Source organism: Haliotis rubra, unplaced genomic scaffold (genome assembly GCF_003918875.1).
Source record: "Haliotis rubra isolate DU_JTF1 unplaced genomic scaffold, ASM391887v1 Scf161, whole genome shotgun sequence".
Classification (NCBI taxonomy): domain Eukaryota; kingdom Metazoa; phylum Mollusca; class Gastropoda; order Lepetellida; family Haliotidae; genus Haliotis; species Haliotis rubra.
This window is the reverse complement of record NW_025765570.1, coordinates 1016584-1074857: the sequence shown is the minus strand read 5'-3', so window position 1 is coordinate 1074857 and position 58274 is coordinate 1016584. Positions and strand designations below refer to the sequence as shown.

General features: G+C 43.5%; 3 protein-coding genes and 2 long non-coding RNA genes across 6 annotated transcripts; 3 read left to right on the top strand and 2 right to left on the bottom strand.

Annotated features, from left to right (window-relative positions):
• Positions 1-1610: 1610 nt before the first annotated feature.
• Positions 1611-13428, top strand: LOC124271550 (bifunctional peptidase and arginyl-hydroxylase JMJD5-like). The gene is made up of 7 exons (XM_046706690.1): positions 1611-2168; positions 6777-6937; positions 9877-10046; positions 11211-11371; positions 11838-11990; positions 12098-12188; positions 13199-13428. Exons 1-7 carry the CDS (start codon positions 1879-1881, stop codon positions 13382-13384), a joined length of 1212 nt encoding a protein of 403 aa, XP_046562646.1. The 5' UTR covers positions 1611-1878; the 3' UTR covers positions 13385-13428.
• A 5482-nt stretch (positions 13429-18910) lies between these two features.
• On the bottom strand, positions 18911-24369 carry LOC124271528. Its single transcript, XM_046706672.1, has 5 exons — positions 24259-24369; positions 23911-23988; positions 20455-20601; positions 20074-20182; positions 18911-19120 (listed from the first exon to the last, which is right to left on the bottom strand). Exons 2-5 carry the CDS (start codon positions 23948-23950, stop codon positions 19006-19008), a joined length of 411 nt encoding a protein of 136 aa, XP_046562628.1. The 5' UTR covers positions 23951-23988; positions 24259-24369; the 3' UTR covers positions 18911-19005.
• A 5612-nt stretch (positions 24370-29981) lies between these two features.
• Positions 29982-37590, top strand: LOC124271538. The gene is made up of 4 exons (XM_046706679.1): positions 29982-29990; positions 31033-31354; positions 34256-34402; positions 36099-37590. The coding sequence occupies exons 1-4, from the start codon at positions 29982-29984 to the stop codon at positions 36257-36259; spliced, it is 639 nt and encodes a 212-aa protein (XP_046562635.1). The 3' UTR covers positions 36260-37590.
• Positions 37591-39815: 2225 nt separating this feature from the next.
• On the top strand, positions 39816-40308 carry LOC124271549. Of its 2 annotated transcripts, none has more exons than XR_006897071.1 (2): positions 39816-40116; positions 40189-40308. It is a non-coding gene; the product is annotated as an uncharacterized LOC124271549 (long non-coding RNA). The 2 variants fall into 2 exon arrangements; XR_006897072.1 differs by having other exon boundaries at positions 39816-40152.
• Positions 40309-41093: 785 nt separating this feature from the next.
• LOC124271548 lies at positions 41094-57563 on the bottom strand. Its single transcript, XR_006897070.1, has 3 exons — positions 57434-57563; positions 43403-43551; positions 41094-41744 (listed from the first exon to the last, which is right to left on the bottom strand). It is a non-coding gene; the product is annotated as an uncharacterized LOC124271548 (long non-coding RNA).
• Between the last annotated feature and the right edge of the window lie 711 nt (positions 57564-58274).

Sequence of the window (58274 nt, the reverse complement as noted above, 5' to 3'; positions counted from 1 at the left end):
TATTACATCACAAGCACACATTCAAATAACGCATTCAAATAAAGGAGTCAGTTCATTGTGTAACATGGCAGTATATAGTGAAATGGCAAGGCTTATTGTATATTCAAATTATAGTTTGCTGCTACTGCTAGTGTGATAACTATGAACACAGACATAATCAGTGAGGTTTCGAAGAGAATTATGTGTAAAACAGCCAAATGTTAATGTTGACTCGTGCCACATGTAATCATATAGACAGATGTGTATGTACACGGTGTATTATGTACACTCGTATATTGTGTATTATTGTCAATGTGGAGGCTTAGAACCAAAAACTTGAAACCAACTTTCAACTTGAAATCCATTTTTTAACTTGAAATCCATCAACCAGCCAACTTTACGAAACACACTGTTAACGAGTGAGTATTGATTTTGTGTCGACACTCACGTGTGTAGCTGTGCGGTGTACGTGGAGTTGTGAACGTCACAGGGACAACTGACGTGGATGTGCCAGCCCGCCAGGTGTATGTGACACCCCCACGTGAGGAAGGTGTCGGCCTCCATGGACCCTGGCAGGATGTGCCAGACAGAGTGTGATGATGATGACGAGGGAGACTGGCTAATACATCACTGTCACCCTTCACCACACCACTGTATTCAAGCTCTGTACAAACAAGAGGTGAGGTGAAATGGGGTTGAACGTCGTACTTTAGAATATTTCGCTCATATGACGACATGCATGAGTGTGTATGTGCGGCTGCTTGTACTAGCCCAGACTTAAGCTGGTTTTATAGTGCTAGCTCACTGAGATACCATGCCGCAGTGAAGCATGAATACCCCACTCAGACACATTATACTGACTCCAAGCCAACCAGTCCTTGTTGTACCCATTAATGCCGAGCGCCAGGTAGGGACCAAACTACGATATTTTAACGCCTTTTTGGTATGACGCGGCCGGGGATCGAACACGCGACCATCCACTCTCCGAGCGGACGCTCTAACCACTACACCACGGAGGCAGTTATGTACAATCAAGAATAACGCGGATGTCCGTGTCTGTTTGTGGGTTTATTGTTGCAAGCTGTGTTGCTAATTGCTCTTAAAGCGTTTCCAAACTTCACTGCATGGTTTGTGTATTACGAAATACAGGCATAAATAAAAGCGAAGTTCAGCACTGAACAGGTGTTCAGAAATCTATCTACCTGTCTGTGTGCGTTCGTGAGTATATGTGCTCTGCTATACAATATTTAAACAGTCAACAAGAGTTCGTTGGTGAGAACGCTGTATTCACAGTAGTTGGACAGTTGCTCTGTCTGAGCTAGCAGTTCAAGGGAGATAACCCCTTCCACAGTTAGCTACGTCATGAGAAAACTTTACACAGCCCTCTCTGTTGGTAAAATAAATTAGTGAAAAATAGTACAACTGCGCCTCTTAGATCGTTGTTTGTTGTGTTCAAGTTCTTATCTCATTCATTAGACATTCAACTAAACTGGAGCGCGAGATACACATGGGCAGACAGCAACATCACTTACGATACACTTTGCGACACCTGCGACTGATTCACGGATCATAACACCTTGATCAGCGCCATCTGGCGGCACATCCGGCTCACGTGGGGGTGGCAGAAAACGGAACTATATTGTCGTAAATGTATATATCGTCAAAACAGAGTAGTGATATTCTGAGTCGGTGATGGGGCCACCGTGTGCTAGCTATTGACGGATTGTTAAACAAATACACAGATTTCATTGTTTACTTCTCCTGTTTACGAATACTGCCGATGCAAATTTTAACTCACTCACTCACTTAACTCTTACGAATGCCTCTTCACTGAATCTGCACAGAACTTGACAACAGAGCTCCATACAATCAGCGACTGCAGTGTCGATATCAGTGACAATGGTATATTTGTCGTTTTCGATGATGACGGTATCCTGTGTTGTGGCAACGATCGTGTATGCGACATTGATTACGTCATGTGTAGGGGCTGCCCAATTCCAAGGTCACTTGAAACCTCTTGGGAGTTACCCCCCTTTACATGACATCCCCGTCATGGAGGGAATACCCACCCCCCAGTACTTCTACGAGTGGTTCGTGAGGCCGGGTCAACCTGTGTTACTGAGGTCGGCCTTAAACAACCCTAGCTTCCAGTACCCCGCATATAACCTCTGGACGGATGACTACCTCAGGTAAGTGAGTGTGTGCGAGGACAGGTGGGTTGATTGATTGATTAGGATCAAGGTGGGAACATCATTGCTCCAGTTAAAGTGACGGTATCCTGGAACCTGTAACAACATGACGTAAACTGGCTGACTTTAGGTATCTAGAGATTCCTTCTGATGGAACTTGGCAGTGCAGATAAACACGATGCCCGAAAGGTACCACCGAAAAGAAGTCGAGATATGGCATTAGATTACATTTGTGACGCTATTCTGTAGGGGTGAAACGGTACGCTCTTACGGTACGTATTGCGATACAAGGCCTTCGGTTCGGTCCGTTTCGGTTCGGTATATGAGACATATCATAATTCAGAAAATTGACAACAAGAGGCTAACCTTACACTGTTTAATAACATGGGAAACAATAAATCATAATCTTTGTTATTTTGAATGAACAAAACTGTCATTTCATGACAAGATAGAAGAATTAAAATATCACAGGCCTTGGAGCTCACACCTGTGTGGCAAAATAGCAAGTAGCCAAAGTATGATTAAAAGTCATTAAAATCACATCAGCATTTACTGCAGTGAAATCACCACGTCCCAGAAATTGTTCATGCTTAAAAAACACTAAAAACAATACACAAATCAGATCTTGTCGGGTGTGACTTCTGTTGACGACATATCATGGATAAATAAATTATACAAATTAACTCAACACAGTTGTCATAAGACAGTTACAGTCCGTGTGACAGATGATTGTCCTTGATCTAAATCACTGCCAATCTCTCATTTCAGTCAGTTAAACATTTCGAGACTTGAGAAGTACTGCTACACAATCTTGGCACATTCCAGAATTTTGTTTTGTTCTGTTTTCAGATTCATTCAAAATATCTTTTAAAGTTCACTCAGAAATGCATTTCTCCTTTCTGAAACAAATTTGTTTTAGCCTGAGAAAGCTGCTTTCTCTTTTTATCGGTCGTTAAATGTCCATTGCTCTGATATAGCTTGCAATGAGATGGTAGCAACAGCAAACAAACATAAGGCATACTAACTGTGATGAACAAGCCACCAGATCCATACCCATAATTGCAGTTATCCCTCGCCATAACGCCGGTCTTGGGGTCCATGGATGATCCCCCCGAGCTGTGAGACACCCGTGTAATACATAACCCGGAATAAAGGCCAAGTAAAAATTATTTTCCATGGACATAACAGAACTGCTATTTCGTGTATTGTGCCCAGTCAAAACTATATCGTATCGTCGAAAGTTGGTAAATCTACCTGTAATAATACCAGCGCCTTGAGCATGCACTAGTGCGTGGATATGTGCGCTATATAAATATCCTATAATAATAAAAATAATAAATAATAACATGGCTCTTGGTGATTGTGGCAGACTTCCTCTACAAATTACTTATATGACTAAAGTAATTAAATACTGGTGTCACCTATTGTATATGCCTTATGATAGACAGCCAAAACATTGTTATATTATGCTCAAGTCCTTAGATGATGTTGGCCGCACTACTTGGGCAACTTGTGTCAAAAATATTTTATTTAAGTATGGTTTTGGCTATGCATGGATCAGTCAGGATGTTGGCAATGTTGATTATTTCATATCCTTGTTTAAGCAGAGACTTTCGGATAATCTTAAACAATGTCGGTCCACTTCAATTCAAAATTCTAATACGTGTTTTTATTACTCCCAATTTAAGACATTTTTAAATGTGGAAAGATATTTAAATTCTGATATTCCTTTACATCTCACATCTGCACTCTCTAAATTTAGATGTGGTAATTTTAATTTAGCTGTTGAAACTGGAAGATACAATAAAGTTAATTACAATGAGAGACTATGTCTATTTTGTAAATTGGATGACAAAAATGTTATTGAAGATGAATTCCATGTACTCCTTAAGTGTGAACGTTTTTCTGATTTAAGGTTAAGATATATTCAGAAATATTTTACTGATTTTGATCCAAATGCCAATTTTATTAACATTATGAAAACACATAATGATTGTATCATAAGAGATGTCAGTATTTTTCTGTTTCATGTACTTCAGCGCATTAGAAATGTTCCTCTTACACAGCATGTACACTCAACTATCTATATCATATGCAAATGACTGTATGATGGGCCTGTGGCCTTTTACTGAATAAACTTGTCTGTCTGTCTGAAAGTGAAAAAACAAATTATGTAAATGAAAATAAATATGTGAATAGGAAACCTGCAATCAAATTAAAAATCACTAGACACGATAATTCAGTTGTCCTTCCTGTTATGCTACCTGTTATTTAACTAAGTTGGAAATAACAATCAGCTGTGTACTCATGTTTTGCTCCAATCTACCGGTGATTCAGTTAAAAACGACCTGAAAATATATATATAACATAAAAGGATTTCTATCCATTATCAGAATAATTTATATCTTAAGCAGTTATTTTAACAGAAATATTATATATTGCTATCGTATTAGTATAATGCATGTTTTCTACGAACGTATTTAACATAATAATGAACATAGGTTCAGCACTTTGGGTTACGTGGCTGGATACATTTTACGTATGAGACAGTTTGACAAGTCACCGTTGAGTTCCCGCGGTACCTGTCTCTTTGATTGTAAAAACACAATATTGGCAATTAATTGTGAAATATGACTTCAATGAGTCAATAACGCGGGTCTTGGGGTCCATGGATGACAAGGCGGTAATCTGTTCGTGATTGCTGAGAATAATATGAAATTAGTACTAACGCGGTTGGCGTATAGAATGAGGGGATGTCATTTCACACACGTTTTCTCCAATGTTACTGTAAACAGTTTTAATTAATGAAAATGGGATTAAATTTAATCAAATAAAATGAAATCGAGGTAGATCGTTTTATTATGAGTTTTCTGACATCGTACGTTTTCGGATGGCAGTGTTTATCCCCGCTATAACGCGGTGTGTTGCATCACAGCACACATCGTAAGTACTCGGCTGACGGCGTGTATTTATGATAAAGTGGACTTCAATAAGTTATTACGATGTTTCGCTGTTCGTCTGATTTGAAATAACTGAAAAAGAAACAGAACTCAGCTATTGATTTGGTATCTGCAGTTGCTGTCTTGCTGACTTTGTAAGTGGACGACTTGAGGCGATCTCGAACTTACTTCCAGGAAAATAGCGGCCGTCAAGCAAAGAAATGAATAGATTTTGACCAAATGATTCAATTTCTAGACATTTTAGAAAAGGTTTAAAATGATTAATAAAATGACTGTACGAAAACCGAAGTTTTGGATTGCATTACGGTATACCGAACCGAAGGCAAAATACCGCGGTTCTACTAATACCGCGGTATACCGTTTCACCCCTACTATTCTGTTCAGTTTCAGCAATCCATTATATATAAGGAATGGACAGTCGCTAAAGTAATGGAGAGTGGTCGTTCCAGTGCACGTGGTACATGCTGTGAATATGTTAACAACAGTGTCGCTTAATGAAGGGCCGCTTCTATCCGATCATTACTTTTAAATACATAATATTTTAACGATAGTTTTGAAGTTTCTGCATTAGGATGAAGGAAATGTTCCAAGACACAATTTACCAAATAACCTCGGAATATCCTCGCAACTCTCCATTCCTTCAAGCTACTGGGGCCATAATGTTTCAGGAATGGAGAGTTACAGTGACATTCTACTCTACATCTGTAATTGGAGAAAAGGTGTCGAGTTGTATTGCTGGTTTATAATATTCAAGACATACAAAACTTGTCTCCCTTCTTGTTCTGAACATGAGCTGGGGAGACATCGCTCGGACTGGATTCAGAGAATCATCATTATTTAAATACGAGGGGTTGCGCCACCTGTGTGTTATTCGCCATGCCGAGTCCTGTTATAAGAATAACTGACGTATATGAGGTATAACGGTTTCCTGAATGACAAAATCCTGAGTAAGTGAATTATAGAATAGCTTGCGATTAGCACTCTTGTATATTTGTAACACTCACACGTCCACAAAAACAACATGCAGAACGTGAGAATCATGTTTTTACATTTAATTCATTAACTTAAATAAATGCAAGTAAACATGTTTAGATGTAAACATTGGCGAATATGGCAATGTCAGTTGAAGTACGTCCCACGTAGGTAACAATAGACAGTGAGCCAATTGTCGACCATGAACGATGCTGGACCCACATACCACCACTGGACGGGTGGGTCGATGGATGAATTTTGGAATATCTATCAAACTGACGTTTTCCATTCGAAATCAGAATCCATTAAGCGACATCTCATTCCATATCAGCACGTGGCTCATAGACGGAAAATCGGAGTTATTAATAGAAAAAAACGGTAATTGGCAAGTGGTTTCCAGAACAATATCCGGCTGCCCTCATGGGCAAGAAAATGCAATACCTAACTCCCTCTCATCGCGTATTTCTGGCGCCCCAGCGTCCAACACGTCCTTGGTCACTATCAGGGAATCAAGGTATTTCGGCTGGAATTACACTCGACAAGTGGCTTTGGTGAACGATTCCAGGAATTAACGTCAAGCGGGGCATCGTGTGCCGGATGTACATCTCTTCATTAACACGTGAAATAGATCATTATTGTGAAAACCGCTTGTCAATATAGACTACTTCCACTACAGGAGGAGGTTTGGTGACCTGGTCGTTTCATTCGAACATAACAAGAAAGAGACGCGTGACGAGAGAGATGGTGACGAGGGGCCATTCAAAACGTTCCTGAGTCAATACAACACATCCGATGTGTACCTGGTACTGAACCTGGAGCACAGCAGCGCCATGGCAGGTAGGTGCTGATAGCCGTGGTAACTAATGAACGGATGGGTACTTGTACGTGTAGAAGGTAAAGGGTCGACCATCTGATCAACGGGTGTCTACTGGAACGTGAAGTAATTTGTTGTACTGGTCTGGTGGGTACAAGTGGTGGTGGTGGTGGTTGATGGGATGGTTCTTGTAGGGAAGTGGGGGTGTGGGGTGGGTTAGGAAGGGTCCTATGTTGTACTGGTCTGGTGGATACAAGTGGTGGTGGTGGTGGTGGTTGATGGGATTGTTCTTGTAGGGAAGTGGGGGTGTGGGGTGGGTTAGGAAGGGTCCTATGTTGTACTGGTCTGGTGGGTACAAGTGGTGGTGGTGGTGGTTGATGGGATGGTTCTTGTAGGGAAGTGGGGGTGTGGGGTGGGTTAGGAAGGGTCCCATGTTGTACTGGTCTGGTGGGTACAAGTGGTGGTGGTGGTGGTGGTTGATGGGATGGTTCTTGTAGGGAAGTGGGGGTGTGGGGTGGGTTAGGAAGGGTCCTATGTTGTACTGGTCTGGTGGGTACAAGTGGTGGTGGTGGTGGTGGTTGATGGGATGGTTCTTGTAGGGAAGTGGGGGTGTGGGGTGGGTTAGGAAGGGTCTTATGTTGTACTGGTCTGGTGGGTACAAGTGGTGTTGGTGGTTGATGGGATGGTTTTGTAGGGAAGTGGGGTGTGGGGTGGGTTAGGAAGGGTCCGATGTTGTACTGGTCTGGTGGGTACAAGTGGTGTTGGTGGTTGATGGGATGGTTCTTGTAGGGAAGTGGGGTGTGGGGTGGGTTAGGAAGGGCCCCATGTTGTACTGGTCTGGTGGGTACAAGTGTTGGTTGATGGAATGGTTCTTGCAGGGAAGTGGGGGTGTGGGGTGGGTTAGGAAGGGTCTTATGTTGTACTGGTCTGGTGGGTACAAGTGGTGGTGGTGGTGGTTAATGGGATGGTTCTTGTAGGGAAGTGGGGTGTAGGGTGGGTTAGGAAGGGCCCCATGTTGTACTGGTCTGGTGGGTACAAGTGGTGGTGGTGGTTGATGGGATGGTTCTTGTAGGGAAGTGGGTGTGTGGGGTGGGTTAAGAAGGGTCTTATGTTGTACCGGTCTGGTGGGTACAAGTGGTGTAAGTGGTGGTGGTTGATGGGATGGTTCTTGTAGGGCGGTGGGTTTGTGGGTTGGGTTAGGAAGGGTCTTATGTTGTACTGGTCTGGTGGGTACATGTGGTGGTGGTGGTTGATGGAATGGTTCTTGCAGGGAAGTGGGAGTGTGGGATGGGTTTAGAAGGGTCTTATGTTGTACTGGTCTGGTGGGTACAAGTGGTGGTTGATGGGATGGTTCTTGTAGGGAAGTGGGGTGTGGAGTGGGTTAGGAAGGGTCCTATGTTGTACTGGTCTGGTAGGTACAAGTGGTGGTGGTGGTGGTGGTTGATACTGGTTCTTGTAGGGAAGTGGGGTGTGGGGTGGGTTAGGAAGGGTCCCATGTTGTACTGGTCTGGTGGTGGTGGTGGTTGATGGGATGGTTCTTGTAGGGAAGTGGGGGTGTGGGGTGGGTTAGGAAGGGTCTTATGTTGTACTGGTCTGGTGGGTACAAGTGGTGGTTGATGGGATGGTTCTTGTAGGGAAGTGAGGGTGTGGAGTGGGTTAGGAAGGGTCCCATGTTGTACTGGTCTGGTGGGTACAAGTGGTGGTTGATGGGATGGTTCTTGTAGGGAAGTGAGGGTGTGGGGTGGGTTTGGAAGGGTCCCATGTTGTACTGGTCTGGTGGGTACAAGTGGTGGTTGATGGGATGGTTCTTGTAGGGAAGTGGGGGTGTGGGGTGGGTTAGGAAGGGTCCCATGTTGTACTGGTCTGGTGGGTACAAGTGGTGGTGGTGGTGGTTGATGGGATGGTTCTTGTAGGGAAGTGGGGTGTGGGTTGGGTTAGGAAGGGTCCCATGTTGTACTGGTCTGGTGGGTACAAGTGGTGGTGGTGGTGGTTGATGGAATGGTTCTTGCAGGGAAGTGGGAGTGTGGGATGGGTTTAGAAGGGTCTTATGTTGTACTGGTCTGGTGGGTACAAGTGGTGGTTGATGGGATGGTTCTTGCAGGGAAGTGAGGGTGTGGGGTGGGTTAGGAAGGGTCCCATGTTGTACTGGTCTGGTGGGTACAAGTGGTGGTTGATGGGATGGTTCTTGTAGGGAAGTGGGTGTGTGGGGTGGGTTAGGAAGGGTCCGATGTTGTACTGGTCTGGTGGGTACAAGTGGTGTAGTGGTGGTGGTTGATGGGATGGTTCTTGTAGGGAAGTGGGGTGTGGGTGGGTTAGGAAGGGTCCTATGTTGTACTGGTCTGGTGGGTACAAGTGGTTGTTGATGGGATGGTTCTTGTAGGGAAGTGGGGGTGTGGGGTGGGTTAGGAAGGGTCCCATGTTGTACTGGTCTGGTGGGTACAAGTGGTGGTGGTGGTGGTTGATGGGATGGTTCTTGTAGGGAAGTGGGTGTGTGGAGTGGGTTAGGAAGGGTCCGATGTTGTACTGGTCTGGTGGGTACAAGTGGTGTAAGTGGTGGTGGTTGATGGGATGGTTCTTGTAGGGAAGTGGGTGTGTGGGGTGGGTTAGGAAGGGCCCCATGTTGTACTGGTCTGGTGGGTACAAGTGGTGGTTGATGGAATGGTTCTTGCAGGGAAGTGGGAGTGTGGGATGGGTTTAGAAGGGTCTTATGTTGTACTGGTCTGGTGGGTACAAGTGGTGGTGGTGGTGGTTGATGGGATGGTTCTTGTAGGGAAGTGGGTGTGTGGGATGGGTTTACACAGGGGCTTGTCGCGCTTACAAACAGCGTTAGAAAGACATATAAGTATATATACCCTCCCTAGTACAATATAAAACACTATCTAACGCTGTTTTTAAGCGGGACAAGCCCCTGTGGTACATACCCTATCTGACCGATGACACGTTGTGCATTTCTTTCGTTCAGAGGACATATTCCTGCCGCCATTTCTGGCGTGTGGGGGAGCGCAGAAACTGATGACGTATTTCCACGTTTGGTTCAGCAGTGGTGGGACGAAGTCCGTGCTTCACTTAGACTCCGTGGACAACGTCAACTGCCTCATGGACGGCACTAAAGATTTCATTTTCATTGACAAAGTGAGTGAGTTTGTCATGTTTAACGCCACCGTGTACACAATTTCAGTCGATAACATCAAAAGACTTTACAATATGGTACTTGTTAGTCCTTGCCTGGCGCTCGGGATTAATGGGTACAACAAGGACTGGTCTGCTCGGAGTATAATGTGTCTGAGTGGGGTATTCATGCTTAACCGAGGCATGGTATCTCAGTGAGCTAGCACCATAAAACCATCTTAAGTCTGGGCTAGTACAAGCAGCCACACATACATACGCATGCACGTCGTCATATGAGCGAAATAATCTTAAGTACGACGTTAAACCCCATTTGACCTCACCTCACTACCACTACTACTACTGCTGCTGCTGCTGCTGCTGCTGCTCCTCCTGCTCCTCTTCCTCCTCCTCCTCCTACTACTACTACTACTTCTAACACTTTTAACGATCATACATACTACATACCAGTTTGTACTCCACCTCCACTTACCTCCAATACATGTATTTTCTTCACAATTAAACTCGATGATATACAACCATACAAGATATATTCCGCCATATAGCTGGAATATTGCTGAGTGCGAAACACTTCTAAAGATCCATAAGAAACAAAAGAAAAGCAGTACCGCTTTTAGAGAACAAAAATTGCACCTAATGAAAAAGCATTTTTGTGTTGAATTCATCATTCAAAGTTTACTTTCCACCACAAAATGGTTGTCCTAAAACATGGCTCTTATAGTAGCTGTGTATGACCTGGCTCAAGTGTGTGTTATCTTACCCCGACGGTGGGGATGAGAGCTCGTACCACTTATTGTGCCTGGCCCAGATCAATCACCTATTCTCGCCACCGAGATATTGATGAACTGTTGCTGACTGCGTCATACTTTGTTAGTTAACCGTAGTTTCTTGTGAATGACTTTCTGATTCTGACGCTTGAATTTACAATACATTCTACCATGACTTCAGTTAATACTGGATTGTGATTGATGATTGATTAATCAAATTTATTCAGAGGTGTATAATCACGTTATATACCTCTGATTTTCCAACACAATGTGTATTTTTTTTAATCGTAATAACGCGGCTATGGTAGAATGCAGATATACGCACTGTGTTGGAAAATCAGAGGTATATCACGAAATTATAAATATAATATGTTTATCTCCGAACTGCTTTACTTTTATACAGAGATATAAGCCCCAAATTGAAGCTTCCGGCTTCAATTCAGAACGAGGCTTTAGCACAGTGGACGTGGACCGGGTGGATCTTGACAAGTTTCCTGGGTTTAAGTCCGTTCCTTGGCTCAAGGCTAAAATGAAGAAAGGCGATTGTCTCTTTATACCCGCCAAGTAAGTGGCGATTCCTTACACATAAGTACAGAGGTGAGTGTACATACCTACAAGTAGGTCCCATTTAAAGTCTCCAGGCGCTCCTGTTGACAGTTGTCACGTGCGGCAGTGTACTGATGTCACGAACTGCAGTCGTCATTTTATTTATTATTACAAATGGTTTGGTCATGCCGGGGAGTTAACTGTATGTATTACGAATTGTAGGCCTATTTCATAGTATGTTTTAGGGTAAGATAATAAAGAGGGCGAGGTGAGGTTTCTCCGCTAGGTTGAAAGGCTGGGTTGTCTGTCGTATAAAGCGGTTACGTCTCCTAAGCTTCGGGATCCACCCTCAACATGGATACAGGTCCCCAGTTTTCAGATTACTCGTTCCTGTACCGGGAAGTAACTCCGCTGAACCCCTTCTAATCCTAGTCGCTGTAGGCATCGCATAATCAGCAAGTAATCGATGCTCACTGTCTTTCAGCTGGTATCATCAGGTGTACTCGCACCAAGGCCGGAATCTGGCTTCTAACGTGTGGTTCGATCGCCTTCTGTGGTTCAACAGTACCGACTGTGAGAGGACAACCCCACGCCCCCTAAGTAAGGTGCCACTCATCACCGCACAAAACTTCATCAGGTGAGGAAAGGCCGACAAGCATCCACGAACCAGTGAAGAGCGCGTGTGTTTCTGTCTCCGTATTTGTCTGAATACAGTGTGTTAGTTTTGAGTGTTTTCTTTTACAGAAGTGACCTGTTTTCTGGTCTGGATGGGAAGGACAGCATCTACGAGTATGATTTGCAATACATGGTGAAGAATGTAGAGGAAACCAAGCAGGTGCGTGTTCTCGTGGCTTTAGTAGTGGGAACATTTCTAGCCCTTGATGTGCGAGTATAGTGTATCAGTTAGTATTGTCGTGGGGAACCTCAGATCCAGTAAATACCCCTTCACGGTGTTATATACTTGGACTACAAATTGCAACTCGCACGGCTTATATGGTGGGCATTCTACATAAACGTACCCGTGAAGATCCGGGTTAGAATATTGATCTTCAGTAACCCATGCTTGTTGTAAGAGGTGACTAGCGGGATCGGGTGGCCTGGCTCGCTGACTTGCTTGACACATGTCATCAGTTATCAATTGCGTAGATCGATGCTCATGCTGTTGATCACTGGATTGTCTGGTCCAGACTCGATTATTTACATACCGCCGCCATATAGCTGGAATATTGCTGAGGTCGGCCGGCTTAAAACTAAACTCACTCACTCTACATAAACGATTGTGGCAAAGCGACAGCATCATGGAAGTTAAAACAGATGTATTCAAAGAGAATGGCGGATCAGCCTCATGATGTTAGAAACCTTACAAGGACGACTAACACGGAGATCAGGGGCGGATACAGCTGTTTTAGAAAGGGGGGTGGGGTGCATACTATTGAGAAAAGGGAGGGTGCACATTTCATTTTCACCCGAGTTTCAATGGTCATTTAATAAACTTTCAGGACAAAAAAGGGGGGGGGGGCGCACCCCTGAACCCCCCTTCTGGATCCGCCTATGGAGATGCTTGAGGTTCTAATGTGATCCTTGTCAACACCCATGTGTATCGTCACAGCGGTGGGTGGGTGGATACCCATTATTCCAATAGACGTTTTGGCATTTAGGGGATAAAACAAGCACACGGAGTCAATGTGTTGTGTCGTAGATGGGTACCAATGAGGCACAGTGTCTCGATAGCATTGAAATTATTCTGGACGAGTACAAACACGCACGCACGTCTCAGCATAAGTGCTTTCATCTTGAACGCCAAGTTGAACCTCATTTCCACTTACCCTACTTCCTGTGTTCCAGGTGTACCACTATTTCAACACCGACGGCGACGACCATGTCTCCTGGGAGGAACTTTACCAGGCCGACGTGGACGACTTCGTCGCCAGGTTCGGTGGCTCGTTAGCGGAGAAGTTCAAGACAACAATGGAGGACATTGACGACAATAGAGAGAACCAGGATCAAAGCAAGTCCAAGGAGGAACTTTGACCTCTGTGTATGTACGCTTACAACAATAAACATTTAATTCTCTTGACCTGTTTCATTTGTATCTGTTAGAAGTTGTTAAACGTCACTGTTCCGCACAGTATAATCTCCAGCTACAGTCTGTCACAGTGTGCGAAATATACTATCCCAAAAAAGAAACGCACAGGCCAGAAATCTGTTGCGAAAATGGTGTATTTTCAAACATGTATAACTCGTCCACAAATAGACTTTAGTGCATGGATTTTTACATCAGTTTAGAAAAATGAAATGCCTATACAACCAAGTGGATAATTATAGATAACGGAGACGTTGAGCGCGATGGCGATGACGCAGCACGGTCCCGACGTCGGGTCTCAGTCTAATCTCTCTCAACCTGTTCCGTACAGTTTGACCGGATTCCTCCGAATTCCAGGTACCCTGCTGTCACCCCTGACAGTACGATCACGCAAATGTAGTACCCGGATGTACCGATCTTGGGATGCAGTGGTGTCTCGAGGTCTGCCTGTACGGGGACGGTCATTTGTTATACCTGTTTGGTTGTATCGAGCTGCAAGCAGTTAGCTCCGACTAGCATTCCGACGCCTGGCAACAGAAAATTGGTAATCTCGAGCGTGCATTCTTCCAATGGCGATGTTCCGTGTCGTAGCCTCAAGACGTGGCGTAGTGATTCGACCTTGAAACTCCTTCAAAGCGAATGCCGATTTCCGAAATTAATCTGGATTTTTATAGCCAGACAGTGCATGCTCTTTGCTGCTCAATTTCAACTGGAAGGTGATTTTTGTTGCTTTGTGGCAATGCGTTTTTAATCCTTGTAAGAAATCTCATCAAAATCAACATTTTCAGGTAAAGTCGAATTTTTACTTGTGCAATTGTGTAAAATCATTTTATCAACACTTTTGTTGCATATTTTGACGATTGTTTGAATACAATAGGTAATTAATAGGTTTTAAAAAATACAAAACGCCTATGCGTCTCTTTTTTTTGTTGCATATTTTGACGATTGTTTGATAGGTATACAAAACGCCCATTCTCTTTTGGGATAGTATAGTTTCAAATTTTGTTAGCCAGTCGGGCAAGTATGCCTGAAAGTTACTAGCCATCAAAATAATTCACTTGCCCGAAATGTGAATGTAGAAATTCAGCAAAAGATTACAAAAATTGATGAGAATAAGATATCGTAGGTTTGGCAAGGGTTTCATCGTTAAGCTGCTAATATGATAAACATTTTTTATCAGGCCATAATTTTGCATGATTTAAAGTGTATTATAACTTAGCAAGTCAGAGAGAGTGATATACTTACAAAATGACGCCATGAAAATTCACTAGCCAGTCGGGCCAGTGACTATGGAGATTTACTGGCCCACCTGAATTTTTACTAGCCACAGGCTAGCGGGCCATTGGCTATTTCGCACACTGGTCTTTCAACAATGTCACCTTACGCACCTCATGTCAACATTCTCACCAGCTTGTGGCATTGTATTAGGCTAAATACATTGTGTAGTGTTTTCACAGATGCATAATTTCTTCTATTCTACAAATCTAGCATAGTGTGGTGGATCTGATCTCTCCAAGCTAGTTGGTCAGACCTAACCAAGAAAAAAATTGAATTGTTGGTCCGATGTATACCCATGAAACTAACCAGGCACCACCCACATTTGTATATGGTAAGTACGACCACATTACATATTGTATATGCTTCGAAAACCAATTTCCGCGTATCAAAATGGTAAATGTCAACAATGCCGTGACTATGTAGTATGTACAGTACCCAACCCTGTACACTTAAAACAACCCATGAATCCGTTGGTAAATGAACAGATGGTGGCCACATGAATACGTGCATACACCTAGTTGCGGGTACAGCAACGTGCAGTAAAACTTGGACATAGTACTGTGACCATGTGCCCCAGTCCACCCAGCTGTGAATGGGTATAACGTAAGGATGGGAAAGCCACATTAACACGGTGCGCCTAAAGTTGTATGATCCCCAGGGAGTTGAGATTGATAATGTATTGTGCCGTTTGACATCAAATGATCGAGGGAAAAACAAAGCGCCTGTGAGCAGCTGAGCTGGATATTGGCACTATACAAATATTAGCATAATAATAAAGTGCCACCAATTTGATTGTCACACAATTGTCAAATGAAGATATTTGTGAATGTATGAACCAACACTGGCGACTACATCAGTACCTGGTGCAGCAACACCTCGCACGGACAACATCTGCTGGTCTCTGACAAGGAGTGATTGCGTTAATTCCTTCAGATGTTGACCAGGAGTATCTCTAGTTCGAACTTGGCATCCAAGATAGTCCCAAAGATGTTCAAAGGGATTCATATCGGGGCTCCTTGCGTGCCATGGTTATTGTTCAGGGTGATGACGGCTCGAGAGCGGTGGTGTCTAGCGTTGTAATCCACTAATGGTTGGTTATCAAGTACTTCGTGTGGATAACGTTGACCATTGAGTATCCCAGGTATTGTAATGGCATCCACCTTACAGGCATTCGAAACACAACCCAACACCATCACTGGGTGCTGCTGCATAGATATTCCTGGTGATATGCCTCGTTACGACGTCAACAGAAGGGACAAAGGTCGTCTGTAACGTGTAGAAGTTAACGACTTTCATTAGAACAATGAATCCAACGCCGTGTCCTTAAGTTACAATTTCACTACTTTCTCTTACATTTCTCTCCCGTCAAGGCCCGGTTAGAATGAAGCTTCAGTAACCCATGCTTGTCGTAAGAGGCAACTAACGGGATCGGGTGGTCAGGCTCGCTGACTTGTTTGACACATGTCATCGGTTCCCAATTGCGCAGATCGATGCTCATGCTGTTGATCACTGGATTGTCTGGTCCAGACTCGATTATTTACATACCCCCGCCATATAGCTGGAATATTGCTGAGTGCGGCGTAAAACTACACTCACTCACTCACTCCTTAAGTTACTATTTTCTCAGAGCCTGCACGTCGAGGTTCTTTACCTGTGGGTAAGGGACGTCCGATCTTATGCCCTCTGCCCGGCAGCCCGATGCTACTGGTGGCGTGTCGAACTTCCTCTCTACATCGCCGGCGCGATCTTCCGCATGGTTTCTTCGTGGTGTGAAAAATATAGTTTAATTATTGAAGAACAGGCCGGTTTCCGAGAAAATTACAGCACTGTTGACTGTATGTTTGTTCTACATGGATTAATTAATACTGCAATTAAAAATAAAGTTAAATTATACTGTGCATTCATTGACCATCGAAAAAAGCTATGTAAATAGACATGCACTTTGGTGTAAATTATAAGCTTGGGATAAGTTCAAAACTTCTAACTTTAGTTCGAAGTATGTATGAGGAGGTTAAATCTTGTGTGAGGCTGTCCAGTAATATTCATTCAAACTTTTTCATGTCGTCTATTGGTGTCAGGCAAGGAGAAAATCTGTCGCCGATATTGTTTTCATGATTTATTAATGATATAGTAGAAGAACTTTCTTCTATTGATGACTTGGGAGTTGTTATTTCTCATGTACGTTTACTTCTGTTGTTATTTGCGGATGATATGGTGCTCTTTAGCAATAGTGTTAAAGGTTTACAAGACGGTTTGGATATGATGTTTACTTACTGCACGAAATGGGGCTTGACCATAAATACTGAAAAAACAAAGGTTGTTATTTTTCGTAAAGGAGGTAGACAAGGCAAGGCTGAAAAGTGGTCCTATAATGGTTCACCTCTTGAGGTAATCAATAGTTTTAAATATCTTGGTTTAGTATTTTCAACAGGTGGCAGTTTTTCACAAGCTCAGAAAATCCTATCAGAACAAGGTTTGAAGGCACGTGGTTCATTGTACAATATATTCAATGATAATGTGTACATTACTCCAGATATTCAGTATCAGTTATTCCAATCAGTTGTTTCTCCTATTCTCTCATATGGTTGCGAAGTTTGGGGCTTTATGGAAGCTAATGCTATCGAAAGGGTACACTTGATATTTATGAAACATATATTATATGTCAAAATGTCAACTTCATCAACTTTCTTATATGGAGAATTGGGTACATTCCCTTTGAAAGTTATTCGTCTTGTCAGGATTATCAAATATTGGCTTAAGATTTTGAGAAGTAAACCAGATAGATATATAGTTTTGATATATAATTCATTATTGAATAGTTCAAATGAGAACCCTGATGTTGAAAATTGGGCAAGTTTATTGAGAGATACGCTCTTCAGGTTTGGTTTTGGTTATATTGAGGTCACAGGGGCGTGTCGCGCTTAAAACAAGCGTTAAAAAGACATATAGGTATATAGACCCTACCTAGTTGAAATATAAAAGTCCTTTTTATATAGTACTAGGAAGTAGAATCTATAACCTATATGTCTTTTTGAACGCTGATTTTCTAAAATCCCACTTTCTGTTGATATTATATAGTACTAGGGTAGGGTCTATATACCTATATGTCTTTTTAACGCTGTTTTTAAGCGCCTTTTATATAAGTATGTTTAAGTTTATCAAATTGTTAAAATGTGAAAACAGTTCTGAAATATTGAAAGCTGCAAAGTGTATTTATTATATCTTAAATGAAAGAAACAAAATTGAATTTTTGTAAATCGTTCACACATATCCTCACTCTTGGGCAATAATGATAATAACAATATGATTGCTCTCTATATACGTACCTCGCCATGTGCACAGGCGAATATTCAGTATATATATATTGTATTGGTCTTTGACCTAATAAAAATCTTGTCTTGTCTTGTTATTTTATGTTCATTGAAGACCATATTCTCTATTGACAGAGGTTATTGCCTGTATTTAAGCTTATTGACACTGCTCAATTTTTCTCAGCTGCTCTCTTCTCTTCTCTTTCTCTTGGCATGACGTATTTCTTTGTGCTTTTTATGTATTCGTGTGCCAGCACCGAGTTTTGACGTACTCCTTAAGACCCAAAGAATCGTTTGATGGATGCTATTATTAGTGTTGATCTTATTCATACAATGGCCAAACAAATATAGCAACTATTACATATATGTGTTGTGGTTTTATTTTATTTTCGAATACCGAACAGTGTTTTACGTGTATCTGTGTTTAGTTTACAGGTGGGAAAATTAGGTAAATGAATGTACCTATTACATATCTGTTACATACAACTATCTTTGTTCATACTCAGACTGAGGGCGGTGGGGTAGCCTAATGGCTAAGGCGGTCGCTCGTCACGCCGATGACCCGGGTTCGATTCCCCACATGGGTCCGAAGCCCATTGCTGGTGTCCCCCCGAATATTGCTAAAAGCGGCGTAAAACCAAACTCACTCATTCACTCATACTTAGACTGGGAAATACTACAGGGATTTTGGCAGTATCATATTCTCATCATTTCTACATTTCAGTGGTTGTCATGGCAACGTTTTCAATAATGCTCCACCAAATCAGGTTGGTACAGTATAAATACTTGAATGTATAATTGCTTTGTATTTGTTTTCGTTCCACTGACAGGATAAGCAACGTAGTCAGGAACTCACGGAATCCAAGGACAAATAAATCGAAAATATCTCCATTAACAAACAGATGTATTTCACAACACATGCACTAATTAATGGTGATGCTCGTACCGATGTGTTTGTCGCCTGCAGCGGGAGGCGGCCGCTAGGCCTCTACTGTGGACATCTCTGTAAGCGCCAGGTCCGTCTCCTTGCCGCGCCTCCTCGGCAGTCGGGAAAACCCATACCCAGGGAACCTGTCCCGCCGCTGCCAACTCTTCCTGTCAGGATAAATACAGGTTGTGGTTGGTTAAAAACATCGAGGAAATATTTTGTAGTTTGAAGATTCGTAGATTATAATGCATTGTATTTAAACGGAAGTAGACAACATAGTACACTGTGTATACCAATATACCGGATACAGTAGTCGACTACACAGTATAGCTATATACCGGAAGTAGAAGGCGGCAACACAGTGTACCTTCTTACCCGAATTAGCATTATCCCAGCATTCCGGATGTAGTAGACTACAACACGGAACACCTTCCTCCCGTGGAGAAGCAATCGATCACATGATCTAAGCAGTAATCAACAAACCAGTGTATCCTGTTACCGGAAGTAGAAGATGACTCATTGTGTACTCCCCTACCAGAAGGAAATGACAATACAATGTACCCTCTTACCGGAAGTAGAAGATGACTCATTGTGTACTCCCCTACCAGAAGGAAATGACAATACAATGTACCCTCTTACCGGAAGTAGAAGATGACTCATTGTGTACTCCCCTACCAGAAGGAAATGACAATACAATGTACCCTCTTACCGGAAGTAGAAGACAAAACAGTATACTATTACTGGAAGAAGTAGACGATTACGCAGGGTTTCTGTCCTACCGGAAATAGTTGACTACAAACCAGTGATACTCTTTCCGGAACGTTACCGATTATTCTCTTACCGGAAGCAGCAGTCGAAGACACATTATATCATCTTACCGGTAGCAGCAGTCGACTACACAGTGTATCCTTTTAATGGAAGCAGCAGTCGACTTCACAGTGTGTCCTTTTTACCGGAACGACGACACATTATATCATGTTACCAGAAGCAACTGCGACTACAAAATGTGTCCTCTTACCAGAAACAGCAGTCGACTACACATTGTATCCTTTTACCAGAAGCAGCAGCCGACTACAAAGTGTATCCTCTTCCCGAAATAAGTGCACAACCTTCTTCTTACCGGAAGTAGTAGACAACAGCAGCCAGAACTCCTACTCCGACGAGCGCCCCAATGATGGTGGGCAGCCATCTTGTTGGGAAAGAGATAGGTTCACTGACAACGGGACCTTCTGCAAATACAGTGGTATCAATGCATTGTTGATAGAAAAGGTGTAATTGAAATGGCTGAACGAATACAATACATTAATATTCAAGTCATTTTCGACATTGAACACAAACCAGTTGACCAAAATATCTGGAGATTGCACAAAATCAGTTATATCTTTGAAGCTCAGTTTCCTGTGTACAATCAAATCGTCCTCAGTTCCGGTTCCTTATGCAAAGCACTGTTCTACCTTCGGAAATGGAGTATTCAGAATGATTACTACCAGTGGCGAAATACCTGTGTGAGTGGGTGTTATTATATCAGTTGTGTTACATCCATGTTGTCTGCATCTGTCTTCACAGTCCTCCACGTGCTGTCCTGACTGATGCGTTTTGGAGCAGGCAACCGTACACACTTTGTCCATCTCACAGAGTGATGCCACACCTGGACAGACAGGAAGCACAGGTATAATACACGCACAATGCCTTACCCTCACAGAGAGATGCCACACCTGGACAGACAGGAAGCACAGGTATAATACACACAGAGAGATGCCACACCTGGACAGACAGGAAGCACAGGTATAATACACGCACAATGCCTTACCCTCACAGAGAGATGCCACACCTGGACAGACAGGAAGCACAGGTATAATACACGCACAATGCCTTACCCTCACAGAGAGATGCCACACCTGGACAGACAGGAAGCACAGGTATAATACACCTGGACAGACAGGAAGCACAGGTATAATACACAATGCCTTACCCTCACAGAGAGATGCCACACCTGGACAGACAGACAGGATAATACACGCACAATGCCTTACCCTCACAGAGATGCCACACCTGGACAGACAGGAAGCACAGGTATAATACACGCACAATGCCTTACCCTCACAGAGAGATGCCACACCTGGACAGACAGGAAGCACAGGTATAATACACGCACAATGCATTACCCTCAATATGCACCTGCACAATACCTTACCCTCACAGAGAGATGCCACACCTGGACAGACAGGAAGCACAGGTATAATACACGCACAATGCCTTACCCTCACAGAGAGATGCCACACCTGGACAGACAGGAAGCACAGGTATAATACACGCACAATACCTTACCCTCACAGAGAGATGCCACACCTGGACAGACAGGAACCTGAGCAGGATCACGTACGCTAATAAAATGATCAGGTTGATTGTAGATGTTCCTGAAAAATGGATATGGAAGTTCGTGGTGGTTGTGGGGAATGTGGATATCCCTGGGGGTTGAATGTGGATGTCCCTGGGAGGTGAATTGTGAATGTGGATATCCCTGGGGGTTGAATGCGGATTTCCCTTTGTTTTACGTGCCTTTCGGGTTCAATGAATGTGTCCCCGTCCCTGGACGATGGATATGGACGTGCCCTAACGTTGAATGTGAATGTCCTCAACTTAGATGTTCCTGTGGTTGAACATTGTCTAGGTTCTGTTTTGAATAATTGTGTCTTATTGGCACACTAGTAACTTATGTGAAAGAGTTACACTGTACATTAGAAAACTCTCAGTGTGTGTAACTGTTCCGTCCTACTCCCGCCTCTGTAGAGGAAAACATATGTACACGCACGTATAGGGATCATTACTAGGTGTAGCAACAGTCACGGAGGATTAGTTCAACATTGAGAACAATGGTCATGTTTCTCGCTGGCAGACACTCTCTTGTTGTTACCAGATATAGTCGTGTTGTCGTTGTTGTTGCGGCTGCTGCAAGCACGTGGGAATGATGTAGTGACTTGTGGTTGATGCAAGGAAATGTGGGTGTTAAGAGTCGACGTATTGTTATTGTGAATACGTATAGTTGCTGTAGTGGTTGTAGTGACGTGTGGTTATTGGTAGGACGTTTGGTTGTTGTGACGTATGGTTGTTGTAGTGGTCGATGTAGTGACGTATGTTGTTGTAGTGGTCGTTGTAATGACGTGTGGTTCTTGTAGTGACGTGTGGTAGTTGTAGTGACGTGTGGTTGTTGTAGTGGTCGTTGTAGTGACGTGTGGTTGTTGTAGTGACGTGTGGTTGTTGTAGTGGTCGATGTAGTGTAGTGACGTGTGGTTCTTGTAGTGACGTGTGGACAGTAGTGGTCGTTGTAGTGACGTGAGTGGTCGTTGTGACGTGTGGTTCTTGTAGTGTAGTGACGTGTAGTGGTCGTTGTAGTAGTGACGTGTGGTTGCTGTAGTGGTCGATGTGCCAGTGAGTGACGTGGTTTGTAGTGGTCGCTGTAGTGACGTGGTAGGTTCTTGTAGTGTCGTGACGTGGTAGTTGTAGTGGTGGTAGACGTATGGTTTGTAGTGGCGTATGGTGTAGCTGTCGTGGTGGTCGTTGTAGTGACGTATGGTTCTTGTAGTGACGTGTGGTTGTTGTAGTGGTCGTTGTAGTGACGTATGGTAGTTGTAGTGACGTGTGGTTTGTAGTGTCAGTGACGTGGGTGCTGTAGTGGTCGATGTAGTGACGTGTGGTTGTTGCAGTGACGTGTGTTGTTGTAGTACGTGGCTGACTGGTGGTTGTTGTAGTGGTCGTTGTACGTGTGGTTGTTGTAGTGGTCGTTGTAGTGACGTATGGCCAGTTGTGAGTGACTTGTAGTTGTAGTGGTCGTTGTAGTGACGTGTGGTTGCTTGTAGTGGTCGTTGTAGTGACGTGGGTTGTTGTAGTTAGTCGTTGTAGCGACGTTGTGGTAGTTGTAGTGACGTGGTGTGGTTGGTAGTGTTGTAGTGACGTGTGGTTGTTGTAGTGGTCGTTGTAGTGTTTACGTGGGTAGTGTAGTGAGGTCGTGTGGTTGGTTGTTGTAGTGACGTGGTCGCTTGTAGTGACGTGTGGTGTGTTGTGGTCGTTAGTGACGTGGCGTGTGGTTGTTGTAGTGACGTGTGGGTTGCTGTAGTGGTCGTTGTAGTGACGTGTGGTTGTTGTAGTGACGTGTGGTTGTTGTAGTGGTCGTTGTGATGTAGCGTGTGGTTGTTGTAGTGACGTGTGGTTGTTGTAGTGACGTGTGGTTGTTGTAGTGACGTGTGGTTGTTGTAGTGACGTCTGGTTGTAGTGACGTGTGGTTGTTGTAGTGGTCGTTGTAGTAGACGTGTGGTTGTTGTAGTGACGTGTGGTTGTTGTAGTGGTCGTTGTAGTGACGTGTGGTTGTTGTAGTGAGTCGTTGTAGTGACGTGTGGTTGTTGTAGTGACGTGTGGTTGTTGTAGTGGTCGTTGTAAAGACGTGTGGTCGTTGTAGTGACGTGGTGGTTGTAGTGGTCGTTGTAGTGACGTGTGGTTGTTGTGGTGTGGATAACGTGTGGTTGTTGTAGTGACGTGTGGTTGTTGTAGTGGTCGTTGTAAAGACGTGTGGTTGTTGTAGTGACGTGTGGTTGTTGTAGTGGTCGTTGTAATGACGTGTGGTTGTTGTAGTGACGTGTGGTTGTTGCACTGATGTGTGGTTGTTGTAGAGGTTGTAGTGACGGGTGGTTATTCGTAGGACCTTTGGTGGTTGTAGCGGTTGTTGTGACGTCTGGTTGTAGCGGTTGTTGTGACGTATGGTTGTCGTAGTGGTTGTATTGACGTGTGGTTGATGTAGCGGTTTTTCTGACGTATGGTTGTTGTAGCCGTTGTTACGTATGGTTTTTGTAGCGGTTGTTGTGGTGTATGGTTGTTGTAGCGGGTGTTGTGACGTGTGGTTGTTGTAGTGGTTGTTGTAGTGACGTGAGGTTGTTGTAGTGGTTGTTGTAGTGAGGATGTTTACCTGGCAGCGTCATAAGAGCCAAAAGGACAACCAGCACCATCACCGCCTCAGGCTGAATCTCGGATTCAATATGTAGACCTAGAATAAGACACATAAAACGACATTTCTACTGAACATTTCAAATATATATGCTGCACTCTTCTGTTACACAATATTTGTGCAATATGCTTACACTGTATATCACATCTATATGTGTATAACTCACGTATGTTATGATTTACACAGTATCTGTGAACTAATACATAGCACATTGTGTCAGTCACCCAGTTATTCCTGGTCGGTGTCAGAGCAGATCAATCTTAATGATACCTGCAACTTAGAATACAACGCTTACACTGTACAGCTTACCTGGTCGTACATGCACCTGTCTTCGGGTAGTTTACAATTCATCCCCCGGTACACATCAACTGTGATTCTAAATCCTCCCACACAAGTCGAGAGCCATTACCACCGTGACGTCCACCCACACATGATCCTGCATGACTCGTTGCTCTCATGGGGAACCTGTCGGGAGCCTCATCACAAGCCCCATCTAGTTGATGTCTGTCCTCTACAACAGTCCTTTGTTCCAGGTGTTCAGTTCATGACCTTCATGGCCTTCATGTTACACGGCCGTCACCGGGTCTGCATTAGCAGGTGTCCTGCTTGATGGCCTTTGGTGTTTGCATCTCCAGTAGGTGTCATCTCTGATGACATAGCTGCGTAAGCTGTAACGAGGGATGCCTTGTCGTTTTGGGTGAGTGAGTGAGTTTAGTTTTACGGCGCACTCAGCAATATTCCAGCTATATGGCGGCGGTTTGTAAATAATCAAGTCTAGACCAGACAATCCAGTGATCGATCTGCGGAATTGATAACCGATGACATGTGTCAACCAAGTCAGCGAGCCTGACCACCCGATCCCGTTAGTCGCCTCTTACGACAAGCATGGGTTACTGAAGATGAATATTCTAACCCGGACCTTGTCGTCTTGGACTAACTGTCGTCCTTGAATATAAATAAGTTTGACAGAAACAAACAATCCCTTTCAAATTGAGAAGGGATATTCCTGAACCTGAGGAATTCTAGAATTGCTTCATATAGACCTTTGTATTGCAAAACAGGGGCGGATACAGCTTTTGAGAAAGGGGATGGGTGGGTGGGTGGGGATGCACACTATTGAGAAAAGGAGGGTGCACACATCATTTTCACCCGAGTTTCAATGGTCATTTAACAAACTTTCAGCACAAGGAGGGTGCGCAACCCCCAAACACCCATCCCCACCCACCCCTGGATCCACCTATGCAGAAAGGGCGAGACAGTAGGGGAAAATGATGCGGTTCGGGAACTGTTGCTTGCAGTGGCACTAGCCAGATGTGTTTGGTGTATGTCTCCTGGTGCCTGAATGTAGGTGTTTGAAAACCTCACGGTATCTGTATAAGTAGGCGTTCTGTTTTCATCATTATAAGGTATCTTTGACTGGTGTTGTTACCGGTGTTGGCGCTAGCATAAGCAGGTGTCTGTTTCACGGCATACTGGTGTTTGCATCAGCACTGTGCTGTTGATTTGGGGCACGGCTACCACTGTGACAGTTTCTGCATTGGCGACAATAGCAGTGGACGGTAAAAGTGTTAACGTACATGTTATCGTGACCCAGCTGTCTACACTGGTGAAGGAACCTTTTTAAGTTTCATATCTATTTCAGCGTTTTCTCACAAGCTCTAACAATCCGTTACCTTTGGGGTTCGCGCAGGTGAGGGAATATAAGTTCTGTTGTAATTCCCTTAACGACTCGCCAAACCTTGACGAGCTGTGCCATTGGTGAGCACCCCAAAGCGAAGACCACTGTCCGAGCCCCAGCTTCTAGTACCTGCCTAGAATACCTAATGATACCCAACGAAAACATCAATGTACGAATTGGCGGACCTTTCCGAACTTCCGCTTTTATAGGAACACTTTTCATATATATTTTTTGCAGCGATTTTCCATGTATCACATTAATACATCAAATTAAGTTTTTCAGGTTACCAGCATATGATAAAATTGAATACCGTTTTCATAACTGTTGTAGATTTCTGATTTCTGAATTTCCATCATGAAAAGGGGAAAAAAGAATCGGACCCCATAAACATCCTTGGCGCACGCTAAATCTGTATTCAAGACATTTCGGGCAATAATCTCGTTTTAACAGTTACGTGTACTCTACGTGAAATTTTGGAACATTTCGGAACGCGCTCTGTGATCTGTGTAAATTGATTACTAAGCCCATGATTGTCTGTTCGAATCCTGGTTCCCCGGATACCCGGCGTTAAACCTGACAAACTCGCCCTAATGTGTCTCTTCAGGGTGGAATTTTCAGTTGGCATTCTGTCAACACCTGTAGATAGCAGTGTTGACTCGTGGCCGTGTGGCGGCTACGAGTCAGTGCATTGTCAACATACTTTAAAGGGACTTTGGGTACAGACACAAGGTTGGAGGACTTGAAGATTTACGTTGATAATAAAACACTTAAGAATCGTGATCGTTTTGTCAAAGATTATGCAAGGGTAGAATGGTGTTTCTTGTGTTGTGCAGGCTGGGGAGGGTGCATTTATATAACTCTGGAATTAAACGGGTAAATGTTTATGTCTATAAGGGTGTCATACGGGTAGCAGAGTTCTATAACCATATGTGATGTTGGGTGTACATACGGGTAGTAGGGTTCTATTAGCATATGTGCTGTTGTGTGTACATACGGGTAGTAGGGTTCTATTAGCATATGTGTTGTTGGGTGTACATACGGGTAGTAGGGTTCTATAACCATATGTGTTGTTGTGTGTACATACGGGTAGCAGGGTTCTATTAGCATATGTGTTGTTGTGTGTACATACGGGTAGCAGGGTTCTATTAGCATATGTGTTGTTGTGTGTACATACGGGTAGCAGGGTTCTATAACCATATGTGCTGTTGTGTGTACATACGGGTAGCAGGGTTCTATAATCAGCATATGTGGTGTTGTGTGTACATACGGGTAGCAGGGTTCTATAACCATATGTGGTGTTGGGTGTACATACGGGTAGCAGGGTTCCATCAGCATATGTGTTGTTGTTGTGTACATACGGGTAGTAGGGTTCTATTAACCATATGTGCTGTTGGGTGTACATACGGGTAGCAGGGTTCTATAACTATATGTGGTGTTGGGTGTACATACGGGTAGCAGGGTTCTATCAGCATATGTGTTGTTGTGTGTACATACGGGTAGTAGGGTTCTATAAGCCATATGTGCTGTGTTGTACATACGGGTAGCAGGGTTCAATAACCATATGTGGTGTTGGGTGTACATACGGGTAGCAGGGTTCCCATCAGCATATGTGTTGGGTGTACATACGGGTAGCAGGGTTCTATCAGCATATGTGTTGTTGTGTGTACATACGGGTAGCAGGGTTCTATCAGCATATGTTGTTGTGTGTACATACGGGTAGCAGGGTTCTATCAGCATATGTGTTGTTGGGTGTACATACGGGTAGCAGGGTTCTATAACTATATGTGCTGTTGTGTGTACATACGGGTAGCAGGGTTCTATCAGCATATGTGGTGTTGTGTGTACATACGGGTAGCAGGGTTCTATCAGCATATGTGTTGTTGTGTGTACATACTGGTAGCAGGGTTCAATAACCATATGTGCTGTTGTGTGTACATACGGGTAGCAGGGTTCTATCAGCATATGTGGTGTTGTGTGTACATACGGGTAGCAGGGTTCAATAACCATATGTGGTGTTGGGTGTACATACGGGTAGCAGGGTTCTATCAGCATATGTGTTGTTGGGTGTACATACGGGTAGCAGGGTTCAATAACCATATGTGGTGTTGGGTGTACATACGGGTAGCAGGGTTCTATTAGCATATGTGTTGTTGGGTGTACATACGGGTAGCAGGGTTCTATCAGCATATGTGTTGTTGTGTGTACATACGGGTAGCAGGGTTCTATCAGCATATATGTTGTTGTGTGTACATACGGGTAGCAGGGTTCTATCAGCATATGTGTTGTTGGGTGTACATACGGGTAGCAGGGTTCTATTAGCATATGTGTTGTTGGGTGTACGTACGGCTAGCAGGGTTCTATCAGCATATGTGTTGTTGTGTGTACATGTACATGGGTAGCAGGGGTTCTATCAGCATATATGTTGTTGTGTGTACATACGGGTAGCAGGGTTCTACAGCATATGTGTTGTTGTGTGTACATACGGGTAGCAGGGTTCTATAACATATGTGTTGTTGTGTGTACATACGTGCTGTTGTGTGTATATAGCGGTAGCAGAGTGTTGTTGGGTGAACATATCAGGGTTCTATATATATGTATTGTTGGGTGTACATACGGGTAGCAGGGTTCCATTAGCAGATGTGTTGTTGAGTGTACATACGGGTAGCAGGGTTCTATTAGCATATGCCCTGATGGGTGTACATACGGGTAGCAGGTTTCTATAACCATATGTGCAGTTGTGTGTACATACGGGTAGTAGGGTTCTATCAGCATATGTGCTGTTGTGTGTACATACGGGTAGTAGGGTTCTATTAGCATATGTGCTGTTGTGTGTACATACGGGTTGCAGGGTTTTATTAACAGATATGCTGTTGGGTGTACATACGGGTAGCAGGGTTCCATTAACATATACGCTGTTGAGTGCACTTACGGGTAGTAGGGTCAACTCAAGATAGGTTGGGTGTTTAGAAGTGGGGAAGGAGAGTGGGCTGTAGTCAACGCCTTTTTAGGAGGACCATGTGACAATACCCGTAGCGGTTTTCACTCGGTATCGACATATTGACTTTGATCACATGATCAAGAAATTAATTAACTGGGTATGCATGTTGTAGTATTCAGACTTTCAGTTAATTTCTAGCCAAATCAATACAGAGAATGTCTGTGAGAGTTAATAAAACTGTCCACAGTCTATCACAACAGGTAATATAAGGAGTGCCACAAATCTAAAGATGTTTACCTCTCAGTGATTAACAGTAATTCAGTGAACCCGCAGATATTGACTTTCCATTGACTCTGTATTGATCCCCCGTCTTCATTCCCAATATCATATGACGGCCCAATTACTGGGGAAGTGCGTCACTGACGGGGACAGGTAAAGCTGGACCAGGGTGGACCCTGGACACAAGCAATAGAGGCCGTTTATAGTCGCACCTGTGGTCATCGGGCCAGGTGAAGTTTTGATGCATGATTCAGTCCTTGCCAAATAATTGCCCAGGTGAAGATTAATGATATCATCGCTTCACAATGCACTAATATACAGTCTACATGTGCTGTTCACTCAGGCAATATCGTCCTGTAGGGCGGTGTGTTGAGCGTTTAGTGCTATTGTCCCCCACATAAGATATGTTGCGTCAAAGGTTTCTACGTCTCTCACCGCACATTGCTTTTGTACCTCCTCAATGATTCCACGAATAGTTCAAGGGGTTCGCAAAGCGCTCCCAGTAAACGTACTGCGTTTTGACGACTTTCACAACGTGATCTTGACATTATTCCGGCGGCTGTCCAGTGATGGGTTCCCCGACTAGTCCCGTCACAGAGACAAATGGGCTGTTTATGTTCTTTCATTCGTTGTGTTAGCGTTCTCTTGAAGAATCAATTTACTTGGGTGTCATCTATAAAAGAAAACTAAAACCTAAACAAACCATAAAATTACGACTGCCCTCATTATCAAAGGGTTATGCTTATTTCAAATGGCACGAAATAAACTATTTTTGTCAGTGACGGATCACGAGTTTACATAATCACCGAAGTTCATCCATTACTCTGTTGTGACAGTGAGATACACTGTCTAGAAATCACGAGTCTATCGGTTTCCTTCTGACATAAACCCTGAAGGTAGTACACATATTTAGGGACACATCTGAGACAACTACTCAGTTTGTAACCCAGGTTATAATGGGATACTGATCTTAGCAAGTCTAGAAATGAGCAGCACCAAGGGGAATGTCTATCTGTTTATAACCCTGTAACGGGACTGTTTATACCCTAACAAGGTACTGTTTATAGCCTAGTTAGCAAAATGATATAACTGTTTATTACCAGGTAACAAGGGATACTGTTTAAGTAAGTTGGCAAAATGGATGTTGTGAGACAATTAGATACTAAACAGTTTATAACCCAGGTTACAATGGGATACTGTTTATAACCCAAGTAACAAGTAACAGGGGATACTGTTTATAACCCAGTTAGCAAAATGATATTACTGATTATAACCCCAAGGGATACTGTTTATAACCCAAACAAGGGATACTGTTTATAACCCAGTTAGCAAAAATGATATTACAAAAGTGGGATATTTATACTGTTAGCAAAGGGATGATATAACTGTTTATAACCCAAGTTAGAGGATACTGTTTATAACCCAGTTGGCAATGCGGATAACCCAAGTAACAATAAACCCAGGGGATACTGTTTATAACCCAGTTAGCAAAATGATATTACTGTTTATAACAAGGGATACTGTTTATAACCCAGTTAGCAAAATGATATTACTGATTACCTTAGTTGGGATGCTGTTTATAGCCCAAACAAGATCATAACCCAGTAACAAGGGAGGATACTGTTTATAACTGTAGTTGGCAAAATGATATTACTGATTATAACTCAGTTCGGTAAGTAACAAGGGGATGCTGTTTATAACCCAGTTGGCAAAATGATATTACTGTTTATAACCCATAGTAATTACATCACCTCTCGCCCAACCTTCGCCTCATCTGCCCGAACGCGTTGTCAAGCCGAAGTGTCTAAACATAAACAACGCATTAATGGGCCTGAGTAGAGACGAAAGGAGCAGGCCAGAGCGCGGATATTTTCTTTAGTGTACTCCGTCTCCCCGAGTGAGACGACTCACGACTATTCATAACGGCTGAAGATAAACACCACTCACAATGGGTGACCCTACTGGAATATACAAATGATCTATTAAAACCGTATGGACAGGGGCGTTTAGAAGAGATCTATTTACCTTCTAATATAGATGACGCACTGATCTTTGCGAGAGCTGTGAAATCCGTCATACTGTTATGAGACTGCCAGAACGTTATACGTTATTACTGTATTGACTTTGTAAAGGACCGTGACGCCGGGCTGAGGCAGTACAGATCACCAACTGAAATATCCACCCGTAGTCGGCCATCTTTCTGGATAGACAATCTTGGAAGGTGTACTGCACGTTAGTGTCAGCTGGATTTCTGAGGATACACTGTGGTGTCCAGGAACATCGGGGAGCGCCATGGGTTTCGCGAACGAACGCTTCTGGGTGGGCAAAAGTGGCCTTCTTCGTTCTCATCCTCGGTGCCGTGCTGGACATTGCGGGATATGCCACCACCAGCTGGGTGGTGTACGCCTCCTCTGATGGTGCCACCAAAGTCAACCTGGGACTGTGGACTATCACCGCATGTCAGGCGTCAGTTTGTCAAACAGCCTCCGTCACCGACGCCTACGTCAACAGTTAGTATTGTCTCCTTGTTGTATATGTGTTGTGATGTGGTGAATGGATTGTGTTGTGGTAAAGGGTGCTTGCTGTACAATGACTACAATTCTTCAACATGTCTATGTTCCTTGATGACTAGCAGAATATCTGCACCTTTACACAGCAGACGTAATTTAGAATTAACATATAACTATACAAATCAGCAAATGAGATCTCTCAGATTTGATTCTAGTCCATCACTTGATCGTCTGGTTTGCTACATGCCGTCGTCGCATGGTGGACGTACTGCTGAGCGGGGTCAGACAACAAGCACATATTCTGTATGTACATTGTGAGTGAGTTATGTTTTACGCCGCACTCAGCAATATTCCAGCTATGTGGCGGCGGTCTGTAAATAATCGATTCTGGACCAGACAATCCAGTGATCAACAGCATGAGCATCGATCTGCGCAATTGGGAACCGATGACATGTGTCAACCAAGTCAGCGAGCCTGACCACCCGATCCCGTTAATCTTTATGTACATTCGGTGGACGTAAATACTATATGATGATTAATAATCATGATAAGAAATACACAGGAACCAAACTTAAGCTCTTTGACAACATTTTTCAACGTTATTTTTCCCGTTACACCCAAGGAATCTGTTTCAGCGGATAACCGAGACTGGTTATTGTCTGGCATTGACGTTTTTGTGGACATGTTAATGTGACCCGCTTTGAACAGTATTTTTGCTATATCGCTTCGTGTCGCTCGAAGTGACGCTAGTCTTAGGTGTTTACCGATTCAATGAAACTCTAGAGAAAGGATTTGGTGAGGTAAAACCTAGAGAAAGAGCTGAGGACTCGAACCCTAGATCACTGTTTACTGGGAAGCAAGTCTGGCGGGCGATTTCCGATGCCCTATACGAACGTGCTAACCGTGTCCTCGGCCTATACCGTGACCAAATAATAGGTGGTTGTGAAAATCATCAAGAAATATTTTCTGATCCGTATGGTATTGGAAAATGGAAATGATATGATCATCTTTGCTGGAGAGTTGACGATCAGATCTAGTAGGCTCTAACAGTTGGTGTCGCGAAAGAGATAAATCACCCTTTGTTAACTGGACGTACATGAATTCTTCGAGGTATGCATCTGATCAGCCTGATCTGATCAATGTCATCTTGACCCATGTTGTTCAACACACCAGTGAGAGCTGCACCGAATTCATTGAGAATGGTGGTTGAATTTTTATGGCGACATACTCATTTGCCACTGACGTCCAAGACCTGTTCAATGAGTGAGTGAGTGAGTGAGTTATTATTTAAATCACATCGCCTGTTCAATGAAGGGAAAGATCAGGATTGAGCATTATCGTCTGACAAGATGGTCATGCGTTGTGTAAATGGCACGTCGAAGGGAGCATTTAGTTTTGATAGTATGGACCTAGACTCTGCCGTGGACAGTATGGACCGTAGGGGTCAGTCATTGCGACGCCTAAACGATTATGCTGTGCGACGCTAACGTTCATAAGAGGCTCACGAGGACGTCTCCAAACTTCATCTCGTCGATCATATAAGTCGAGAGCACACCTCGATTCATCAGAAAACATAAGCCAAACGCCGATTATCCTAGTGTTGACGTTCTAAGCACAACACATGTCTCCGGTTCCAATGTCGTGCAGTAAGATGCGTGATGGCACCTGGATGTCTTTCGCACAGTGTGGGCATGTACTCTTACACCACTGCCTGTTGCAACCGTTGCCCTTGTCTGCGTGGAAAGCAATTTCTTTATACCATCGTTCTGACTAATCTGACCCGGGTCGGAGCCTTGGGCCTCCAGAGCGACGTCGACCATCAACGCCATGTGTTAGTTGACATCGTGACCATGATCTGCTGATGACAGGCTGGGAAACAGGCAGCGTTTGGACACGTTGCAAATGTCTCATATCAATAATTTCAGCTCCTTGATGAATAAATGACTGTGCTTCTAAACGTTCACTGAGCGGTTGGTTCCAAGACTGACAATGGCACATCTGGCAGATCACCATGTGCATGACCTGTCCGAGGTCACGCGCTTCATGACTGTCCCAATGTTTGAGAGCTTGTCAGTTTCACTGCCAGACATTGGTGTATGTCTGAAGCTTTACCCCGAAACAAAACAAAAATTGAACTGAGTTTAACGCCTTATTGAAGTTATTGAGTTGAGTGATGGAAGTTTCAACGTTTACCAATTTGAAGTAAGCCACGGAACCGATGGGTTAGGCTAGTGTTGTAAACATCTGATTGTTCTCTAGGTTCGAACCCATTCAATCTATAGCCTGCATACTGTTACAAGGGTTGTAGAACTAGAATATCCCAATTACTCTCAGTCAAACCCGTGAAGGCCCCGGTTAGAATGAGCCTTCAGTAACCCATGCTTGTCGCAAGAGGCGACTAACGGGATCGTGTGGTCAGGCTCGCTGGCTTAGTTGACTGAAGGTTTCCAATTGCGCAGATCGATGGTCATGCTGTTGATCACTGGATTGTCTGGTCCAGACTCGATTATTTACAGACCGTCGTCATATAGCTGGAATATTGCTGAGTGCAGCGTAAAACGAAGTGAGTGAGTGAGTGAGTGAGTGAGTGAGTGAGTGAGTACGTTTGCCAACTTGATGCGGGAGGATCATCTGAACTGATACGAGGTCACGGTAAATACGAAATGAGCTGTACGCTTGCTCTGTTAGGGGATTGGAAGCAAGTGAGTTTGTTTCCGCTTTTCTCGTCTTTAAAAAATCTTGCACCAGATCTTTTGTTTGTTAAAAAATCTGGCACCAGATTCACACATTGCTTGTTTCCTCCAACAGGCATGGGTTGTTACTCCATTTACCGTTGTTGTCTCGAGATACACTAAAACACTACACAGACAACTCCTTATCATTCTACGTGTACTATTTCAGCGTTATTCAACGTGATGAGGATCATGGAGACTATCGGCCTCATCCTCGCTGTCTTCCTCGTCTTCTTTGTCGGCATCTACGTGTTCCTCGACTCCATGAAGACGTCAACAATCGTGAGGACTGCCATGGTCCTCTGTTTTTTGGCAGGTAATATAAGAACACAGCGAGAGGCTTTACCGGAATTTATGTTTCTGTTTACAGGAGTATATCAGTCATTTCATAATTATTTACTTAACCAACGAATCAGTTTATTTCGGAGTTCATCTTACATGTTTTCCCATATTCTTGTCCCTGTTAACATGTTAGTGGATGTTTAAGTGCCCGTATTCTCCAATGTACCTATTGTGTAAGTTCTAATGTAGTCCTGTAATGTAGGGATGTAGTCATATGTATGCTATAGCCCTCCTTACGTCGGTATGACACCGCCCCTCCGTAATGCCCTCCTCACAGTGTTATGAGACCGCCCCTCCGTAATGCCCTCCTTACAGTGGTATGAGACCGCCCCTCCGTAATGCCCTCCTTACAGTGGTATGATGCCGCCCCTCCCAAATGCCCTCCTTACAGTGGTATGATGCCGCCCCTCCTAAATGCCCTCCTTACAGTGGTATGATGCCGCCCCTCCTAATGCCCTCCTTACAATGCCCCATCCTTACAGTGGTATGATGCCGCCCCTCCTTAATGCCCTCCTTACAGTGGTATGATGCCGCCCCTCCCTAATGCCCTCCTTACAGTGGTATGATGCCGCCCATCCTCAATGCCCTCCTTACAGTGGTATGATGCCGCCCATCCTAAATGCCTCCTTACAGTGGTATGATGCCGCCCCTCCCTAATGCCCTCCTTACAGTGGTATGATGCAGCCCATCCTCAATGCCCTCCTTACAGTCGTATGATGCCGCCCATCCTAAATGCCCTCCTTACAGTGGTATGATGTCACCCACCCTTAATGCCCTCCTTACAGTGGTATGATGCCGCCCCTCCCAAATGCCCTCCTTACAGTGGTATGATGCCGCCCATCCCAAATGCCTTCCTTACAATGGTATGATGCCACTCCTCAGTAATGCCCTCCTGCGTCGATATGACACCTCCAGGTTTCAGGTTTCGTATCCGAGGACTTGATACAAATGCCACCATCATGTAACTGTACCGTACACCATGCCCCTCCGTAATGCCCTCCTACGGTGGAATGATGCCGCCCCTCCGTAATGCCCTCCTACGGTGAAATGATGCCGCCTCTCCGTAATGCCCTCTTACGGTGGAATGATGCCGCCCTCCGTAATGCCCTCCGTACGGTGGTATGATGCCGCCCCTCCGTAATGCCCTCCTACGGTGGAATGATGCCGCCCTCCGTAATGCCCTCCTACGGTGGAATGATGCCGCCCTTCCGTAATGCCCTCCTACGGTGGAATGATGCCGCCCCTCCGTAATGCCCTCCTACGGTGGAATGATGCCGCCCCTCCGTAATGCCCTCGTACGGTTGAATGACACCGCCTCTCCGTAATGCCCTCCTACGTTGGTATGACACCGCCCCTCCGTAATGCCCTCCGTACGGTGGTATGACACCGCCCCTGGTAATGCACTCCCTACCTCCGTAATGGATTCCGTACCCATGATTCAACCTTTGGTTGGCGATGTTCAGGTTTCAGGTTTCGTATCCCCGGACTTAATACAAATACGGCCATCATGTAACTGTACCGTACACCACTGTACAATCTCTTCTCATAGATGATCATGCTTTTACTGATGATCGTTAATGTTTTCTATGACGGTAGTCATGATGATGATGATGATGATGATGATGATGATCATGATGTGATGTTGGTGATGATTCATGTTGTTCCTTCAGGTATTGTAATCTTCATCGGGATGTGCCTGTGCCTCGCCTATGTTCCCTTCCCGTACGTGGTCTCCTTCTCCATGGGTCTCACCGTCCTCGGCTACCTGCTCATCCTCATCGCAGGTGCCCTCCTCATCCCCGACTCCTGTGAACCCAGGGATTACGACTGAACGCACAGTCCCGTGACCAGTGGACGTCTCTCACAATCTGTACTGTATGCTTTACACAACCCGACAGCTGCACCAACGGTTTTGTTCTATGGGTGGATTTGGTCGGGAGTGTCGCACGAACCTATATTTTTTCAACTCCATCGTTACGAAGTGGATATAAAGACTATCAAGAAACATCTGTAATATACGGTATTGACCTGTGTGTGTCGCCAGTCTTTCAATGGCATTTACAACCGATACACATAAGGGGATGTTTCGGGGTATATGCTTACTGCCTTATCATTCACCTGACGAAGGGGTGCGCACATACTCCGAAACACACACGCGCACATACCCGTAAGAAATTGCCATCGTCCTTATGTTATCTTTTAAACTTCGGATATAACGAACTGATAGAAAGGCTCCGTCCGATTTTGTTTCGAATTCTTTGCTAAAACACATGTATATTTACTGACCATGGCATGTACCATGTGTAATAATACCTTATGCTGGAAACTGAAGACGTCAGGGATGATTTAAGATTCGTGTTAAAGTATTCGTACACCCCTGTGTACGGTTGACGTGTTCCGTGTTAAGCGTCGTGGGTTTTCCTGTACAGCATGCGTTAATATAACTGAAACATTGTTTACAACGGCGTCAAACCCACTCACTCACCCACTCATCACATGTATGTAACTTAGTGAGCACATTTGACGGAGGGTAACACTGTACTAGTCCTCTTCAAAGTCAATGTCAGGAATTTCAATGCCAGTATTTTTTAAATTTCTCTTTCTTTTCTTTTTTAAATGTTTTGGTCACGTGCGTAAGTCTGGTATTCGTAAACTGATGTCGAAAACACAATGTTTAGACATGTTTTAGAAGGGTATAATGTGAATCCAAGCGGACAAGTCTTGGTGGCCATTGATGTGTTGTAGCTAACAACGGTGCCGGTACCTGTCACTAACGACGATCACCCGCCACGTCCCTTCTGTCACAAGTTCCATATGTGTGAACATGCTGAGTGGACCGAAGTGAGACGTTGTCACATGACACAAGCAATGACGTCATCTCATGATGTCGCGATGACGTGAAGTTTTCCTGAAAGTGTAGAAACTGAAACATTTGTGGTATTCAATGAACACCGTGAAACTGCAGTACACTAACCAGTCTCCTGGACGTACAATGATACTGGTGCACTAGCATCCCAGGACCTCCCTTCACGTGTTGAAACTAGGCTTCTTGAACACAATGGAGAACACAGCTGGACCATCACCTCTGAAGAAAGGATTTCTCCCAGTAACAGTTGTATGGAAACAAATACTATTGTGATGCTATTAACTACGGTTTACCTTCATGTCGTTGTCAATTTACACAGTGCATGCTATCTATACAAACGTTTATTAATTTATTTTTGATATGTGATGTGAATTGTTACTTGTTAAATTTTCGCACATGTAGTGTATAGAATACAGAATAATTCACTTGTATAGCGCCTAATTTCCAGGCTAGGCCTGCTCAACGGCGCTTAGTGTAGATTCTAGATGTGATGCACGTTATACACAACCCATGTATGCCACAAACATAAACGGGGCGGTGGGGTAGCCTAGTGGTTAAAGCGTTCGCTCGTCACGCCAAAGGCCCGGGTTCGATTCCCCACATGGGTACAACTTGTGAAGCCCATTTCTGGTGTCCCCCGCTGTGATATTACTGGAATATTGCTAAAAACGGCGTAAAACCATACTCAGCTTTCGTATGTTTTAAACTGTTATGCAAAACCAGTGTGACTGTTATGCAACGCGTCAGTATTGAACCTATGTCTTTGGCATAGAGCACAGACAGTAGAAGCTGTGAACCTACTGCCGTGGACACCTCACGGTGCCGTAGAACAGGTATTTAACATGTTTGAGTGGCATTTTAGAAGTTGAGACGTACAATATAGAACAAGTTTTATGGATAACAACTTCTTTATTTCGTGAGTGCGACGTTTCGATACAGATTCTTGTACCGTTGTCAAGCAAGAGTGATACATGAAGTGTAGGCGCTGCATATATATACTGTATATAACAATGAAACAACATAATAGACAAAGGAAACAACATAATTGCCATGATTGGCTAAGCAGTAAGCTGAAGAAGCCAGTGAGTACACAAAGGATAGTGAATGGAAGCCAGAGATGTAGTTACAATGAGATGTTTAAACAATAGATGCGATGTTTATACAATAGATTGGGCTTGGTGGAGGAGTGGATCATAAGCTGATGGAATGAAGTATCCTTGGTCACGGTTGATGGTGGGCTTGTGGCGTTTGATGTGAATGGCTTCTGTGAGCTTGCGTTTAGTGAAGTCCGTTTGGTTGTTGGCGAGAATGGTGATGTCGGACCACTCTATTTGATGATTGGGGTTAGCTTTGATGTGGTCAGAGATAGCTGACTTGGTGTCGGAATTAGCAACAGAGGTGCGATGTTCTTTGACTCGGGTGTTGATGGGTCGGGATGTTTCACCTATGTAGCATTGTCCACAATCACAGTTTATTTTGTAAATAACACATTTCGGGTTGTTGTTGTTGACGGTGGGTTGTTTTCTTCCATTGGCATGGAGGAGGTTGTTGAGGCTGGAGGACGCTGAGAAGGTTGTGTCTATGCCTGCCTGTTGTTTCAGGAGTCGGCTGATTTGGTGTGATGGTTTACCAATGTAGGGAATGGATATCTTGATGGGGGCTGATTCTGGTTTAGATCTTTTGGCGGGAGGTGAAAGCGTTGCTTCGATATCAATCATGAAATAGAGTGGTCCGACATCACCATTCTCGCCAACAACCAAACGGACTTCACTAAACGCAAGCTCACAGAAGCTCATTGTTTAAACATCTCATTGTAACTACATCTCTGGCTTCCATTCACTATCCTTTGTGTACTCACTGGCTTCTTCAGCTTACTGCTTAGCCAATCATGGCTATGTTGTTTCCTTTGTCTATTATGTTGTTTCATTGTTATATACAGTATATATATGCAGCGCCTACACTTCATGTATCACTCTTGCTTGACAACGGTACAAGAATCTGTATCGAAACGTCGCACTCACGAAATAAAGAAGTTGTTATCCATAAAACTTGTTCTATATTATAAGGCATTTAACAGCTTACCTGTGTGTAACACAATATTTGATATTGACAACCCAACCAAAGGAGGGGCGTATAAGATATAGGACACATGATGCTCACTCCACTATTTACAGTATCGTCGGCACGGTATGAGGATCGTATTTAGCTCAAATTGTTACAGTGTCCAGCTACCTTTGGAGAAGCCGCGACATGACACCAGTATTGTCACAACAAGTTGCTACAGTAACTTATGTTTAGAAAGACCCAAGGATGCTACAAAAGCATCATGCTGTAAGCCTCGCTTGAGGAGAAAGCAGCGACTTGGATGGACGGTCCATGGCCCCCTTTAAATATGATACCACGTTCTGTAATGGACGGAGACTTTATTTATGTCCAGACATGCTGTGCTGTACATAGTTCCTGGTTAGAGATTTCAAACATCCGAAATGAACATGTTTTACAAAAAAAAAAAAAAAAAAAAAAAGAAAAGAAAGCAACAATATATTTTCAGACGCTGTGGCAGTCTAGACTTGTCACATATTGAAGACTTGTATGTGACAGGACAGGTACACACTTCAGTTTGCCCGGTACTTCACGGACAGGTACACACTTCAGTTTGCCCGGTACTTCACGGACAGGTACACACTTCAGTTTGCCCAGTACTTCGCGTACAGGTACACACTTCAGTTTGCCCAGTACCTCACGGACAGGTACACACTTCAGTTTGCCCAGTACTTCACGGACAGGTACACACTTCAGTTTGCCCAGTACTTCACGGACAGGTACACACTTCAGTTTGCCCAGTACTTCACGTACAGGTACACACTTCAGTTTGCCCAGTACTTCACGGACAGGTACACACTGCGGACAAGCAATATAGTCTGCAATACGGCATTTTCCCTCCGTACTTTATTCATGATAAGTTATTATTTTAACTCTGTTATCATATTTCAGTATTAAATGTATTTTTCACAGGTTTGTTTGGTGGTTGTAAATTTATTGCCAAGATCACTACACGAGGAAAATATGTGCTGACGTGTGACAGATGTGACGTTAGTCAAACATACCAGCATGTGGGGAAATCATTCGACACATGAATTTATGTTTTTGATAATTAAAGCTTACTGAACATATCGGAAAGTAAATTAATATGCAAAATATATACAAATTTCAGGGCTTATTCTGTTACAGTACATTTAAGGTTGTGTAGTTAAATATGACCATTTGTGGATGTAAGTTTGTAGTATGCATAAATATGACCATTCGTGAGTGAGTAAGTGAGTGAGTTTAGTTTCACGCCGCACTTATCAATATATGGCGACGGTCTGTAAATAATCGAGTCTGGGCTAGACAATCCAGTGATGAACAGCATGAGCATCGATCTACGCAATTGGTCACCATTTGTGGATGAGCCTTTAAAGTACTATACTTCAATATGACTATGTGTGGATGTACGTTTAAGGTACTATACTTAAATATGACTATGTGTGGATGTGCGTTTAAAGTACTATACTTAAATATGACTATGTGTGGATGTGCGTTTAAAGTACTATACTTAAATATGACTATGTGTGGATGTACGTTTAAAGTACTATACTTAAATATGACTATGTGTGGATGTACGTTTAAAGTACTATACTTAAATATGACTATGTGTGGATGTACGTTTAAAGTACTATACTTAAATATGACTATATATGTGTGGATGTACGAGATACTGAGATGGACGACTTCACGAAGAAGTGGGACAAATCAGAGAAAAGGTTCACAGGAGCTGCGTTTATTAAGTATCTAAAAGATGTATACATATTTTTACATGTGAACACATGGTTCCTGCTGGGGCCAGGTTGATGGGATCTTCTACTACAAGCACATGTGACATTGACAGCACATACACAACAATTGACAAACACGACGCCTGGACAATAAGTTAAACACAGATTACAGGAAACATTTACACTTGAGGAATGGCACCTATATCTATCGCCTGTGGATGTCGTCAAGTAAAGGCACGTGGGCGATCATACGCTAAAACATCAACATGACAGGATATATCGTGATGACAAGGAATGGCTGCATGATCTTCATGATGGTCGCGCAAGATGAATGATATTCCTCGGAGGTCAGAGTTCAAGGTCGGATCAGGTCACGTGACGTCTCTGACATCTTGGGATGTCTTCCTATGACGCCATAACTGTTCCGAAATTGTCACTCCCCTCGATGAGCAAGGACATTATTTGCGATATGTTTCACATAGGAAGCGATGACATAGCTGCTGAGATGGTTTACTGTACCATCACCATGACAACGAAGACTACGACAAAGCTGAGCATGTGTAAACACGCCTGGGTGGTGGAGCTTGGTGTTGTCTCGGCAACCGTCTCAGGCGTCGATTCCGGTTCGGGTTCGGCTGCAATAAAACCATTGGTAATAAATATCAGTTACCGACTGGTCAGAACCTGAAGGAATCACTGGGATTAGTCCAGTATGACCGCTACACGCACACACATTGCTGCCATGTATAGAAGCTAGGCCTACCACAAATTATTCCATAATGAGTGAGTGAGTTTAGTTTTACGCCGCACTCAGCAATATTCCACCTATATGGCGGCGGTCTGTAAATAATCGAGTCTGGACCAGACAATCCAGTGATCAACAACATGAGCATCGACCTGCGCAATTGGGAACCGATGACATGTGTCAACCAAGTCAGCGAGCCTGACCACCCTATCCCGTTAGTCGCCTCTTACGACAAGCATGGGTTACTGAAGATCAATATTCTAACCCGGATGTTCACGGGTTTATTCCATCATGATGTGTACAGAGCATAAATAACTGTTTACTACATAAGAAGATGCCCTTTAATACGCCGGATCGTGTATTCATTTCATACAGTGACATACTCATACTGACGTACAAAAAAATATCGCAAGAAAGTTGACGCTATCATCAACATCAACAACAACTGTGTCAGTCACGTTGGCAATGAAGCACCCGTACAATATCGATTCGCGTGCGCTCTCTCCATACACAATACAACGGCACCGCGATGTTGAATAACACGCGGACAGTAAAGAAACGTGGCTATATATTAGTTACATATGTTATATTTGGGATAACACTTTCTTGGTAATGTACAGATTCTAGTACCTTTGGTGGTTGAGTCCCATCCAGGATTCGAACCCACACCCTCAGAGTCAGGCACCTAAAGACAGACGCCTAGACCGCTCAGCCACCGCGGCTTCCATGAGCGGCTTCTGACTTTGTGTGCTGGCGATTAGGTGCCTGACTCTGAGGGTGTGGGTTCGAATCCCGGATGGGACTCAACCCCAAAAGTACTAGAATCTGTACTTTACTAAGAAAGTGTAATCCCAAATATAACATATGTTACATTTGACCACTTTCTAAAATGGCATTGTGTATTTCATATATATTCCATAGTTAGTAATAGATTTTCAAATGACAGTCGGTATTGTGATGCATGTACAGCACAGGTTGGGATATAGAACTTCTCCATGTAAAGAGCTGCTCTCATAAGGCGCCGTCCAAAAGTAAAAGTTCTTCCAACTAGCGTCCTAGACATAATGCCCAGAAGGAAATTAGAAGCTATGTCGTTATTTGAATTACTTTGTCTCCGCACCACACATTTGTATTGAAGTAACAAAGCAGAATGAATAGTAGAGTGAGTGAGTGAGTGAGTGAGGTTTAACACTTCATTGAACAGTATCAAACAGACCACGGCTTTCAGCTTCATGCGAGTTGAATATACGCGAAACCAACAAACATGAGTATGGTGTTGACAAACAGAAAACCATAAGCGGGCGAACAGGAATTCGAGCACACTGTCAGAAATATTTGAAACGCCCAAGGAACGCGACCAGAATCGGTAGTTTAATTAAGATGCAACACTTAAGTTGTGCTTCAGTAAGGAACGACTTATTAAATGTTCACAATTTAAGATGTTCAGCAACAAAAATGCTATCACTGCGCCTAAATAATCGGATTTTTGTTTTTTTTACAGGGATTGCATTCCATATGTATCGACCGACACGTGCAGTATTCACTTACTGGCATTGTTTGCTGGTTCCGGCTCGGCGGTGGAGGAGGGTTCCGGTTGCACCTCCTCCTGCGCGCGCACCAAGTAGGCCCCTCCTACAATCATGAGGAACAGGGCTAACAACCACGGTCGCATCATCAAGCTTGTCTGTCACTCACACCTGGAAAACATGAAAACGGGAGCAATTAAATAACGCACGAACCCCGAGAAGGTACATTGTTAGAAATATAGGTGAGTTTGTACGGTTTACCGAAGAATATAACATCAACGCATGTTAACTTAACGTGGGTGACAGCTCCAGAGAGATGCGGGTCTCAGATGTTATATCTCTGAAGCACGAGAATGTGACAAAGTGAGGAATTTTATGACTAACGTATTTCTGGTCCGTGTACGGTAAAGGGACGCAACCCTGCAAACAGTCACAGCCTTCTTCTGGACTACACACACAGTCCGTTTGGCTCAAAAGCGGACCGATGAATTGCAATCTAACTCGAAAACTAATGAACACAAAATACTCAATGAAACGTTGATCATAATCAAAACATCATACCCACTATGTGAGGTTTTTGCAGAATTTTTGTCCTAAAAATAAAAAAGTTGTTAAACAATCTATCATTAAAATATTGACACAGTTCACTATTTGTTACGAGGGAGGAGTGCAGAGAAAGGGACAGCCAGGTGTTCGAGAACGGATGGAGACGGTACAGTACAGGTTAATGAATAAATAACTTTGTCTGTGAACGTGCTTCTCGAACACCTGGCTGTCCCTTTCTCTGCACTCCTCCCTCGTAACAAACAGTGAACTGTGTCAATATTTTAATGATAGTTTGTTAAACAGCTTTAATATTATTAGGACAAAAAATCTGCAAAAACCTCACAGAGTGGGTATGATGTTTTGATTATGATCAGCGTTTCATTGAGTATGTTATGTTTATTAGTTTTCGAGTTAGATTGCAATTCATCGGTCCGCTTTTGAGCCAAACGGACTATAACTGCGTCTACACCTAGGAACATATACATACAGTTTCTGGATATGGAAATGCCCACAACACATCTGCCAACTTTACCTACAGCAGGAGTATATACTAGGGCAGGATCTTGACCAGACAGTGCGCCCACTTTGATGTCTTGACACTACTGGCCGGCCTACATATAGCGCCAGTATATGAACTAATGGTGACACCATGACCTTGTAATTAGGAATAGGTCTCATACCACCGGTCCACATGATTATACATCATATTAGAATTGATTGAACGTCGATTTCAGGGGGCCGTGCCAACGCATGTACACACACATATTATCATGTCTGTACAGGTATGGATAAAGGAATAACCATAACAAACACCTTTGAGACGACCCCCAGATGATTGATGCCTGTGGGATGACCTTGGGAAGACCCGCCACGTGTGGGTAGTACACGAATGTTATTGATTACCGAGGTGTTAATGACTTAATGTATCAGTTATGTGTCCACATGTAGCGGTTTCCTTGATGAATGTGTGCTCAATTGTTTTTGGACACTGGAGATATTGTAATTACTAAGAACGCCTAAATGAGTACAACTAAACAGGGATGAGTCGTACGGCTGTGATACGCGATGAGTGTTCACATACATGAAGTTGGGTTTCCTGGCTCTATATTAGTCTTTCTATATTAGTCTTTTACAAAGGAATTGTCTGAACAGGTATTCTGAAATATGTTGAGGAAGACGGTGGAGTGTTAATGAAACACCCACAGCCCTCATTGCTGACACACGGCATCTACATATGCGACACACAGGCCGTGACTCGTTAGTGATCTGTTCGTATAACAGAAGGAACGCTACAAGACAGAGATCTGCTTGTATGACAGAAATATGGTTACACCACACCACCTTCGTACAACAGAAGGAACGCCACAAGACAGATATCTGCTCGTATGACAGAAATATGGTTACATCACACCACCTTCGTACAACAGAAGGAACGCCACAAGACAGAGATCTGCTTGTATGACAGAAATATGGTTACATCCACCTTCGTACAACAGAAGGAACGCCACAAGACAGATATCTGCTCGTATGACAGAAATATGGTTACACCACACCACCTTCGCACAACAGAAGGAACGCCACAAGACAGAGATCTGCTTGTATGACAGAAATATGGTTACATCCACCTTCGTACAACAGAAGGAACGCCACAAGACAGATATCTGCTTGTATGACAGACACAAGACAGAGATCTGCTTGTATGACAGAAATATGGTTACATCCACCTTCGTACAACAGAAGGAACGCCACAAGACAGATATCTGCTCGTATGACAGAAATATGGCTACACCACACCACCTTCGTATAACAGAAGGAACGCCACAAGACAGATTTTCCTGTAAGACAGAAATATGGTCACACCGCACCACCTTCGTACAACAGAAGGAACGCCACAAGACAGATATCTGCTCGTATGACAGAAATATGGCTACATCACACCACCTTCGCACAACAGAAGGAACGCCACAAGACAGAGATCTGCTTGTATGACAGAAATATGGTTACATCCACCTTCGTACAACAGAAGGAGCGCCACACGACAGAGATCTGCTCGTATGACAGAAATATGGTTACACCACACTACCTTCGCACAACAGAAGGAACGCCACACGACAGAGATCTGCCTGTATGACAGAAATATGGTCACATCACACCACCTTCGCACAACAGAAGGAACGCCACACGACAGAGATCTGAGTGTATGACAGAAATATGGTCACATCCACCTTCGTACAACAGAAGGAACGCCACACGACAGAGATCTGAGTGTATGACAGAAATATGGTCACATCCACCTTTGTACAACAGAAGGAACGCCACAAGACAGAGATCTGAGTGTATGACAGAAATATGGTTACATCCACCTTCGTACAACAGAAGGAACGCCACACGACAGAAATCTGTTTGTATGACAGAAATATGGTCACATCCACCTTCGTACAACAGAAGGAACGCCACACGACAGAGATCTGAGTGTATGACAGAAATATGGTTACACCACACCACCTTCGTACAACAGAAGGAACGCCACAAGACAGAGATCTGCCTGTATGACAGAAATATGGTCACATCACACCACCTTCGCACAACAGAAGGAACGCCACACGACAGAGATCTGCTTGTATGACAGAAATATGGTCACATCCACCTTCGTACAACAGAAGGAACGCCACAAGACAGATATCTGCTCGTATGACAGAAATATGACAGAAATATGGTCACATCCACCTTCGTACAACAGAAGGAACGCCACACGACAGAGATCTGAGTGTATGACAGAAATATGGTCACATCCACCTTCGTACAACAGAAGGAACGCCACACGACAGAGATCTGAGTGTATGACAGAAATATGGTTACATCCACCTTCGTACAACAGAAGGAACGCCACACGACAGAGATCTGTTTGTATGACAGAAATATGGTCACATCCACCTTCGTACAACAGAAGGAACGCCACACGACAGAGATCTGAGTGTATGACAGAAATATGGTTACACCACACCACCTTCGCACAACAGAAGGAACGCCACAAGACAGAGATCTGCCTGTATGACAGAAATATGGTCACATCACACCACCTTCGCACAACAGAAGGAACGCCACACGACAGAGATCTGCTTGGACAGAAATATGGTTACATCCACCTTCGTACAACAGAAGGAACGCCACACGACAGAGATCTGAGTGTATGACAGAAATATGGTCACATCCACCTTCGTACAACAGAAGGAACGCCACACGACAGAGATCTGAGTGTATGACAGAAATATGGTCACATCCACCTTCGTACAACAGAAGGAACGCCACACGACAGAGATCTGTTTGTATGACAGAAATATGGTCACATCCACCTTCGTACAACAGAAGGAACGCCACACGACAGAGATCTGAGTGTATGACAGAAATATGGTTACATCACACCACCTTCGCACAACAGAAGGAACGCCACAAGACAGAGATCTGCCTGTATGACAGAAATATGGTCACATCACACCACCTTCGCACAACAGAAGGAACGCCACACGACAGAGATCTGCTTGTATGACAGAAATATGGTCACATCCACCTTCGTACAACAGAAGGAACGCCACACGACAGAGATCTGCTTGTATGACAGAAATATGGTCACATCCACCTTCGTACAACAGAAGGAACGCCACACGACCGAGATCTGCTTGTATGACAGAAATATGGTCACACCACACCACCTTCGTACAACAGAAGGAACGCCACACGACAGAGATCTGTAATTCTTCCGTATATTACTCAGAGTCCCATGCATGGATAAACGTAGAAATGATTTTCCTGACCTTCTCAAGTAAAGAAATTAGCACATGAACAGTGGATGACGTCATGTTCAAATTATTACATTAACATGATGAAATGCTACTATGGGCCACGACAGCCCTGCCAATCAGCAAGAGGTTAAAACTACATGCTCAATGAGAATGACTGGAAATACCTTCACCTACATCTGAGCTGTTATATGTAATGTATTTATGTGTGATTTCCAGCCTTCTATTAATACCACGCTGTTCCCTAGTACATGAGTGAAGCATTAGTGTAGAACTGGATCCCCAACTGAAACTGTCGAGCTGACGGCCGACTGTGTTAACGTTATAAGCAGACCCGACACCTTTAGCTGGAGTTGGCTGCTAGCTTATAGTAAGAAAGAGCTTGAATGAGCCAAATTCTCCACGTTGCTCGCGGTACCTCTTCCGCATTCTTTACGAAACGATCGGTGTTTGTCTGCCTGCCTGTGAAGGTACTTACAAGCAAACTGCTATAACACAGCGTAAACATCTGAGCCAGGAATGTGCAAAGTTAGATAATGAAAGTTAAGTTTCTCGAGCATGCCTCTACTCCAAGGAGATGCCATATCCCATGTACAATCACCGCCGAATAACTGTCAGATACCATGTACAATCACCGAGCAATAACTGTCAGATACCATGTACAATCACCACATAATTACTGTCAGATACCGTGTACAATCACCGCGCAATAACTGTCAGATACCGTGTACAATCACCGCGGAATAACTGTCAGATACCATGTACAATCACCGCGGAATAACTCAGATACCATGTACAATAACCGCGCAATAACTGTCAGATACTGTGTACAATAACCGCGGAATAACTGTCAGATACCGTGTACAATAACCGCGCAATAACTGTCAGATACCGTGTACAATCACCGCCGAATAACTGTCAGATACCAAGTACAATAATCGCGGAATAACTGTCAGATACCGTGTACAATCACCGCGCAATAACTGTTAGATACCAAGTACAATCACCGCCGAATAACTGTTAGATACCGTGTACAATCACTGCGGAATAACTGTCAGATACCAAGTACAATCACCACGCAATAACTGTCAGATACCGTGTACAATCACTTTCGAATAACTGTCAGATACCGTGTACAATCATCGCAGAATAACTGTCAGATACCGTGTACAATCACCTCGCAATAACTGTCAGATACCGTGTACAATCACTGTGGAATAACTGTCAGATACCGTGTACAATCATCGCAGAATTACTGTCAATATACCAAGTACGATCACCACGTAATAACTGTCAGATACCAAGTACAATCATCGCGGAATAACTGTCAGATACCGTGTACAATAACCGCGGAATAACCGTCAGATACCGTGTACAATTGCCGCGGAATAACTGTCAGATACCAAATACAATCATCGCGGAATAACTGTCAGATACCGTGTACAATCACCGCGGAATAACTGTCAGATACCGTATACAATCACCGCGGAATAACTGTCAGATACCGTATACGATCACCGCGGAATAACTGTCAGATACCGTGTACAATCACCGCCGAATAACTGTCAGATACCATGTACAATTACTGCAGAATAACTGTCAGATACCATGTACAATTACTGCAGAATAACTGTCAGATACTGAGTACAATCACCACGGAATTACTGTCAGATATCGTGAACTGCCACGATGGCGGTCCTGGACAATATCAAGTACTATGACCACTATTTTTTACAGAGAATAGGAAATGGTCATTTCTGATCAGAGAAACCGAACACCTAAACGAGTATGACCTCCCCACGGGGAGTGAGTTGTTGTGCACAGACAATTCTGTGTTGTGGAGGCATCAGGCGCTAACTGAAATCATAGACTCCCCTTAACAAAGGCAATATCATTCGTGTATGAAACACACATCTCTCCTAAACAAATGTGTCAGATTACAGATGACTCAGCAGGTCCTTCTCCTGCCCATCTGATTGGTTTAATCTGCCAGTGAGAGATGAGGACAGATGTACACTTCCCCAGCACAGCGACCTGCGCTGTGAACCGGGCTGTTTTAGTGCACAATTTGCAAGTCGGAAACATTTCTTTTTGCTCAGATCCAAGAATGATCATAACATCGTGAATGCAATTTATTCCCGCACATGTCGTTTGTCGTTTCAGTCCACAAACGCCCAGTAAGTGTGGTTGTTACACGCACAGCGGGCAAGTGCGCGGTGGAGACAAGAGGTAGGGTGCTTTTTGTGGGCTAATCCATAGCACAGGCAAGCGGTCGATGGTATTTGTCCAGTGGGCTAGTGCTTGGCAAAGCCTAGCAGCCTAGTGCTTCTTTACATCGGACACACCTTATTCTCAGTGTCCATTGTCTATGTGACGTGGTCATGAAGTTGTAATGATACTAACCTACAAAATATGTAGTCGGATGACAGTCCAGCTATTTCTGATGTCGTTGAGCACTTTTAGTGTTCCTAGCGTCTAAGATATTGCCAGTGGCAAGGATCGAGGATACAGATGGCAGTCCAACTACTTCTGATGTCGTCGAGCACTTTTAGTGTTCCTAGCTTCTAAGATATTGTCAGTGGTAAGGAGGATACAGATGACAGGGAGAGGTGGTCAAAATATGGTTCTGATTTTAAGGACAAATACGTTTTCCTTTTTGCCGAAATTTGGCACTTGTTAAACATGAAAGTTTGATGCATCAATAAAATATTTCTGCCAAGTTTACTTCATGTTGATGTCAGTATTATATCACATCGTCATACAAAGTATGATTCTTGGAGCCACATAATTAATGGTAAAGGACAAAGAGCGCATCCCTGTCGGCCGCTGAGTTTATGTCAATAATTCTATGTGCGGGCTGTGTTCACAGCCCGTCTTTAGCACCCCTTGCTGGAGCTTTGTTTTATATGTCCAAACATTGATAATCCCTTCGCACACCCATCCGGTGTAAACAATACAAGCTTGTTTTGTAGATTTTCCCACAAACAGTGTGGCAAACTCTACAAACTTAGTCCACGGAGAACTCGTGGTGCTCCCTACCCTGTGCTAGTGACTACCTTGATCAGATATAATATGGCATTTCCCATTGTATATTACACTAAACACAAGATGCCACCGCCATATAGTGTTTTCATTCTTCCATAAAATGCCAAAGCCTTAATTTGCAACTAACGATAACCATGATACTAGTATTTTGTTCCACTATCACAGCGGAGCTAAATTCGCAAAATCTATAATCTCATGACACATAGTTGGTGTTTGTATGTCATAAGATCCATATACAAAGTGAGTTTAGTTTTTCACTGCTCTTAGCATTATTCCAGCAATATCACCGTGCGGGACACCAGAAACGCCTTTCACACAATGTACCCATACTGGGAATCGAACCCGGGTTTTCGGCGTGACAGGCGAACGCTTTAACCACTAGGCTACAGCTACCCATAGTCAAGGCCAATTCTGCCCCCACAGACCCACCCAAAAGGTTAAATTTGGTTGAACATCAGTTGATGTCATGCACATAGATTTGTGCCGAGATGCCCATCGGTAGTAACAATGGGCGGTTTCTACTATGTAGATCAAACGTCCCCGGTGTACAAAGACATGAACCACAACATAAACAACAAGCATCAGCAAAGACTACAATACCAACGGTATCAACACTTAAACTCCAAGGGGACCAGACACATGGAAAGGGATGTCCAATGGGATCCTCCTTTCTATCAAATAGACTCCCTGTTTACACGAAGCACGTGCACTCCCCAACCATTTTGTAACACTTAGAGATTTACATTGAGGCAAGTGTAACCAAGTGTTGCCACATGCATCATGTTTATTTTTAAAGGACGAATGTGATGTTCTCGACAATTACGCTTTTCGCGGCGCATCGATACAGTAAATAGTCCCTCCAGACGGAGTAACTCCAGATGGCGATGTTAATCTTAATGGAATAGGAATTCCACTACACTTACTTTGAAAGCGAAACGCTATGTACACAACTGAGTTTTTTCAAATTTCATATTCGGACTATTTTCCTTCCTAAAGTTTGATGTTTAGTGATACATATACACAGAGATGACACGTCGTCTGTAATCGGGGTAGAGTAACAATCCGTTTTAATGAACGACAGGAAGGTTTGAGGGGAGAAAGAGGCCAGAGATACACCGAAATACGAGTCAATCTCGAATCATATTCGTCCTACTATTCTCCCCCAAACTAGGACTATAATGAAATCGAAGAACGATTTCAAGATATCAAATAGACTACCCCTCTCCGACTGGCACGTTGACGAAGACGCGATGCAGTGGGGGCGTTACTGTCTACTAGACTTGGTAACTCTCGTTAAGTCTCGTCTGTATCCAGATGGCGCAGATTGTCACGGATATAGGTTCGAGTGGGTTCACATTTTTGTTTTGTTCAGTTGTTTTTTAAGGCGGGAAGTGAGAAGGATGGGAAGTTCGGGGGAAGGAGGGGTGATAAATGATCTTATATGTCTAACTAGAACGATAGAGGTGACAGATCGCGCTTTAGCGTTCATTTCTTGTTTAACATTGTCTGACTGTATGGGAAGCTGTTTTTACGATTGATCGTCTTGTTCGAGGTTTCATGGAAAATGTATTTTCATTTGTTTGCAAATTTATAATAAGGGGATTTTTCGCATGTTAATGTTTACGTTCTTTTCTGCTGTGCCTTGTCCATTACAGCTGATGGAAACTCTACTCAGCCTTGTTTAATGAAAACAAAGAACGCTATACACTAACACCAGATTAGGTCAATATGAGAGCACGGCTCCCTGTGGGCTGTCTACATCCCTCCTGAACGAGCACCATGTCTCTGATGTAAGCAAATCGTCAGTAACTGATGTGATGAAGGTGACATCGACGACTACATACTCGGCGACTTTCGACAGTCACCCGCAGTACGACCACATCTAATGGTATAGCTACAGTTACATCAGAGATACATACATCAATCGTTCACAAAAGCAGATGCTTGCATTGAACAACTCTACTCACATTATGCAACAGCAAAACGTCAGTATGACGCGTGATTACCGTCCGGTCATAGATTAACGGACGGCAGTGTTTATATTACTCGCGCTATAAGGAGGCGGGTTGCGTCACACAGATATTTTAGATACTCCGGTGATGACTTGTGTTTAAGATAAAATTGTCTTAATAAGTTAGTGGTATATTGTACGATTGCTCCTGTGATAATCTAGACAACAACGGATGTTCTTAAGAGTCCAAACATACGTTGTCAATCGAGCAAAGAATTACAGAACTGTCAACATTACAGCATCAGTTTATTTGCTCACATGAGGTACTGTCAGCTGATGTAGATCAACAAATATAACTTCAATCCTTAAATTTAAATGATACGGTCAGTATAAGGTTTTGAAGGCAAACGAAACGATGACCTTTATAGAACCACGTGAACCATTGACCTCTATTGCTATGGAACAGATAAAGACACATGTCATTATATACCAAACTTCGGTTTGTGATATTTTATTATGAATATGTGTGTGTGTGTGTGTGTGTGTGTGTGTGTGTGTGCGAGTGAGATATTGTGAGGGATGGAGTCACTGTGTATGTGTGAGTGAGTGAAATATTGTGAGGGAGTCACTGTGTGTGTGTGTGTGTGTGTGTGAGCTGGTGAGAAATACGGAAGTCCCACATTGGAAAAGACCTCACTGTGTGTGTCTCTCTGTGTGTGTGTGTGTGTGCTGGTGAGAAATTACGGAAGTCCCCACATTGGAAAAGGCCTCTCTCTCTCTCTCTCTCTCTCTCTCTCTCTCTGTCTGTGTGAGTGGGTGAGTGTCTGTGTGTGTGTGAGCTGGTGAGGAACCACAGAAGTACCGGCACTGGAAGGCCCTGGTCTGTCTGTGTGTCTAGGCGTGTGTTTCGCTGTGTGTGAGTGAGTGAGTGAGTGAGTTCAGTTTTACGTCGCACTCAGCAATATTCCAGCTATATGGCGGCGGTCTGTAAATAATCGGGTCGTGTGTGTGTGTGTGTGTGTGTGTGAGAGAGAGAGAGAGAGAGAGAGAGAGAGAGAGAGAGAGAGAGAGAGAGAGAGAGAGAGAGAGAGAGAGAGAGAGAGAGAGAGAACGAACCACGGGAGTCCCGACACTAGGAAGCCCTGTGCCCTGGTCTTCCCCATGTGTCTCCTTATTAATGGATCCCAGGTCACATAACGCCAGGAAAACTAATCACCAGCCTCCAGTGTTAACACCTTACCTTCCCTCCAGGCTGGTGTTCACATCACAAATTGATTTCAAGTCGACTGAAAAACATCAGTTCCAAACTCTCCGAGTCGTTACAAACTCATTACCCAAAACCTTGTGTTACAGGTCAGTGCGATCAAGGTCAGGCAACGGTGCTTGTTTGTTGAAATCATTACAATATGTTTACGCATTCTTGAACTCGGAAATGGATAGTTTTCAGAGTTCATGTGAGTTATCTTACACGTATCATATAGCTGTAAGCTATATGTATTACATTACTCTTGACTGGTCTTACTTTACCTTGGCCCATTACCGTCGTATATCATCCTGAAGTCTGAGCTGGTATATCAGGCTTCACATGATCAAAGACGTCGACGTGCTCACTGCGTCATCAACACGCAGACATCATTGTGAAGCGAGTTCAGCCTCCGAAATTAATCCACGGACGTAACACAAATTTTCTCAGCAAATGTTTAATACCTCCATCCTGCTTCTCAGTTTGAAGCAATTAACATCCCACGTGACCACTAAGCTAATCAACCCCAGCATTGCCTATTCGATGAACGTAACTGAGGGTTGCAACCATGCGCATTGCATCATCTGGACAGTGGTCGCCTCACATCGCCCGCAGCGTGACGTACATGGACATTGGCGCCAATGCGTCTTAGGATTTTGAGGTGCACCGGAGGATGTTACAGGATAGAATCAAACAAGAAACACGTGCGTTTCTTTATCTTTGACAGATACCCTGAAGTAAGAAGAACCATAGTATATCTCAGCTTGCGCTCAATAGTTGCACCATCGGGCTTCACTAATTGGATTGAGTTTTACCTAGCCATTTGCTCTCCACATTCAAAGTGCATGCCTTAAGACGGAAGAGGCAAAGATTCGAGTGTATATATGTAGGGCTTATGATCAATAGCTGCCACGCGCTTCAGTTAATAGAGTGCAGCGAGCAGGAAACACCATCTCATTAACGCTACATATGACGGCAATGTAGAAACCTGCCCGGTACAAATTTGATATGCTGTAAAAGGTTGAGAGGTGGTTGTATCGTTGATGTGTAGAGAAGCACAAACCTGCTGCCATCTGTCGGAGGAGGTGTGCTTGGAATGTGGGATTCAGTTTTTTTAAGAAAGTTAAACAGTTTAGAGAATTTGCTGTTTGATACTTGACGTCCAAGTCTCATGTATGTCCAGACACTTTCACTTATCGGGATATGTGTGGCAATATTTTGGATAGTCTTTCTCTCAGATCCTAGAGAATGATTTAAGAAGGAGTCTAACTCAAGTCTAGAATGTTTTGGCAAGTCTAGAATGTCTCAGCTCTAGGAAATCGGCAATTGTGTTATGCTCCTTTATTCTCTATGTTTATTTGTTTCATATCATATAACTAAAGTATATTTCTGGGATATTCATGTGGATGGTTCGAGGTAGTTCTTGGAGAGACACGCGTAGTTCTAGGAGAGACACTTGGGTAGTTCTAGGGGAGACACTTGGGTAGTTCTAGAGGAGACAAACGGGTAGTTCTAGAGGAGACAAACGGGTAGTTCTAGAGGAGACAAACTGGTAGTTCTAGAGGAGACAAACGGGTAGTTCTAGGGGATACTTCTAAGTGAAACTGTCTGGTGTGCCTGTCACACTGAGATTCCGTTGTACTGAGGGGACATCCGGTTAATCACGTTCACTATCATGTGTCATATTGCTCATTCGAGCTCATGTAGGTCAGAGATTTATGTCACCGGAAGTCACGGGATATGTCTGAGGAAGGAAGGCACCCTACACGATTTCGGGCGAACTTTTGAAAAAGAGTGACATTTCACCACTCAATGAGTAATATTAACAATGAAGACGTTAAAAGAAATGATTTGATGAAAAATGTTGAGAATTTAATAAGTAACATAGTATGGTCCTGTTAGTGAGGAGTGTTGAAGGACGACATTACCGCGATATTCTGGTGCTACTGTTAGCCTTTTCTGTCTGTTATTCTTCACTATCTACTCTGCGTTAATACATGACGCATGTTTGTCATTGGAGGCTCAACTTCGTAACTATAGCTTTCATTTTGGCACATTTTATATCATTTAAGAAATTTAAAGGTATTAAGAAATAATGAAAAGTTAGATATAAAAAAATAATCAAATATGAACTATATCTTATGATACCACCAATTATATTTAGATGTCTAGATGTTTTGTAAGTCAAAATGAAATTGAATGATATTAAGTATAAACTGTCAACGTCTGAGATTCTAAGCTTACTTTTCAACAAAGCGATGAAAATTAATTTAATGGATCACTGAAACTACACTGACAAGAACTTGTAAGTTATTATAATTCGGCTTAACCCATACGTGTGTGTCGTCTCAGAATGACTCTGTAGTGACTGTTCCCTCCTGGGGAGAGGGGGGTTAGGCAGGATGGGTCATGATGAGAGATGACGAAGAAGGGAGGGATGAGAGATAGAGGGGGGTGTGTGTGTTAGGTATTGATCACGACAAAGAGAGTGTCCGGGCCGAAGGATGTTGTTTCGATCGGAGTTGGACGAGAAAAGATACAAGACAACATTGACCAAATAAACAAACAGCAAAGAAATTCGTGTCGGGCGAGCTAGGGCTTTAAGGAAATTTGTTGTCGATTTGTTTGTACTCTACACACTGCTCCCAGTATGGTGGTAGTGCGAATCCTTCAAAGGACTGGAGCGGTTTTCACTGTTGTGCATGCACTTGGCTTTGGGTATACGCCAACAGTCTGTGTGCACATTCCACGGGAAACTCCGCCGGCTTGGACGAAAGTTGACAGTTTTTACCTCACAGACAGCCTCCGTTCCGTTAAACAACACAGCTTTAAAACCATTGACATGCAGTTAGTGTTCTTAAATAAAGAAATCCTGCTTTTTAAAGCTATGTGCAGTTACATTAATTCATTTCAACATTAGAATACTGACTTCAAAGTACATTGTAAATAGCTGCATTAAAAGAAATCTCAACATCTTTTCAGATTTTAAATAGTATTTAAGAAATCTAGAAATTAACGAATATATGTTCTCCATCTTCGAATTTAATGAAGGCAAAACGCGTCTGCACTTGAAGTACACATGATAACTTTCTAATTTTACAAGCACTATCGGATTTCCGACACATCACTATTTCAATATGTATGCTTTCTCGTTTACACAATCACGACTGTTAAGTTTGTGAACAATCTATGCAGATCCGACAATCCCAATGAAACATGAGCGAATGTGATGATATTCTGAGATGCCGTTTACTACAACGTAAACAATATGTACATCCTCTGCCGGCCTTTCAGCCCGTCGCTCTTTGTTCCGCACGCTTTGGCGGCTGACGCGCGGAACTAGGTGTTAATTACATTCCTGAAGTGTTGCAGCTGCTAAAGGAAGTACTCATGTATCGGTAAGTGCAATGACATTTGGAACTTTTGAATTTTAAATTTTAAAAGTTTTGATTAATATCAGCGAGGACTCACCGGTGCCGATTGCCGTGTTGCTGCCTCGAAGTTCACGTGAAGACTCCTCGGCGTTTTCTCACCCAAAATAGTTCCAGCGTCGATATCACGTGACTGTAGTAAGACGCAGCAGACGACTTCCGGAACTGATGTAGTTGATAATGGGGTCTAAATTTAACCTGGTTAAACCTACAACTGCCAGCTGCAGTCGGCAGCTTGAATCATCGCTCGAAAGTTCCTCGCAACACTTGGCTTCATTGATCACAGGGTTCTTGTGACTCAACCCACCAGTGTGCTAAAACATAGGTAGTCTCTGGGCAGGTGACACATCAATTACCCATCACATGAAGAAACCAACTTTAGGTGTCGGGCTTAGACGGTGAATAATTCTCTGGGGTAATTTAGTCATGGATGTTCTCATCAGCAATAATGAAATAACCACATTGGGTGATATCGATTTTGGCATTCTACAAATTGTCATGCATTACATAACGACAGATATAGGTAGTTCCTTTTATACACAAAATTGGGCTTTAGACACGACATTGGGCTATACATAGACATGCAAGGCTCTAAGGCAATGCTCTTTAGTTATATGAATAATTATTAATTCCATGTTGCTTGATACAAGGATAGACTTTCTATTTAGCCATGGCCTCAGTATTCAGCACAGTCCTGAAGCAATGTTATGCTATCCATTGTCAATTCAATACATGCTAGAGCACCATATTAATTAGAACACACGTTAACCCTATGACACCATGTGCAGCAAAATGCACGTTAAGCCTAGCACACAATATGAAGTAAATGACCCGATAACTCAACACTATGTGGAACAGAATGCACGTTAACCCTAGCACAC

Coding starts and splice junctions, on each gene's coding strand:
- LOC124271538 (XM_046706679.1), top strand. Junction 31,355..34,255: donor CACCGACGCCTACGTCAACA/GTTAGTATTGTC, acceptor GTACTATTTCAG/CGTTATTCAACGTGATGAGG. Junction 34,403..36,098: donor GGTCCTCTGTTTTTTGGCAG/GTAATATAAGAA, acceptor TTGTTCCTTCAG/GTATTGTAATCTTCATCGGG.
- LOC124271528 (XM_046706672.1), bottom strand. CDS start 23,950: ATGGTGCTGGTTGTCCTTTTGGCTCTTATGACGCTGCCAG. Junction 20,602..23,910: donor GGCTCTTATGACGCTGCCAG/GTAAACATCCTC, acceptor CTGTCTGTCCAG/GTGTGGCATCACTCTGTGAG. Junction 19,121..20,073: donor GCTGTTGTCTACTACTTCCG/GTAAGAAGAAGG, acceptor TTATCCTGACAG/GAAGAGTTGGCAGCGGCGGG.
- LOC124271550 (XM_046706690.1), top strand. CDS start 1,879: ATGGTATATTTGTCGTTTTCGATGATGACGGTATCCTGTGTTGTGGCA. Junction 2,169..6,776: donor TGGACGGATGACTACCTCAG/GTAAGTGAGTGT, acceptor CTTCCACTACAG/GAGGAGGTTTGGTGACCTGG. Junction 12,189..13,198: donor ATGTAGAGGAAACCAAGCAG/GTGCGTGTTCTC, acceptor CCTGTGTTCCAG/GTGTACCACTATTTCAACAC.